The 72,089-nt window shown below is 39.1% G+C and overlaps 1 protein-coding gene across 1 annotated transcript; it reads right to left on the bottom strand.

Annotated features, from left to right (window-relative positions):
- Positions 1 to 13,770: 13,770 nt before the first annotated feature.
- PDCD6IP (programmed cell death 6 interacting protein) lies at positions 13,771 to 69,459 on the bottom strand. The gene is made up of 18 exons (XM_029242117.1): positions 69,108 to 69,459; positions 58,055 to 58,109; positions 56,508 to 56,577; positions 49,880 to 50,007; positions 47,549 to 47,702; positions 46,268 to 46,368; positions 43,890 to 44,006; positions 37,344 to 37,566; positions 35,666 to 35,789; positions 33,465 to 33,642; positions 28,976 to 29,087; positions 27,695 to 27,864; positions 22,736 to 22,984; positions 22,250 to 22,384; positions 20,969 to 21,063; positions 17,058 to 17,181; positions 15,739 to 15,932; positions 13,771 to 14,839 (listed from the first exon to the last, which is right to left on the bottom strand). The coding sequence occupies exons 1-18, from the start codon at positions 69,314 to 69,316 to the stop codon at positions 14,665 to 14,667; spliced, it is 2,613 nt and encodes an 870-aa protein (XP_029097950.1). The 5' UTR covers positions 69,317 to 69,459; the 3' UTR covers positions 13,771 to 14,664.
- Between the last annotated feature and the right edge of the window lie 2,630 nt (positions 69,460 to 72,089).

Below are 72,089 nucleotides of genomic sequence, written 5' to 3'. Positions count from 1 at the left end.
CAGGATGACTCTCTGAAAAAGAAGAGAGTTTTTCTTGTTGTCTCTTCTGCCGTTGTTGAGGGGAAGTTGAAATATAACAAAATGGCCTCTTTTTTTTTTTTCAACAAAAATTAATTCTGCAGCCACGGGAAGGGTTGTAAACCAGATGCCTCCTCTCAATAGTTTAAGAAACATGGGATCTGGAGGATCACCTCAGTTTTGTCACCCGTAAAGCTGGGTTCTTTTATCTGACCCCAACATCAAAGGGATGTTATAAGAAACATTGGTACAATAGCTTTTTTTTTTTTTTTTTTTTTTTTTTGCGTTACACAGGCCTCTCACTGTTGTGGCTTCTCCCGTTGCGGAGCACAGCTCCGGACGCGCAGGCTCAGCGGCCATGGCTCACGGGCCCAGCCGCTCCGCGACATGTGGGATCCTCCCGGACCAGGGCACGAACCCGTGTCCCCTGCATCGGCAGGCGGACTCTCAACCACTGCGCCACCAGGGAAGCCCTGGTACAATATCTTTAAAGTGCTTGTGATTTCTCAGAGAAAAAAAAAATTGAATATGAGGTGAGACTGTAAAATAAAGCGTAGGCCTGTCCAAAAGCAAATGAAACAAGTTCTTAGACTACATGCCACACTGGCCTTGCTGCTCAGAATGCCAGCCTGGCCACGACTGACCACAGCTGGGGAAACACCTGGGCTCCTGGGGAGCACTGCCCAGCGTCCCACAGAGCTCTGCACCTGAAATGCACTGGAATCGGAGACAAACCTGATTCCTGAACATGGGTCTGCTTTGTAGTCACAGCATGGTGGGCCTCCAGGGAGTCAGAGGGGAGGGTCCGTCCTCCTACCTCACCACTGAGTCCTCCTGGTGCCTGAGCACCACTGCTGCTGACTCATTGCTTCACCGTCAACACCAGCTAGTCATCATCATTCCCCACCTAGACTACCAGCAAAGACGCACCATCACTCCACCCACACCCCTCATCACCCACCATCACCTCCCCACCCCCACCAGCACATGCTGGTTTGCAAACTAACCCTACACACGGAGGGCAGAGAAGGATCAAGTTTAGAGGCAGCCACTCCAGATGAGGAGGCAGCAGGTGTGACAAGCCAGGGAACTTGCACACGAGGCTGGTCTTGGGCACCACACAAGGGGATCTCCCGCCCGCCTGCCAGAATTTTACAAGTTTATACAGAGGCCTTAACTGGGTTCAGTCACATATACTGTCCAGATGGTTCCAACACCTTATTCTCTCAAGGCTGTGTCCTTGAAACCGGCTCCACTGGGGGATGGCGAGTGGAAGGTACATTCCAAGGACAGGGGACGGGGTGCAGCTCTCATGTCAACCTCAGAGGAAACAGGGTCCAGGGACCTGAGACCACTGGTCCAGACTGTCTAGTAGATTCACACAAACCTTTACATTTGTCATCAGACAACATTTAACAAGTTGCCTAGGGCAATAATAATAATAGCTCATAATTTTGAGAGCTTACTATGTGTCAGAGACCATTCTAAGAGCTTTTCATGCATTAGCTCATAATAACTTCAGGCAGAAAGCGCCATTACTGCGCCTATTTTGGATCTGGGGAAGCACAGAGGCGAAGTCATTTGCTTCAAGTCCTGCAACTAATAAAGTGTCAGACCCCCAGCCCCAGAGCCCATGACTTTGCCCACTTTGTCACACTGTCATCTCACAAAATAAATCTAGGGCACGTTAGTGAAGAGCATTTGTTAAGTTCACCGGGTTATTGGGGTACCCATGCCAGAAAGCCAAGCAGAAGTTGCAGCCGCTCACACTCTGGGCTACTGGTATTTGCATGCCCCAAGTACACCACACGCTCAAGGACAAAGCTACGATCCTCGGTGGTAACAGCCAAGCATGGCGCTAACCGTGTACACACTTGGTTTTCTTTATTCTCACAATAATCTCGTGAGGTAGGTGATACTGATCCCACTTTATACAAGAAGAAACTGAGGCGCAGATCAACAACTTGCCTGATGGGCATGCAATAGACACACCTGAAAAGATCCTGTTCAGAGCGGTCACCTGGACCCAACCTGTGCTGAGTTCTATAAGGAGCTAGAAGCCACAGCCCTTGGGTCCGGTCTGTGCTATGGCCTCAACACCCAGGATGGAGCCTGAAAGGTCAGCTCCTGTAGATGAAGGCATGCATGCTTGCAGGAAGGAATGAATGATTGAATGAAACAGTGTTGCTCATAATTAAAATAAGAGCCAAATATACCTGGAGAAAACCATAGTTAGAAAAGACACACGCACCCCCAATGTTCATTGCAGCACTATTTACAATAGCCAGGACATGGAATCAACCTAAATGTCCATCAACAGATGAATGGATAAAGAAGATGTGGTACATATACACAATGGAATAAAAAAAGAATGAAATAATGCCACTTGCAGCAACATGGATGGACCTAGAGATTGTCATACTGAGTGAAGTAAGCCAGACAGAGAAGGACGAATATCTTATGATATCGCTTATACGTGGAATCTAAAAAAATGGTACAAATGAACTTATTTACAAAACAGAAATAGAGTTACAGATGTAGAAAGCAGTCATGATTACCGGGGGAGAAACAGAGGAGAGATAAATTGGGAGATCGGGATTGATATGTACACACTACTATTTATAAAATAGATAACCAATAAAGACCTACTGTATAGCACAAGGAACTCTACTCAATACTCTGTAACCTATATGGGGAAAAAAGTCTAAAAAAAGGGGCTATATGTATATGCATAACTGACTCACTTTGCTGTGCAGCAGAAAGTAACACAACACTGTAAATCAACTATACTACAATAAAAAATTTTTTTAAAAAGAAAAAGAAATGAAAAATTCGAGCTTATATTGAACCAAAAAGTACAGAGTACCCATATCCTAGAGATTATTTAATGTTGTGATATTAAATAAAGCTAGTATTTTATAATTTAAAAAATAAGATAACAGCCAACAATCCTTAAAGGTCAGAAGAGCAGGAAGTGTAACAAAGGTTAATTTTAGAGTCACTGCGGGAGGTTGGAACACAGAATCACCCCGCCCACCGAGTCATTTTCCTCCAGGTCGACCTACTTCTGGGCGAGTGAGGGTTTGCATAGCTGTTCCTCTGTCCCAGGCTGACTTGTAAAAGTGGCTGCTGCCCTTTTCAATTAGACACTCTCAGACCTCCATTCTGAGCCCTTAAATATATACAGTGACCTATGCGCTGATGTAGCCAAAGAAGGAGGAACATGTGAAATTGTTCCCATTAAAATCAGCCCTGGGGCAACCACCGCGTCGCCAAGTGGCAGGCCTGGCTGGGTCCTCGGTTTGTAGTATAGGATCGCGGTCTCTCTGCGCCTGTAAAGTTCCGGTTTTACAAAGTCCCTCTCTCCTACCGCATCTCCCACCTCTGCCCCTTCCCCTCCCACACACAAGTGCAGCCACTTCCAACAGCCGCTGACTTAATGAAAACCCTTCAGCTTTGTTTCTACCCTAACAGCGGATCTGTTCCTACCAGAATAACAAACCAAGTATGCTCTCTGCTTCACAAGTTTGGTTGTTTTTTGTTTGTTTGTTTTTCTTTGGGCGGGGGGGAGACAGCAAATGAGCTGTGGGCACTAAACTAGTTCTCATCTGGTGCCTGGGAGACTCACTTTTTCGCATCACGTCTTCCTGGACTCACAATAAAGGATGCTTCAGCTCTTGGCAGGGTATCAGCTTCAGAGCCTTATCACAGGACCCCAATTACATTGTTAACAGTAAAGAAGAAAGCTTGAACCAATTTTAGAACAAGAGTTAAGAGGAATAAAGATCCCCGCCGTGATCTTTTAAAGCATTAGTTGGGAAATAGTTCCCTCCTGTGGTGTAAGTGGAAATTGCCGCTCTTACCCATTGGAAAGCTTTCCAATGTCTAGAGGTTAATAAATTTTGTGTGCTGCTATGAACCATATGGGCAGTCAGGTAAAGCCTATGGACCTCTTCCCAAATGCATAAAGTAAAATACATAAAATTACAAAGGAAAGCAATTATATTTAGATTTATTTATCCAATTATTAAACAAGTGGGGTCTATACTAATATATGTGCTTTTTGACAGTAAATAACAAGACTTAGTGGCAGGTCTATTTACCATAAATGCAAAGTAGTGATAAGTATAAATGACGTCAGTGGCAACTTTAACGTGATATACAAATAGCTAGGATTTCGAGACGGGACAAAATCACAGGTTCTAGTAATACCACAAAGGTCAATATTTGACCTTTTGTCACCATTTATAATTGAAGGAATTCTGTATTTCAGTTAGAGCGTAGTAAACACAAAGCCTCAGTTTTTTCCCATTCTAGTAGAGGAAGAGACCTCCTGAATTCCATCCCCTTGGGGACCCCTTTGGGGTTGGTGGAGCCCAGCTAGTCTCTCCACCTTAATCTATTCATGGAGCAGTTTCCGCACCTGAGGCAAGGAGGTTACCAATTTTGTAGTATTTCAGGGGGAAAATGCTATTGTTACCTCCAGGGTGTGACAACTGGGGAATCTGAATGCAATGGCCATTCCAACACTTCATGTAACTGAAACAACACTGCTCTGAAAACCAGGACACCAGTTTCTCTTCCATCCTGGCTAAACTGGCAGAAATGGAAGCAAATTTCAGCAAGATAAAATACATATAAGCCTAAAGTCAGAGAAGGGCCAACAATCTCACCAAATTCTCCCCAAGTTATGGGGAGTTTGCAGGTGCTGAGAACAATTATAACAGCCAGCAGCTCTGAGCACCTACCCGGGTCGGTCCTTCGGGCGCTGCTCCTTTGCTGCTGCACCATCAGGGAGATGGAGGCTAAAGGCCAGAATCACAAAGGATCCAGACCAGGTCAGGCTGCTTCTAACAACCAGCCTTTAGCCTTCGCACAGCACTGCTGGTGGTTTGTAAATTTGGGACTTTCAGGGGTGAAATCTGAAACTAGCCCCGAACTCAAGGGCAGGGGAAGAGCAAACAAAGTGGCAGCCAGTCCAGATCTTAGGCGGTGTGTTAACAAGCGCAAGAGCTTACCTGCGAGGTCGGTCTTGGGTGCCGCAGGGTGAGTGGGTCTGCACACCCACCCACCAGAATTTTACACGCTTATGTAGAGGCATACTGGGTTCGATCATGTATACCATCTAGAGGGTCTCAACACCGCGTACCCTCTCAAGGCTGCATCCTTGAAACCCTCTCCACTGTGGGCACCACAGATGGCGCGTGCATTTCAAGGACTGGAGGGGGTGGGGAACCTCCTGTTGCCTGGCTCAACTGCAGGTCCCGGTCTCTAGATGACCTCCCCCAAAAGCTGCCTCAGTGGGAGGGACCCTGACCCCAGGAGACCCCAGTGATACCCACAACTTGGAATGAGAAGTTGAAGGGGAAGTGTGTCCTCTGGGAAAGGCAGCACGTGAGCAGAACCCGGCGTTCAGCGGAGGGCCTCCCAGCCGTGGAGAATGACACAACAACATGGGCAACCAAGGACCCCTTGGCTGGAGTGTCCCGCCCACTTTCCACAAGCCTCTCGTCCACCAAGCAATTCCACAGCCCGTCCAAATGTGCCCCTTATCCCTGCTGGACTCCCCAGACCTCACCTGCCTGCACCCCTCTCCTGCCCAAACCTTCTTGGGGCCTCTTGCCAACGGAGCTCTCTCACTGCTGCCCTTTCTCACCCCTGGACTCCTCACACATTGCCTTTGTCTAAACACTGCCCAACCAGCCCACCACCGCCTGCCCGCTACACACACACACACACACACACACACACACACACACACACACACACGGTGAGGGGGCTCTCCCTTGGCCGTCTAGACACGGTGGGAAGGGATGGAGATGAGATGGCAGAGTCGCAGGACTTGAGCTCATCTCCTCTCACGAAAACCCCAAAATCACAACTAACTGCTGAACAACCATCAACCAAAAAAGACTGGGAACCTACCAAAAAAAGATATCCTACCTCCAAAGACAAAGAAGAAGCCACAACCAGACGGCAGGAGGAGCACAGTTGCAATATAATCAAATCCCACAAACTGGAAAATAATTCTGTTGCAGAGGTTCTCCCACAGGAGTGGGAATTCTGAGCCCCACGTCTGGCTTCCCAGCCTGGGCGTCCGGCAGCGGGAGAAGGAGCCCCAGGAGCATTTGGCTTTGAAGGCCAGCGGGGCTTGAGTGCAGGAGCTGCACAGGACTGGGGGAAACAGAGACGCCACGCTTCCTTTTTTTTTTTTTTTTTTTTGGCCATGCCGCACAGCTTGCGGGATCTTAGTTCCCTGACCAGGGATCGAGCCCGTGCCCCCTGCAGTGCAAGCGTGGAGTCTTAATCACTGGACCGCCAAGGAATTCCCGTTAAACTGCACTCTTGGAGGGCATACACAAGGTGTCATGTGCACTGGGATCCAGGGCAAAGCAGCGACTCCAAAGGACCCTGGGCCAGACCTACCTGCAGGTCTTGGAGGGTCTCTTGGGGAGGCGGGGGTGGCTGCGGCTCACTGTGAGGACAAAGACACTAGTGGCAGAAGCCCCAGAGAATATTCCTCCACGTGAGCTCTCCTGGAGGCTGCCATTTTCTCACCAAGATCTGGCTCCACCCAACAGCCTGGGATGCCTCAGGCCGAACAACCAACAGGGCAGGAACAGAGCCCCACCCATCAGCAGACAGGCTGCCTAAAGTCTTTCTGACCCCAAGGCCACCTCTAAACAAACACACCCTTTGACACAGCCCTGCCCACCAGAGGGACAAGACCCAGCTCCCCACAAGAGTAGACAGGCACTGGCTGCTCCCACAAGGAAGCCTGCATAAGCCCCTGGACCAACCCCACCCACCATGGGGCAGACACCAGAAGCCAGAGGAGCTGTGATCCTGCAGCCTGCGGGACCAAGACCACGAACACAGAAAGTTAGAAAAACACCACAGAGAAATATGTTCCAGACGAAGGAACAAGATAAAACCCCAGAAGAACAACTAAGTTAAGGGGCGATAAGCAATCTACCTGATAAAGAATTCGGAGTAATGATAGTAAAAGCGAGCCAAGGTCTCGGATAAGCATGGCGGGAAGTAACAGCAGTGGTGCCCCACCGCCCACGCTCTGCATGCACCCCCTGGATTCCTGATCCACCCCAAGTCCTCCTCAGCCAGCTCACCAGCTGCAAGCTCCATGGCTGAAACCTCGTGAAATGCCCCAGGCCTCCCCACAGGCACACAGTTGCCTCCTTAGGACACCCTTTCTGAAGCAGGGTGTCCCTTACCTGTCTCACCCCGCTGTCTGTCCTAAGCAGGTATCTCCCCAGAGTGCCCAGGCTGAGGATTGCCCTCACACGTGGGATGCAGGCTCCACACCCATTTCCTGAGAGTCTGAGACATATCCCCATGTGTTGGCCTCAGTGGCAGGGCCTGGATCTCCCCACCCTCTAGTACCAGCCTTTATGGCATCAGTGGTTGGAGAAGGTGTGAGGGTCGGTCAGATAGAGCTTGGGATGGGAGGTGCCACTCAGGTCTGTCAACACCTGTTCTGAGTGTCCAGGCCTTGCCTGTGAAGTCCAGAGCTCTGGGGAAGAAGGCCCTTCTGACCTCCTCTCTGACCAGTGGGTGCAGACACGTTCCAGCAGACTGCTGTGTGCTCATAAGGGGTGCAGCCCCTGAGAGCCTGCTGGGGAGTCCGCATCACCCACTGAGCCTCCTTTGCTCCGAGAGCCCCGGAGGCCCAGGACGTCACCCCTGGGATTTCACTCAACTCTACAGTTTCTCAGCTACCAACCTGCTGCATCTCAGGAATGAGCCCCAAAGACAGGCAGACTCTTCTTCTGGGACCAAGTTGGAGCTTCATCCCCCAGCACCCACAGCTTCTAGTGGGCTCATCTCTACCATAGCAAAACAGGCTTCCCCACAACTGGGGCAACCCCTTGGCCTGGGCCTTACATGGCATGACCAGGCTGGGGCCATTTTAGGATTCAGGCGGCTCCCTCTGAGGTAGAGGGCACTTTCAGCTGGGAATGAGAAACATGAATCTCCTCAGCACTGTCTAATGAGTGATTTACCTTCTCTCCATCCTGCCAACCCCCATATCTGACCAGCAGGTGAAAGCATTCAGATCACTCTTAAACATCAGCAGAGGCTTCCAGGGGCCCTGTTATTTCTGCTCACCAGTTCTCCAGTGGGGTCTCAGCCAGTTCAACCAATCGAATGCAGTGCTATTGTTGGAGCACGGCATGGCATGCATGGCATGAACATTCTTTGCCCTCCCAGAGATGGCCTGAATGCAATAGGCAGCTTGCTATGAATTGAAGCTGATCAGCCCAGGTACATAAGAAATATCTATTTATTGATTGATTCAATTCTGACTCTGAAGCCCATCCCACAGGGTGATGAGAAATTCAGTCTCAGTCATTACTGGCTTCCCACACAAATACCCAATGTGGTGCCAAGTCCTGGGTCACCATTCCATGCTGCCCAGACTCATGGTCCCTTCATTACGGAAGCTCCACCTCATTTGGAGTGTGATACCCACTGGGCCTGCAGTGATCCCTCTAAAAAAGCTAACCCCTCTGAGGTGTTGCTGCTTCCTTTAACTCCTGGCCCCAGAGACTCCACCCTGCAAACAACCCCTGGAATAGGAACATGCAAGGGGTTTAGCTACCTGGTTGGCATTGAAAGGAGGGAGAAGGAAATGGAGAACTCCCACAAATTCACACTTAAACCTATCATTGTTCCCAGTTCAATTTCACTCTTCCTTGGAATATTAATTCCTTGAGGGCACAGTTGTATTCGCAGCACCTAGAATAATCAATAATCTCTCAATATACAATTTTGAATTATTGGGGAGAAAAAAATGAATAGGTGAATGGAGAGATGGATGTGAGGAATGAGAGCAAATGCCCTACTATAAAACAAATACTCCAAGAGACAGGATAAACTTTAGAAAGCCTTTAACTTTTCATCTCAGTGAGATCCCAGCTCCATCACTCAGCTCCTCTGTGCCTTCCTTCCTCCTGTCCTGCAAAATGGGATGAAGTCACTGGCCATCTCACTAGTGACTGCTCAGCTAAAATAAGTTAATGGAATTTAAATGCTTAGAAGAGGACCTGGAATGTGGCAGGCACTCAGTAGATGTCAGCTACTTTTAGCAGTAACAACAGCACGCAAGAGGAAGCTATGTTTGTCATTGTAGATGTTCAGATCAGAGATGGCCGCTGAAAAGATCCCCAGCTCAGCCACTCGGCAGCCATGTGACCATGGACAAGTTGATCAACTTCTCTCCAACAAGTTGACTCCTCTGTGTAGCGTATGAACAAACATATCAATTTCATAGGGCTCTTCTGCAACAAATGAATTATTATTTGAAGACTCAGTACAGTCCTTAGAACCAGTAAGTACACAGTTGATGTTGAGCAAGTTATTATATGAAATAAGAGTAGGCAACCATGCTATCAGTGGAACACAGCCAGCAGTGGACTAGAGAGAGAAAGGTGAGATCAGTACACAGGGCATCAGAATGTAAAGATGAGATGTGAAGTCATTAGGGGCAAAACTCCCAAAACTGGAGACACAGACGAAGACAGAGAATCACAGGTTACTGGGAGCAGAAGCCATTGGAGGCAGAATCCTGGAGGAAAACACAAACCTGAGCACAAAACAGTTTTATTCATAATCGCCAAAAACTAGAAGCAACCAAGCCGACATTCCAAAAGTCATAAGAAAATAATACATTAACAATATAAGTGCAAACCCTGTTTACAAAAATATATATAAAAAAGACAAGATTTAGCTGAGGATGGGAGGGAAGAAAATAAGAGTATTAGTGTTCCAAATAACTAGAAAAAAAGAAAGCATAATCCAAGCAATGAAACACAGGAAAAGGAAATAGGACAAAAATATTCCAAACAGACAAAATGTCCAAAGATTATATGATTATAATTTTAACAAAGTTGCAAATTATTTTAAACTTTCCTATTAGATTACAAAACAAAAACAAAAAAAACGAAACAAAAAACACTAATGTATCCAGTTAGAAAAAACAGTGGAGATATTAATAATAATATATATTAAAAAGGATCACTTCATGTTCACAATAATTGGCTTGAATATGAATCACGTGGCTTCAAAATGTGTAGAGACTAGAAGAGTTACAAATACAGGAAAACTTTAAAAGAAACACAAAGGTTATAGACTTGAACATATCCACCTGTATCATTTGGTGTCACTAGTTGAAAAGGACGTAAGCAGCTTTTAAGCAAAAGGGAAGGTTATCAGGAGCCACAGAGCTAATACGAGCCAGGATCCCTTGCAGGTAGAGTACTAAGGCAAACAACTTGGATGTGCCCCAGTTGAATTAACTACAAAGGCAAGACCGGTCAGTGGATGGGGACCCTGGTTAGCAGGGGCCAGCGGCTCTCTGGTACACAGGTTCTAGGCAAGCTCCTGTCTGCTCACAGGCAGTGCCCAGGCCAACCCCACCCACCCTGTGGTCATAAACTGAAACAGCCCCAGCAGCAGACCTGCTCAAGTCACTGTCCTAGATTTAGGTTGCAGCTGAACTCCAGTTCATGGGAGGGTCCCTTAGTTCCCCGTGTTCTCCCACCCCACATGCCTAGGTTCCCAAGCCCCTCCGTGAGAACTCTACTGTCCAACCCAGATGCCAGATAAGTGAAAACAAACAAAAAAGATTTAACTATACCCAATAGTTATGTATCTTAAATGTATATAATAGGGATTCAGACTATAGATTCATTCCTGGAGGTAGCTTGTTCAACTTCAACACACTTCAAAGACATACAAAGCCAACACATTCTCTGATAAATTGTGTATCCTGAGCTACATAGGAGAACAGCTGCATCTGACCTTAAAACATGGGAGAAGTAGGAAGAAAAGAATATAAATGTTTTAAAAGACGAACACATTTCACCATCCCCCTTTCCCTGGTCAATTGACTGTGGTAATCTCGCCAAACATTTCCAAAATTTAACCCAAAAATGACACCTGAAGAAGAAATTACTCATCTGAAAGATCTGGGTCAAATCGTAAGTGATGAAAATCATGGTCCATCCATAATCAATTATAGGGTTGACAGCTGTAAGAAAACATTTAAACAACACCGTCTTCTTGTCTCATGCAGTTAGTCAAAGTGGGTATTTTTTTATTTCCCAACCCACTGTTTGTCAAAGAAATTAGAGAAATATAAAAGCTGAAGCATAAACACTTTAAATAAGAATTCATACTACAAGGAAGTAAGAATCTTTCAACTTTTATTTCTAGGATACATTTCATCCAGAACCTTTTGTTTTCTTTACAATTTCCCCCTAAGAGAAATGAATACAATAAAAATATCATCCAACTACCAGCAATGTTTGTAAGCAGAAAAGAATCTAAAATCTCTGGTGTGATAATATAGGATTTCTTAAAAAATATAAACTTCATACCAGAAATAAAGCCTGAATATTCTCTTTTTCTCTAAAAATATAATTTTTCCTTCTTTGCTCTTCCATGTAAATCTTATAATCAACCATTTAGTTCTAAAGTCTATTTTTAAACTAGTAATTATAATGCTATAGCACTGTTTTTCTCCTACTTTGTATCCTGTTCTGTATTGTGAATCAACTAATAATTGTGGAAGTGTAAAAACAAAAAAAACAAAAATAGATGCTGCTAGGTTGTAGCAAGATTTTCCAAGATATCCTGATCATCCAAAAAAAAAAAAATTCCCCATCAGCAAACTGAAGTCTACTTAACAAATTGCATTTTGCCATGTTTATGAAATTAGAAAATGTGTAGAAAAAGCACTTTTGCAAACTGTAAAGCTCTAATGGAAAATATCTTTTTAATCTTTTTTGACTAGATAGGCTGCTGACTAGTACAGAAAACCAGGGACAGAGGCTCTGTGAAAACTTTTTTTTTTTTGGTAACTACTTAAATTTGGGGAGAGATTATAAATTGCAAAGAAGTTGGATGCACAGATCTCACAAAGATTGACTGGTTTGCAGTGACGTATGACTATTTTTCTTAAATGTAAATAAAGACCAAAAGGCACAAGAGTAGACCAATACTTTACACCAGACTGAGAAGTCAAGCCATCTGTCTCCAACTAGGAATAAGAAATAAGTTAGTTTTTTCCCCACTTCAGACCAGCTCCTTTATGCAGAGCTTCATTAGTTATAGTCCATTTTAAAATAGTATTCCAAAGCCTGACATAAATAAATAAAACAAATAGTGTCCTTTCTTTAGTTTAGGAAGATAATCAAAAAGCCTAATTATAAACATAGGTACAACATACCTGAACCAGAGTGATAACTCTCCTACCTCTAAATAAAAAGCATTATCCACAACAACTTTTTAGGGTATTTTGTGGAATACAGGAAGTTAAGCAAAGGATAAAAAAGTCTGGTAAGAAAAATAATCCCAGTGAGGGCTTGCTTCTTCTTTGCTAGAATGCAAAACGGACATAAGAGAAACTTCTTTCCATGAGCCACCTTAATGAAACTAGAGTCCTATGAAGACACACCCAGCAATGAAGGGCTGCAGAAATTTGGTCATCTGTACCTAAGACACTAGGTGACCAAAGGAAAGCATCCTCAATCATCTAAAAGATAAGTGAACCAACAAGAGGGAATAGGCCTGGGTTTGCTAACAGCTGAACGAGCTGGGTATGCTGAGGAGGCTGCCACGAGGGGCTGTGGAGCCTCCTTCCCTAAAGTTTCTGAACCACCTTCCTGAGCCCTCTGAGAGAACAGAGGAGGCCTAGTCTAGCACAGGGAATGGGCTAAATGGCCTTGTAACTTCTCTGGTGGCCCTCCGATGCACTTACTCTTTTCTTTAGTGCCTTCTTTCCCCAAGAGAATATTCAGGCCAATTTTGTTTTGTTTTGTTTTGTTTTTGCATTAGTGAGAATTATAAACTAGCAATTTGGAATACCCCTAATCTCACTGAGTATCTTCCGATAGAAATGATAACTTGAGTAATAATAAGAAGGAACTTAAGTGCCATTTACACAAGTCAAACAAGCCCATGTCATATTCTCATGATTCCACATTAATAGAACTTAGCTATGATATGTAAAAAACTATTTTTGCCAAGGTTTTAACTACTGAACTTTAAACCAATTTCAGTATTCCATGTAAAGGTCATTTATATTGAAGTAACATGCCTTCATGTTTTCTACATACAACAACAAAGATTTTTAAAGATATACATATATTTTAAACCAATTCACTCCCTTTACAATCACACCTTCAGTCCCACATTTAAAATATAAACCCAAACTGTCAAATGAAAACAACAGTGGACCAACTGATAGTATCATTTAAATGAAACAGTAATTCAAGAGAAGGTTAGCATTAAAACTTAGAAAATAAACAGATTCATTGGACATCTACTCATATGCCTGGTATGTTCTGAAATGAACCTCACACAGAACAGACCCCACTGGGATATGAGACAGCTCATTCCTTTCTCACTTTCTCATTCCATGAGGCATGTCTATGCACTCCACTAGGCAAGTCTCACTGAGGTTTATACAGTGATTAGTTTATCCTAACAGCGGAGACTAATATTAAATACACAGCCTATTCCAGAATTGGCATATGCTCCCAACAACTGTTTTGTGCACTCCCTGAATTATAAAATAGTCCAATCTTTTAGGAGCATAAAAATGAAAGGGCTTAGATCTATTCATATACATTGTGCATTAAATGTTAGTAGGTTAAGACAGTAAGGTGAAAAAAAGGAACGGAAGGGTACAGTAAATTTTCTTTAAACAATTCCATTACATTAGACAGCATTGTTAATGACATGTATTTATTTTAACCAGATTATGAAAAAAAGAAAAAAAATTATTACCAGAATTTGTATCAATTTCTTGGAGAAGCTAATAATAAAACATTAAATATACATATTTACTTGTATATTTATTTGAAGAATCTTTAGTAGCAATTGTGTTTCTTCCACATTATAGGATTTTTCAAAATAAATGTCAAAATTAATTTACTAACCAGCATATGAAGGACAAATTATGGTTATTATTCTTTTGGTTTTCCTATAAAATGTACTTGAACCTATTAACTTGCATTAATCATGCACTTAACTCATGATCTGTTTAACTTGTGTACACATAAAATGAGAGACTAATACCAGAAAGAAATTAGACAGGAATGAGAATCAATGACAAAACATAACAATGACAACTGTTCTTAAGGAATTTATTTTTAAATTATAAGATTTACAATGTTTTGATTATGCAAAATAGCATAATGAAAATTAAACCAAATCAATAAACCAAAAGAGAAAGATAACTTAGCTTTCTTGAGTATCAGTACTGAAACCATCATTGTAAGCCTCTGATGTTCCCATCATGTCTTATGTAGAACTAAGTATAATAATTTCAAACGTTTCACTTGTGGGTTTAATTTCTCATTTTCAACTTTTATGAACTGTAATGTAATTTATTTCAAATCCTATTAAACTTAGTCTTTATACTGCAACAGCAGCAAATGGCCCATGTGCAATCAAATGTGGAACTGGGGCACAGCTTCTAGCCGCAGACAGAAATTACACACTGCACTCAGTACATCGGAGTACGTTATATTAACCAGAGCGTAGGGTTTAGTACACTTATTGCAGGGTTGGTATTTCTTTCCCTCTGAGCTGAACCAGCTGAGCTTCTGAGCTGACACACTACTGCTGTGGATAGTAAGGCTGCTGTGGGGGCTGAGGGAAGGGGTATGAAGGCTGCTGGGGTCCTGGGTACGGAGCCTGTCCAGGGCTCTGGTGATACACTGGCGGATATGGCATATTATACTGGCCGTACGCGTAAGGATTATAGCCCATGGGCATGGGCATTTGGCAATACCTGATGGGAAGAAGAACACAAGAAAGCTGGATTGGTAAATCAAACACTAGAAAATGAAACATACAATAATTATTCTAAAATGAAGTTTTTTCAAGAAAGCCATTCAATGGCGAGAAAAAACAGCTGTTTCAAGGTACTTGCTAGAGAAAAGTGTTCTATCCTGTTATTAATTGAAATGCAAGAAAAAAGTGTTGAATGCTACCCAAAAAATAAGATTGTTGAAGGAAATAAGACTAAATATTCAACTAGGAACAAGGAATAAAAACGGAAGCCCTTAAATCTAATGTGGCAATCTAAGTACACTTCTGTTTCACAAGATTCAATGTTCACTGTAAGGCTCATAAATTTACTATTTACAAAGTTTTAACGTTTGGAAGATACAATGTACTTTACTAAGTTTGGAAGACATTTTAAAAGATAGTTAAATGTCTGGATTTTTAAGACTAAAAAAACTATCACAAAGGCAGCCGATCTTTCAGAAAACACATGCCATAATTAGATAGATTTCTATTTAAGAGTTGATCAGAATGCCAAGACATCAAAGTACAGGTATGTAAAGAAGGCCTTATCAACCTTGCTATGCTAAGCTCAGAAAAGGCACCTACCTGTTTGTCACCTAAATAAAGAAGACCAAGGAAACATTCTGAATTCCATACAGAAGAGATATATTTAATATAAACCCAGTATGTAAAAACTAAAATTAAATAAGCCTGGGAAATGGCTATTCAATGACTCAAAAAAAGTGACTATAACTTACTTTTATTTCTACGTGAGCTGACAATGTAGCTTACTCATTCATGACACCTCCATTCAGAGAAGGGGTGAGCTTGTTTTTAAAAGACTAACCAGAGCTAGAAACATTAGCCAATTCATTGGGATATACAAAGTTTCAGCCTTACCCGGGATACCCTGGATAGGTGGGGTATGGGGGTCCCTGGGCCTGCAGAGGGGGAGCTGAACCAGGAGTTTGTGATGGAGCTGGTGCAGTGGTCCCAGTGCTCGCTGGAGCTGGAGCTGGAGCAGTAGCCGGAGGAGTTCGATTTGCTGGAAGCACAGGAGGTGGAGGCCGGGCTGGGGGCTGGGGCTTAGTAGACTGTAAGAAAAAGTCAGCACTGACAAAATGTGTCAGGTTTCTGTCAAATTGCTATCAATCAAAATAAAAGGGCATATGAGAAACTCTAGAATCCAACCGAATATATTTCTAATTCCCATTCTTAAATGTGGGCTTATTACTCCAGAAATGTACTGTAGCTGAAAAGTAATTCTCCAATTTGTGGATACTCCATAGCCACTGCTCTTTCCCTGATGCCTAATATTTAATCATTTACTGTTCACTACTGCTCCCATCAATGGTTAGACATTTGAGGTGGGAGGAAGGAGCAGGTCAGGTACCGTTTATTCCTGTTATCTCTTCCTGGCCCCATGAATTTTCATATGAAAATTTTTAAACACCAGAAAACTTAAAAGAATAGTATTATAAACAATCACGTTTACCAATTAAATTAATTATTAACATTTGGCCATCTTTGCTTTATCTATATCCATATATTTATTTATCTATATATTTGCAGAACCATTTGAAAGTTAAGTTGCAAACTTCAGGACACCAGCCCGAAAGACTTCAGCATACAAGTCCTAATATTCTCCTACATAATCACAATACCATTTCACCTGAGAAAATTAATAATTATTTCCTAATATCATTGAGTATCCACTCCACATTCAAGTTTCCCTATTTATCATAAAATCTCTTCTAGGCGTTTTTATGAACCAAGATCCAGCTGAGGTTCATGTACTGCATTTGATTATTATGAATCGTTCCTCTCTTTTAATCTAGAATATGCCCCCTGTCTATTTTTTTCTATGACATTTGCTTTTAGAAAAGACCAAGCCAGGTGTCTCACAGAATGTTCCAGTTCTAGACTGTCCAACTGTTCCTAACAGCACAATTTAATTTCTTGTTTTATCACTGTATTTGCTATAAACTGAAAGTTGATTCTAAAGACTTCATTAGATTTAGTTAAACATTTTTAGGCAAGAATCCATGAGTGATGCTGTATTCTTTATACTGCAAAACATCAGAAAGTTGAGGTTGGTCACCTGATCAAAGTGGTGACCACCAGACCTCTACAATGTAAAGTCTGTGTTATCCTTTACAGCAAGCAAGCTGTCAAGAACACGTAAAACTTGCATTTCAACAATGTGGTTGCTTACTGACCGGCATGGTTCTCGGCGCTGGAGTTGGAGGCATTGGCGTGTGTCCCCCTGCAGGAGAGGACTGATACGCAGGTGTAGGAATTGAAGGAGCACTAGGTTCTCTGGCAATGCTTTGTTGCAAGTCCCTTATTAAAGACAGAAGTGTTAGAAATTAACACAATTTTGAAAACCAACACACACAAAATACCAGATCTTTTTCTTACTTTCTTTTCTTCACATATGAAACACAGAAAATATACTCAAAACAATGATGGTATTTTAAAATATACTACATTTCTGTTCTTGACTAGAACTAACTGAAATCTTCTTTCTTCCTACTACTGAATAAAATAAAGTTAGTTCTTATTCTGTTTCTGAAGACCAGGGAAAAAGGTAAACTTTTTCAGAGATCATAGTTAGAGCCAGACTAAGGAACATGTCAAACTGAGCAAGTGAGCCTAAGAAACTGCCCTCTCTCTAACAGGAGGTCGTCCCCTAGATGAGAAACTTGTAACATAATAATCTAATAATTATCAGAAAACTACAACTGTACATAGTTACCCAGCTAATATTTTAATCGCTGTATTGTATCAGTGTTTACAAAAACAACAACCTATTCGAAACCACTGAGCAAATTTCTTGATGAAAACTTTAAAACCATTGTGCAAATTTCTTGATGAAAGCTTTCTGAAAGATATTCGAAATGTGGCACTGAGATAGTTTATGTTAAAAGATACCTCATAATCTATTATTAAGGTAAATTCATTAAACACAGAGGTTGAAAGGACTATTAAAATACAGTATTAAAAATTTTGTTAATATTTTAAAGTCTCCTCTAACAGTAAATTGGAATCTCACTAAACAAAACCCTAAAGTAAAATACACTCTATGAAATACTTGGTATTGATCAACTTCTCACTGTGCTGATTCACAAGCACAGAGCAGTAAACATGACGTGTCCTGAAATGTCTGCAACAGGACCTACTGTCTTGATGTAACAATTAACAGCAACTCCGAGTCCCCCAGACCACACTTTCACTGTCAAAAACAATCCCAGTTGTAAGATAAATTAGACACTCCACATAGAAAGAAAACTTACACACATTCATCAAGAAATCAAAACTACTTCATAATGTTTGTAAATTTGTAATAAATGCTTACAATATAAACTAAGTTTTTAGTCAATATTAAAATTTGAAAAAGGTCAAACTTTGAAACATCTAATATATATGTGTGTATATATATAACTCACATATAATAAATATAACAATTATATTTAATATTTTAAATATTTTACTTATTTATTATAAAATTATCTTTACAACTATTTAATTAGATTTTGAGTATATTTAATCATAAACACAGTATCTAGCCTGTATGATTATAATATATTATAAAGCACATAAGACATAATATTTTTTCCTTTGATAGACTCCAGAGATGGTTGCAGTAAATAACACATTTATAGGACAAATGAGAATTTCCTAGCCACTTACTAATTATATAAATCAAAGCTATTAAATCACAGAGCCATTTCTGTTTGTTTCACAAACTGGGCTTCTCTGCAAGATTCAGTCTGAACAAAGGGTTCTATGGCTAAAAAAAAAAAAAGGCCAGGGGTACAGATAAAATGTCAAAAATAAAGTTAGACTAGTTGGTGGTACTATAAAAAATATGAAATCCCTATAATTATTTAGATTAATATAATTTTCTGAAAAGGTAATATATTCACTTGATTCAAAAACTAAAAAGTGACAGGCCACTCGCTATCTACAAATTCTCATTCCACCATTCACTACCACAAACAGACAGCCACTATTTTTTATTTCTTATGAACCTGACCAGAGCTTCCTTATCAGAAATAAACCAATTCAAATGTGTTGTTTTTTTTTTTTGGTACGCAGGCCTCTCACTGTTGAGCGGCCATGGCTCATGGGCCCAGCCGCTCCGCGGCATGTGGGATCTTCCCAGACTGGGGCACGAACCCGCATCCCCTGCATCGGCAGGCGGACTCTCAACCACTGCGCCACCAGGGAAGCCCTGTATTTTTATCTTCTCCGTTTTTACATAAGAAGCATACTTTCCACTGTCTGTAACCTTATTTTTTTTTACCATTAATTATTTATCTCAGAGATTTTTCTACATGGGTAAATAGAAAACATTCTTTTTTTTTTTTTTTAAATAGCTGCATAGTATTTCACTGCACAGATGTAGCTTTATTTCACCAGCCCAACCAGGGATCGAACTCGTGACCCCTGCAGTGGAGGCGCGGAGTCTTAACCACTGGACCACCAGGGAAATCCCCGAAAAATGTTATTTCAGAGTAATTTTAATTCATATTTATTTTATATTGAGCAAGGGTAAGTATTTTTTCATATGCTTAAGAACCACTCATATTTCATCTGCAGAATTTCTGTTCACATCCTTTCCCAATTTTTCTACTGAGTTTTTTCCTCCTCATTAGTATCTAGGAGTTCTTTATAAATTACGTATATTTGCCTTTTGCCCATGAATAAGTTTCAAATATTTTTCCCCAGTTTATTACATTTTGACTCTTCTTATCATGTTATGATGAACTTTTTTTTTTTTATGGCTTCTGGGTTTGAAGGCAGAATTACAAAGACCCTTCCTATTTCAGCTTTACTAAGAAATTCTCTCATATTCTCTCTTCATTTCATTTTATACATTTCAATTATGATCCTTTCAGAACTTATTCTGAGGTAAAAATAACTTTTGTTTTCTAAATGGCTAAGCACATGTTTCTAAATTCTTCTTACTGATTTAGGATTTTTTCTTTCATTAAATTCACATATGTATTTGAATCTACTCCTATCTTCTATTCTGTCTGGTCTAATCACGTGCCAGTATCACTGTGTTTTAGAGACACTATTACATATTTTAGTGTCTGGCAAATTAGTTTCCCCTTACTGTTATTATTATTCAGTTTTCCTAGCTAATCTTGTTTAATTGTTTTTCTACTTGAGCTTTAGGATCAACTTGTCTAGTTTTACATGAAAATCTGTTGATTCCTTTTTTAATCAAAGTTATGTTGAGGGACTTCCCTGGTGGTCCAGTGGTAAAGAATCCGCCTTCCAATGCAGGGGACGCGGGTTTGATCCCTGGTCAGGGAACTAACATCCCACATGCCACGGGGCAACTAAGCCCACGCGCCACAACTACTGAGCTTGCGTGCCTCAACAAGAGAGCCTGCATGCCACAAACTACAGAGCCCATGTGCCACAACGACAGAGCCCACGTGTCCTGGAGCCCCCACACCACAACTACAGAGCCCATGTGCCCTAGAGCCCACGCACCACAACTAGAGAGAAGCCCAAGTACTGCAACAAAGAGACCACGTGCTGCAATGAAAGATCCCGCATGCCGCAACTAAGACCTGATGCAGCCAAAACAGTTAAAAAGAAAATAAATAAATAAATATTTTAAAAAATTATGTTGAGGGCTTCCCTGGTGGTGCAGTGGTTGAGAGTCCGCCTGCCGATGCAGGGGACACGGGTTTGATCCCTGGTCCGGGAAGATCCCATATGCCATGGAGCAACTAAGCCCGTGTACCACAACTACTGAGCCTGCGCTCTAGAGCCTGCAAGACACAACTACTGAGTCCACATGCCACAACTACTTAAGCCCGCATGCCAAGAACCCACGCTCCACAAGAGAAGCCACCGCTCGCCACAACTAGAAAAAGCCCGCGTGCGGCAACAAAGACCCAACACAGCCAAGAATAAAAAATAAATAAATTTATAAAAAAGCAAATAAACAAACAAACACCATGGAGGAAACGAAAGAAACTGCCAACTCACACTGCCAACTCACCACAAAAGTCTCCACATATGATTTTTTTAAAAGAGGTAGCAAGAATATTTTTTTAAAGAAAAATACTTCAGAAGTACAATTTAATACACAAAATAAACTTACTTTAAGAGTTCATCCCTCTCTGTCTTCCGTGCAAACACTATATCACTGCATTTGTTCTGGAACCTGATGAGTATTTCAGTCAGCTCATTGTAAAACTACAAGTAAAGAACAAACACAAGTGATACACCAGAACAATTTTTAATCTAAGAGGAACACAATCTAAAGCTCCTTTGTCAATAACAGTTAAAGCTAAAGAGCTAAAATCCTATGCATGAGAGACAGTCATACCACTTAAGTCCAGTAACTTAATATTAAATATGACCTAAGATTCCCTAAGAAAATAAAAATAATAAAATCATCGTTAGAAAGCACTGCCACCAAAAATTAAGTAGCAACAAGTTAAAAGTTTCATGATCGTGAACAAGTTCCCAATTCCTAGAGAAAAGTCAACTTCTTAATAAACACTCTAAACCTATTTAAGTGGAAGTATTAGATCTGCACATTCACTTCAGAAATGCAGGCATCATTTCAGAAACCCTCAGAAGAATTTCCAAAGGCACTCTGGTGAGTTTTCTCAGCTTATCTATTTCAACAAAGCATTTTAAAGCAAATTAAAATGGCATTTTACTATCCTCTCTCTTTGGAAGGCTTTGGCAGTATTTCTATGCTCTCTTCAGAGGGTTTTACATTATATCTACCGTATTTACATCAAGATAACTTTATTAAGTGATCATTATGGAGTTAAAGTACCAAAAGGAATTATGTATTTGAAAAACTTAAAAATCACTTGTTCCCTCAAAAGTAATTGGTAAAAACAAATATAAGCATTTCCCTAAAATATCTAAAGGAAAGGCAAGAAAATACTTAAACATATTTAGTAAGCACTCTGAGTCATAAGCAGATCACAAATCTATCATAATCCGCACCACCAGCACAGAATACAAAAGCCATACACACCCCCTTCCCCACCACGTATCAGCTTTGACTACTACTCCTCTCCCCTCATAATTCACTCAGATTGGCCAACTTTCTACCCCCCAACAAAGTGTCACTGACCTTTTGACCTCTCTGTGCTAATTCCTGCTACCTGAAATGAATGCCTACACATCCTCTTTCTGCCTGGTGAAATATAAAATTCATTCTGCAAAGTTCCCATGAAATACTCCCACCTTCATTAAGCTTTCTCCCATTTATACCAAAGCTCTCAGGAGCCAAAGTCATTAAAGCTAAGAAATTCAAGACAGAATGATTTGGTCCAACTGGAAATACCAATTAACTTCCCAAACTATATCCTCACATCCACACTGGTTAGTTAGCTCTTGTTTCTTTTGTGCTTCATACCTTTGTGCCCTCCTTCAAATTAGCTACAAGTTCAACAAAGTTGTCATACGCAGTGGCTAAATTCTTCAAAACTTCTTCTCTTAAATTAGCTTCATTGTTAGACTGTTTCATTTTTGAAAATTCCTGGTGTGAGACCTTGTTAAAAGAAAGATTTATGCAGTTACACTTATTATCAAGTTTCTATAGCTCATAACATTTGTACTGATACTTTCCCAACTACGAAAATCATATATGATTTCCTGCAGTTATTACTAGATATTTACCTAATATATTCCTTTTGGAGTAACACAGTACTTTACAGCTTTCCTTAAGTAAAAAATACCACAAATTCAGTGGGCATGAAAATATAACCAATAACGTTTACAGATTTCTATTAATATGTAACATTTGCAAAAAACACAATCCTAATTGGATACAGATTTAGTCCAGGTTTATCCTTCCTGTAATTTTTTTAATAAAAATCTTACTAAAGTATATAAACTTTACCTGAATATTTTTAAGAAGTCCTTCTTGTTTCTTTAGAGATTCTTGGACTTTAGTTGTAAGACCCCCATAGATTCGATCCAGTTCAGTAACAGAAATAGCTTCTTCATTTATCACACCATCTTGAGCCAGAGCAGTCAAAAATTTGCTCGTCATGTCAAAATTCACTGATTTCAGGTCATTCTCCAGCCCCTCTCTTTCCTTCTTTACTTCATCAAGATTTGTCAGTAAGGATTTTAAGACATTTACAACCTAAACAATTTAAGAAACTTAGTTTAACCGCCCAAAAAACAGAAGCCAATTTCAAGAAAGGAATTATATATAAAGGTTCACCAGGGTCAGGGAGAGACGATCTCTCAGAGAGTCAAGTATAAATTGTACATCAGGTTTATTTAGATACAGACATTGCTGTACCTTTAGTGGATTCAGATTGCAATAGCAGCAGCAATAATGATAACAGATCTACTGAACATCTATTATGTGCGAGGCACTGTCCTAAACACTTTACAAATATAATTTAATGTATTCCTTAAAACACCCTATAGGGTATATATTTATTACCTCTATTCCACAGACGGAGAAATTGCATCCCAGAAAAATTAAGTTAACATGCCTAAGGTTGCACAGCTACTAAAAGGAGCAGAGGTGAAATCTGAGACCTAAGCCTGCCTAACTCCAAACCAATCTCTTAACCTCGCTACACTACACTGCATCCTTGTCACGAGGTAGAGGAAAGTATATATATATTTTTTTTTAAATATTTATTTAATTTAATTAATTTATTTATTTTTTGGCTGCGTTGGGTCTTAGTTGCAGCATGTGGGATCTTCACTGCAGCACACAGGATTCTCTCTAGTTGTGGCGTGTGGGTTTTCTCTCTCTAGTTGTGGCAGGTGGGCTCCAGAGTGAGTGGGCTCTGTAGTTTGCAGCACACGGGCGCTCTAGTTGAATCGCGCAGGCTTAGTTGCCCCGCAGCATGCGGGGTCTTAGTTCCCTGACCAGGGATTGAACCCATGTCCTCTGCATTGGAAGGCGGATTCTTTACCACTGGACTACTAGGGAAGTCCCCAGAAGGTATGTTTTTGTCAAGTAAAGAGATACCCTATTTTGCCGACCTAGCGAGACTGAGAGAGAGAGGGACATGGAGACAGAAACAGAGATACGGATATACACGGAGAGAGCACTCGAGAGAGACAGACAGACAGAAAGCTATAAGCTGTATGTTTCTTTTATATCCTGGGAGAGAAAGAGCGGGCGGGTTCTGTATCTCTCTTCGCATCATGAGTTCTGCCTCTTACTCGGTCCAGGCAGTCTCTAACACCCACATGATTCACAAACACCCCGTTGTAGTAACAGTGTTAGAGTGTTCAAGCGCCCTCTAAGGCCACACATGAGCTGCCCCCTTTCACTCACATCTCTTCACACTTCTGCTAGGACCAGAAGGGAGAACAGCAACCCCAAGCCCTCTATTCTGCTTGCCCCAGGGATGCTTATAGAAAGAAAGTGCGGAAAGACAAAGGAAGAAGGGGCCGTCCATGAACCCCACCTACACCTCTGTCTGTCTTCTTACCAGCAGCACTTCCAGCTCCAAAGGATCTGCTCACCTACTGCCTGTTTCTAAGAAGCTCTGTCCAGCTCTTCAGTCCATGGCCTTAGTTAGCTCCCTGACAAGAGGGTCCAGAGCGACCTTCCCATGTGAAAACCAAAGCCCTGAGGAAAAGTCTCAAGTTTCTTCTACATTTTGGCCTCTGTTACCACCGTATCTCCTAAGTGTCCTTCCTATCTTAAATTCACTCTCTTAACATGCAGAGCAGTGCAAAGAAATGGTCTTAGAGGCCCAAGAAGCATCAAACCACAGACACTCTTAAAAGGAAGGAAGAGGAGAAAGAATCATACCTGGATGGACATGGCAAAGTCTATTAAAGGGATCTAGTAGAATTTGATGTTAGACAAAGTGGAGCAAAGTCTTGCTTCCAAATGACTTCCAGGACATATTGTTAAATGAAAAAAGGTACAAAAGCGTTATGTATGGTATGTCGCATTTTGAGTGAGAAGGGAAATCAGTATATAAAAGCTATACACACACATAATATATGATATGTATCTGTATGCATATGTATTTTTCACAAAAATAAAAGCACTAAGCACAAACCAAAAACTAATGAATATTGTTACTTACATAGAGCAGATGGGAAGAAGGTAGAAAGAAAAGGGGTGAATTTCTCTGCATGAACCTTTTGAATCACGAACATTCTTTTACACATCCAAAACACAAAATTAAATCAAATCGTGAATACAGAAACAAATGAAACTAGTTGTCTAGGAAAGTGAAATATGATGACATAGAAAAAAATACTTCAACTCTGACTACACTCCCTTAGTGAATATAATGGGCTTAGTTACTGTGTAACCAAGGGCAGTTTACCTGGAAAACTCAATTTTCTCATCTGCAAAACAAGAATAATAATAGTACCTATATGTCAGGACTGTTGTAAAGACTGAAACAATCCATATAAAGTGCTCAATGTAATTTCTAACATAGGCTAAGTGTTCAGTCAGTAGTAGCCATTATTATTAACTGTTAGTTAGGTTTCATGGTTTAACTCTATACTTCATGTGCATTGTGGACTAAAGAGGCTTAGGCATCTGAGCACTCAGACAAGAACAGAGTAACAACAAGGAACAGACCAAGAATTAAGTATCCCTTATTTTGCTGAATTATAACTATTTCTGTAACTCTGTGACACATTTTGTATTGGGGGTATGTAACAGCATATAAATTTGAAAAGGCTGCAACAGTTTTATCTGTTGGCATATTTAAACTGATAACGGAAACTCAACCATGACTATGACCCTATGTGAAGGTTGTTTGGCTATTAGGAGAGTAAGAAAGGTCATTTTCCTCTATATATAAGTTATGTCTAACAAAAGTTAGAAAATGTTTAAGTAGCCAAGTGAAATAAAGCTGGGGGAGAAATAGGAATATGCAGAATTGGTCTTAAAAAATAGTCTAGTAAACAAAGCTGAAAGTCAGGAACACTATTATCTTGAAATAGATGACTGTCTCTTACAGTATAAAAACGAAGATCCTCTAAGTACCTAAAACCAGATGCCCAAACAGAACAAAGACAAATAACTAGTTAGTTGGCCTGTTCATAATGAAAGAAAAAAACAGCCCTATCTGTTATGCTTGGACCTCTTAATAAAACATGTACTTTGTATCACTTTAATAATCAGCAATTCAAATGCTTTGAGTTTTTCTCATAAAAACTCTGGCTAATGTGTCACCAACTACGATGACAACTATCTGAAATAGCTTTAATAAACACACGATGTTTGCCTTTTCTGATAAAGGCACATGATGAATGAATATTTAGAACACTGAAAATTGTTGATTACCTCTATGCAGAAAATCTAGTTTCAGTAAAATAACTTCATATTGACTATAAAAGTTTTCTTCCCCTATGTAATACCACTGTGAATTAACAAAGCAGCTATTACTGAATAAAATAACATATCAGTACATGCTCATTCTGATTTTGCTTAGCAAGAACCATTTTTGCTTTTCTATAGAAAGCAGGAGAATAAAAGGACAAAAGCCCTATAAGTTCTGAGTCACGCATGTGACACTAAAAAGAAAAAACGAGGATACTAAACAGATGTTTTTTTCTAAAATAAAAAGGGGCCAGAAAGTGTTGCTGTTCTATGGGTCTGCAGGCTCTGTTCTTCACAAGTTAATCTTCTAACCACCTTCCTTTTCTCCCCCACGTCCTCAAAGCATCTAACTGACAGTCACTGTTCCCTCAGGCACCCCTGCCTTGAGACGCAGGCTCTGTGCCCATCCACCAGCGCCGTCTTCTCTTCACTTCGGGGGCTGCTTCCACAGAACCTCAGAAACCGCTCTGGACACACCCACTCACTCAATCTTCTCGGATCCTACACATGTCCACTTTCCTGCCTGTCTACTGTTCTCATAAAGTGCCAATTTCTTAAGCCTCCTAAGCTTAAGGAGCTCCAAATGCTGAAACATAACTACTTCGTCACCTAAATTCTCACCGTATAGTTGCGACACTTTTCAATTTCTACCCTGTATTACAGTAATCCTTGTATACGTCTCATCTTCCACACTGGATCGTGAACTGAAGGTAAAGGCTGGTTACCATGTGCATGTAGCATAGTGCCTTACACAGTAGCTATCCATTAAGTCTTGGCTGAGTAAATACATGAAATGTTTCTGTGCAAAGACAAATAAGGAATGACAGTGATAACTTCTGAGAACTACTATTCCAGGAAATTCACCTTTTTCAAGAAGTTTTCAGCGCTATCTCATGCCCTTTGGCTTATTTTCCTGTGTGCTTCGGGTCTCGTCTTCTCCTACACAACTTCACAGTGTTCAGCCCGCACTCCCCTTTTGGGACTTAGCGAATCACACGCCCCACTACTGATTTTCTCCTTCCTGTCACCAGTAGAAATGTCATGATGACGTTATCCATTTATTAGATTAACAAGCACACCTTGACAACTTTCCCTTCAGAGGTACTCCCAGTGGAATATGGTGGAAGGTGGTATAGAATGATGTAAGAAACGAAGAATCTGTGGTCAGAAGAGTATCTGGCCAATCCAGTCCTTCCACTACAAGGAAGTTCCTATACTTCCAAGCCTCTCCCTTTTATAAAATTTGGATTAAACCTGTGAACATATGAGGTACCTAGAATACAGTACCCAGTTCATAGGAGGCATTCAATAAATGGAAATTATTACTACAGGACAGTAGTATTATTAATATAATTACTTTTTACACGGTGTATATATCATGCTACTCTAAAAACAACCACCTCAATGTACATCAGCATTTTTAAAAAGATGCCAGTAAGAAAAAAAATTGGTAATTCATTGTATATAATGACTTGAACATAGTTTTCATAAGCAGATGATCACCCACATCAAAATGCATGTCCTCACCTCGCTGCCCTGCATGGTCTTCGCTGGGTTAGCAGACGGGATGGCAGCATTCAGCTCCAGCTCCGGCTTACACAGAAGTGCAATGGTGTCCCGGTGAGCCTGGTAACGCTCTTTCACCTGTCCATCTGCTTGCACAGCTTTATCCAAAACAGTTCTGAAGTTGCTTCCCTCTGTGGAGGGAAAAAAAAAAAAAAAATGTTACCAGAGCACAGTACTGATTTTAACAGTAATGTATATGAGCTGGTTGTACTTTTAATTCTGTTCTCCAACTTTACTTGTTTCCCCCTTCGATAAGTCCCAATTCACTAGATAACAGAAACTGAACTCCTATTAGTCTTTGCATTTTCGGTTTTGGAAAAATGACAAAATCAATTATAAAGCAAAAGCACAGTTATATCTTAAAATACATTTGCGGTTACTGTCCACCAAATAAAAGCCAATCGACATTAGTCTAATTTTTTCCTACAGCTTGTGAATATAGAAAGATAACATTTACTCCAAAAATTGTTACAACTTATTTCAAAAGTATTCCTCTCTCAAAGGATCACTTCTTAAATCTGACTTAAAAGAAAGGCGGATATATTTTTAGAAAAATCTCAATAGTATTAATTACTTTTACAGAGAAATAAAACAAGTCTAGACATCATTTATCTTAACAAGCACAAAATCTTAATATTCAAAGTCTTAAAAATAACAATTTGGGGCTTCCCTGGTGGCGCAGTGGTTGAGAGTCCGCCTGCCGATGCAGGGGACATGGGTTTGTGCCCCAGTCTGGGAGGATCCCACATGCCGCGGAGCGGCTGGGCCCGTGAGCCATGGCCGCTGAGCCTGCGCGTCTGGAGCCTGTGCTCTGCAGCAGGAGAGGCCACAACGGTGAGAGGCCCACGTACCACAAAAAAAAAAATAATAACAATTTGGTTTCAGGTTAACTGTTAAAACTCATCTTTTACTACCCACTACTAAGTGAAATGAAATTACAAAACCATATATATAATATAATCTCATTTATGTTTTTAAAATATGCATAGAGCTTGGAATAGGAAATGAGTATTACAGGATCATTTTAATTTTTACTTTCTTAAGAATTCGAACTTCTCATAATGAACGTCGATTACCTTTGTTATTTTCTGTCTTACACGGAACTGAAGAAAAACACCTGGATTTTCATAATAGCAGTTTCAATAAAAACACGTTTACATCAGAGCCTATTTCAATCAAGCAAAAAACGCAGATCCAAACTGAGAACTTACTCAAGTCAAAGTCATTTATGCACATTCTCACCTGCTCTTAAGGGCTTATAGAGTTCATTGGATGGCGTCCTTTGCCAGCGTTCCTTGAATTTTGCTCTTAAATCATTGTCAGTTGTTTCTTCTTCATCCAACAGTCTTAACGACTTTTAAAAGAAGGTAAAGCAACAATGAAATATTTCTGGTGTAAAAAATTTAAAACAGTTTTTAAATGATCATACTCAATACAGGTGAGAATTAGTGACCTCCTACAGTACTGGTTAGAATATAAATTAGTACAATAATTTCTGTTGCAGAAACCCAAGTTATATTTAACAAAAAATCTTGTAAAAACTTAAGACTAGGTTAGCCATTACCTTACTCAGTAAAATTAAGAAGACTAAGAGATTATGCACATCCATGTACCAAGACTACTTTGAACAAAGATGTTTTTAAGATTAAAACAAATAGAAAGCCTTTAGACCACTGAAGCCATAAACAAAACAGAGAAAACTGATTAATTCATGAAAATAAAAGATTTAGACTTCACTCCCAATACAACAAACTGAAAATTAACATATAAAAAATGCCTTTCTAATGCATAGCTGAGAGCACAGGATAGTAGAGAGCCTGAAACACAAGTGCTAATCCACCAATGGACACAAGTGCTAGAGTCACTGGTATCTGCTAATTCCTGATAGCTTAGAGCAGAGGTCTGCAAACTTTTGTGTCAAACATTAGGGTAAATATTTTAGGCTCTACGGACTATAGTTTCTGTCAAATATTCTTCTCCTTTTTTTTTTTTTACAATTCTCTAGAAGTGGTAAAAATCATCCTTAACTAGTGAACCATATAAAAACAGGCCACAAGGTAGAACTGGCCTACTGTCCATAGTTCACCTCCTACACATTCTCTAATGGCTTAGAGTGTGAATTTAACAGAACATGAATAGGAGACAAGAAACACAGGTGGAGTTAATAAGAGGAGGAGGTTAGATCAAGGGCACGATCTTCCCTCAAACTGGGTCACTTCCAAATGGGTGACTCTCGGTGGACAAATTTTTAAAAAGGAAAACTGCCCAAGAGAAGGGAACTTAGAACTGAAAATCATAAAACCTGTGTGACACAAAGTCCTAAGATGAATTTCAGAGTAAAAGATTAACCACAAAGAAAAAAAAAAGAAAAAACCCTCCAAATTAACAGTCTTAAAATACAGGAACACACCAAAACAAAACAAAAACAAAACAAAAAACACTGAAATAAGAGGAACAAACCACAATTAGCAAAAAATCAGCAAAAATAACAAATCATGAAACCAAACCACAAAGACCACAGATACTAAGATGATAAAATAAAGAAAATAAAATAAATATATTTACTACGTTTAGAATAAGAGATAAAAGTATGACAGGAGAAAGAGAATGAGAAGAATTGAAAAAGAACCAAATAAAATTTCTGGAAATGAAAAAAATAAAATGAAAAAGTTAGGAAGTTAATGGATAGTTAAAAACTGCTGAGATATAACTGAAGAGAACCAGTGAACTGTAAGACTGACGAGAAGAAATCACACAAGATGAAGCACAGAGCAACAGAAAATACAAGTGGTTAAAAGACCTGGAAAATAAAGGGAGAAGATTCAACATCAGAGATCCAGAAAGAGATAATAATGAGAATAGGGAAAAAGCAATATTGAAAGAAGTGAAAACTAAGAACTTTCTGGGATGGATGAAAGACACAACTCCTCAAATTCACTGGATCCAACAGAATATCAAGCAATTTAAATGAAAATAAACCCACACCCAGACACATCATAATGAACTTTAAAGAAGAAAAATAAGTGTACAACTTCCTTGCTGTTAAAAAGAAAAGAAAAAAGAAAGAAATGGAGGAAACTCAATAAAACCAGGAAAACGTAAGGGTGAGGAGGGACAAAAAAAGAAGGAAATCAAAAGAGTGAGACAAGTAGGAAATACAAAATATAGAAGAACATGATTCCAAATATATGAATAATCACAGCTAATATATACGGATTTAACCCTCTACAAACATAGATGAAGATTGTCAAACTAAAAGAAAAGGAAAAACCTTACTATGCACCATTTACAAAAGACACAACCATAAGGACACACAAGTTGAAAGTCAAAGACACAACAAGAAAACTACAGACCAATATCCTTTATGAATATAAATGCAAAATGCTCAACAAAATACTACCAAACCAAATCCAGCAGCACATTAAAAGGATTCTAGGGCTTCCCTGGTGGCTCAGTGGTTGGGAGTCTGCCTGCCGATGCGGGGGATGCGGGTTCGTGCCCCGGTCAGGGAGGATCCCACGTGCCGCGGAGCGGCTGGGCCCGTGAGCCATGGCCGCTGGGCCTGTGTGTCCGGAGCCTGTGCTCCACAGTGGGAGAAGCCACAGCGGTGAGAGACCCATGTACCGCAAAAAAACAAACAAACAAACAAAAATGATTCTACACCATGACAAAGTGGGATATACTAGGAATACAAGGGTGGTTCACATCTAAGAATCAATTAATGTAATACTCTGTATTAGTAAAATGAAGGGGAAAAAACCCATATAATCATTGAGATACAGAAAAAATATTTGACAAAATCCAACACCCTTTTATGAAAAAAACACTCCAAAGGCATGATTCCGTTTATCTGAAATGTCCAGAATAAATAAATCTATAGAAACCGAGATTAGATTTGTGGTTGCCAAGAGCAAGGGGAAAGGGACAATGAGGAGTGACTCAACTCCATGAGGAGTTAATGGGTACAGGGTTTCTTTTGGGGGTGATGAAAATGTTCTGAAATCAGACTGTGTTGGTGCTCACACAATACTGTGAATGTACTAAAAGTCTAAAGAGGTTAAAATGGTGAACTTTTATGTTATGTGAATTTTATCTCAAAAAAAAAAAGACACATGTAGTTGTGAGATTAATATAGGTGATTTATTAAAAGAACCAATCAGGCATCTTGGAAATGAAAAATATGGGGGAAAAAACAATAAGGCACAGCTAAACAGCCAATTAATAAGCTGGATGGCTAGCCTGAGACAACCTCCCAGAAAGAACAAGAGCGCAAAGAGAAAACGTAATAGAAACTTTAAGAGGTGTGGGACTTCCCTGGTGGCCCAGTGGTTAACTCTCCATGCTCCCAATGCAGGGGGCCTGGGTTCGATCCCTGGTCAGGGAACTAGATCCTGCATGTCGCAATGAAGATCTCGCAGGTGGCAACAAAGATCCCGAGTGCCGCAGCTAAGACCCAGTGCAGTCAAATTAATTATTTTTTTTTTAAAAAAGAGAGAGAGATGTGAAGAACTGACCCAGAAGCACCACAATCAATCTAAGAGGAATTCATTAGGAGAATGGAGGAAAAAAGAGTAACTGAAGAAACAGAATCCATGAATCTAAGATGGAAAAGGCCCAACAGCTTCCAAGCAAGATAAATTTATCATTTAAAAAATAAATTAGTGGACACTTTAAATTTTCTCAAAATCAAGACTAAAATTAAATTTGCAACCACAGAGATAAACACTCAAAAACAGTATCAGCTTCACAACTAACAACTTACTTAAAATGAGACTCTCCAAGTACAACTGACAGAATAACAGTGACTCTGACTCATAAGGCTGTTAGGAACATCAAATAAAATAAATAAAAATACCTCATATTAAGATAGGCAGACAACAGACATATCATATACACTAATAAAGCCAGTTTTTCCTTAATTATGAGATGAGCTTTTTTTCACATTAATATTTGTTTTATTTTAGTTAATCCTTTAAATAACCCTGGAAGGTATATATTCTTATCCCCAAGGTTCACACTGTCATCTCTGCCCCCAAAGTACTGGGATATGATGTAAATACAACATCCTCTGATAGTTAACTGAAAGATCAAAATATGAATTAAAGCATTGAGAACAGAAGTCACCTAAAAAAGATGTGACTCCTAAACTGACAAAAGCCAAAATAACCAGCCTGAATATATTTATAGCTAAAGAAACAAATGTATCAATTAGGGGAAAGAGGTGAAAGCACAGTAAAAGGAGAATAACATTGGCAAAGAGTTGTCTTTGGCCAAAAAACTTGAGTGTTCCATTCTTATTGATAAAATCTCCTTTCTACTAAAAGATAGGTATAGTCGGCTTATAAAACATTTGATAGCCTAACTTCCTTAGTCTGATTCGTTGTTCACCAGAGACCTAATCTTTCATAGGAAAAAAAAATCATTAATTATGAAAAGCTTGAACAGTTTGTGTGACAGTAATTTCTCACAGTATACTAGTTTTACACAATGGTCGTACGAGTTTCAGTAATGTGCATTTATATACCCTTAAGACACACATGACCCCATTTTCACTCAATCAGAATTCCTCTTGAGGCTGAAGAGCAGACTCTGTCTGGGCCACAGCAAAGTCACCTAAATGATGAGTGCTACCTTGTGAAACCCAATAGGAAGAAGCCTTGAGTCCTAATCCTTGCTGGACACCATGGGGCTGAAAAGTTTTTACTTGAAAAGCAAATCTCTTAAAACATACCTCATCTAGGATTTCTCTATTTCTTTGTAGAAGTTCAGGTAGCTCTTTGATCAACTGATCAACAGTCTGGATGCCTCCCTGTTCAATCACAGATGTGGACTTAGTCAGTATAGACTGAGGTACAGTATCTCCAGATATATCTTCAATTGCTGCTGGAAGATTAAGTGAAGCTAACACCCTGAAAAAATGAGATAGTATGTCATCTAGAGGTCTAATCCTCCTTTAAAACACTGATGTCCTGTATCCAAATCAATAGCAGCAGAGTTAGCACTCCAAAAAAGTGGGTAAGCCCTGTCAATGGAAACATAAAGCAAAAATAGAGGAAAAAACAGAAAATCAGTGATTGATAAAATTAAAACAAAATCATTAAAGAGTTAAGTTAGGTTCACAGTTCAGAACTGAAAGCTAAAAGGTAAGAAATATGCATTAAAATATACTAGATACCTTTGGCTCACAGGTAAATTTAACTTCTTTCAGTCTAAGTAATTAAAAGTCAAAAATTCTATTTTGAAAATGCAATCTTTTATCACACTCCTGATTATTATACTGTCAGTGACAAAACAGAAGTAATATACAAAATGGTTATAATTTCATATCATCTAAGCAAAATTTCAAGAGTACATAGTTGGTCTATGTATTAACACAGCATCTTCATCTGTTCTGTTTTGTGGCACAATAACTATTATTCTATTATTTCATTTACAAAATGGAGGGGATGTTGGAGTAAACTTATGTTGCTTTCTCACTGGAAAAGGTAAAATGAGGTCAAAACCTATGCATTCATCAAAATTAAAAACATGAAAAAGCAAACAAGACTAGGAAAAAATTCTCAGTAACATTTCTGATAAAGGACTTGCCTCTAAAATATGTAAAGAACTCTTTAAAAATTATTAAGAAGAAAAACTCAGTTTCTAAAAATGAGCAAAAAGATTTCAACAGACACTTCACAAAGATATATGAATGGCTAATAAGCACATGAAGAGTTGCTCAACATCGTCAGTCATCAGGGGAATGAAAATTAAACCACTATGAGATACTGCTACACAAACACTAAAATGGCTAAAATTAAAGAGATTGACAATCCTAAGTTCTGATGAGGATGCAGAGCAAGTGCATTTCTCACACAGTGCAGGAACAATGACTTTGGAAAACCATCTGGACATTTCATGTGAAGTTAAACATACACTAACCGTACAACTCAGCAATTCTAATCCTAGGTTACTTACGCAAGAGAAATAAAACATGTCCACACAAAGATCTGTACATCAATGTTCATAACAACTGAAACGTCCATTAAAAGGTGAAAGAATTAACAAACTATTTAACCATAAAAAGGAATACTGCTCAGTAATAAAAAGAATCAAACTGATGCATAAAACATAGATTATGCTAAGTGAAAGAAGCCCAACACATTTTTAATATATACTGTTACATGCTGTGCATACTGCAAGTATTGCATATTATACATACCGTAGCAATACTATACACTGTATATAATGTACTATCAATATATATCATATATAATGTACTATTTACTGTATATACTATATACTGTCATGTACATATTGCACATGCTATAATGATTACATTTATATTAAATTGTATAAAAGGTAAAACTAACCTATGGTGACAGGGAGCAGATCAGAAGTGGCTAGAGGGTAGAGGAGGAGGAATTGAATGGAAAGGCATGAGGGAATTTTTTAGGGTGATGGATATGTTCTCTATCTTGATCATGATGGCGGTAGTTACATGGGTATACATATTTATCAAAAAGAATTGAACTATACACTTATAATGGGTGTTTTTTATTGTGTGAAAATTATACTTAATATATTTTTAAAACAACGTATTATTTTCTTAGCTTCAATCCACCAAAAACAAAAACTGTTTCAGAATACTGAACGTACATGTATCTTAACCTTGAAAGTTCAGTTCTACTTCACATTTCCCTCGAATAAATATCCCCTAAAATACAAATTAGTGGTCAAATATTTTCACTTTGTTTCAGTAATTAAATTTCTTCCAACTATATTTGCCAGGGTTCAGTAAATATAGTGTCCCCAAGAAATGTGTGTGTATTTGTTATTTCAAATATCCTTGACATTCAGCTCTGAGCTCAGAAAACTACAACGTTCATAAATAATCAATCAGGAAACATCAGAACTTTAGAGATAAATTTATGAAAGTTAAGCTCTACTCACCCATTTGCCAAAGTGGTGGCTTCTCTCATTTGAGCAATTGATCTGTTAACTAAATCAGCTTTCCTCTGACCACAGGCAGCCAAAGACTGCTGCACTGACACAGGAACCATCTTCTCAAACAGATCTAAGATTAGGAATTAAAATTTCAAGAAAATTTTAAGACAAAAACTCAAAACTGTAAAGTGACTACTCATATTTCCTTTCCAATATTCACATTAAAAGTCTACAGATATTTAAAGAACAAAACTAAATCATTATTGAAAATACGATGAAGAGAATTTTTAGATCACCATATTCGTGGACAATGATAACGAAAGCTTTTTCTTTGAACTTAATTTTCTTAGCTTTTAAAGATGTGTTAGTCATTAAGTTTAAAGGGTCTTTGGTGAAGATCTACACAGGAGAAAACAATGCTTATTTGTTGATGAAACTGACTGAGTGGGCCACAGTGCTATGGTGTCCAGCTCTACCACTTCCTGGTTCTGTAACCTTGGGTAAATGACTTAACCACTCTGCATCAGTATCCTTATCAGTCAAATGGGGATAATAATAGTACCTGTCTCATGGAGTTGTTCTGAGAAATAAATGAGCTAATATTTGTAAAGTGCTGAAAAGAGTTTCTGGTACATGGTAGACACTTTGTGTTTGTTAAATAGAAATAAGTACAGTTATCCCCCTTGGTATCTGGGGGGATTGGTTCCAGGACCTCTAGCAGATACCAAATCCGTGGATGCCCAAGTCCCTTATAAAAAATGGCACAGGGGCTTCCCTGGTGGTACAGTGGTTGAGAGTCCGCCTGCCGATGCAGGGGACACGGGTTCGTGCCCCGGTCCGGGAGGATCCCACATGCCGCAGAGCAGCTGGGCCCGTGAGCCATGGCCGCTGAGCCTGCGCATCCGGAGCCTGTGCTCCGCAACGGGAGAGGCCACAAGAGTGAGAGGCCCGCGTAACACACACACACACACACACACAAAAAAAAAGGCACAGTATTTGCATATAACCTACACATATCTTCCCAAATACTTTAAATCATTTCTAGCTTACTTATGATATTTAATACAATGTAAATGCTATGTAAATAGTTGCCAGAGGATGGCAAATTCAAGTTTTGCTTTTTGGAACTTTCTGGAAATGTTGTATGTGAATATTTTTCAATCAGCAGTTGCTTGCATTCATGGCTGTGGAACTACAGATACAGATGGCCAACTGTAAAATAACCACCCAATAACTTAGAATATTATCCTTGGCATCTCAGCTAGAGGCTACCATAATATTGCATACACCTACAATATTCAAGGATATTATAACATTTGATACAACCATGACTCCAGAAGTTTATATGTTTAAAGTCATATTTATGTATGTTTATTTTTATTAGCAGAATCTTAAATAACAAATGTTAACATAAAGACAAATGCTCACTGAGGTCGTTATCATTACTCAGACACAGTTTCAAGTTTTCTGACTCTGTTGTATATATACTTCATGCTTTACTACCATTTACTTTCCATCTTAAAATTTCACTGTAAGTTTTATTCTCATATTCACTTTGAACAACATGAAAGCAAATTATATTCAAAGCACACAATCGCCAATTACGTGATTTTAGCTACAAAAAGTAGATTAAACTGCAGAAAAAATAAATAAGATTAAAGTGCCTCTGAACAGTTTGACTTACCAGTGAATTTCTGGCTGATGGGTACACTGACTGGCGTAGATTTCACAAGTGTGGCTTTGCCAATAGGGTCTAGATCTTTAAGGTCTGGAACTCGATCATGATAAATGAAGTCATTATCCTTCTTTGCTGCAGTAAGGGCACGGCTGATTTTGTCAGAAAATTCCTTCACATTGACATATTCATCATAGCGAGATGCCACTGTTTTAATCAATTCTGCCGCATGCTAGTTAAAATGTAAAAAGAAAAAGAGAGAATATTTTCTTTCTTTTTTTCAACCAGGTATCCAAGCACTGTTTTCTTAAAAAAATCTTTGAGGATTGGCATTACTAGAAATGTGGTTAACAGAACAGCCTAGAAATTCTCCCATCACAAAATACCAAAATATCAAAAATGAAGAATAATAACAGAGCAGATATCCCTTTAAAGACATGAATGAATTACCAAGAAAATAAAAGAAATCAAAACTATAAACTGACATTGAGGAAAGCTGGCTCTGGCTGTTGGGTATTTCTGTACCCAAAGGACAAGCTATTAAAATGCATTAAAAGCCCTCAGGGAGACTTAAGACACGGGTCTTGAAACTACATAAGACAGAAAACTAAGAAACATCCCTTTCACGCTCCACATGAAGGCAGTAACCTCAAAGGGCTATACCCGTGATGAAAAGGGTGAGTCAGAAAAAAATTATGCAACATAGGAAATCAACAAGGAAGCATGCTGTGTCAGCACCAATAGGAATTTTTTCTTTAAAGGCTGCCCTTGTGATACATAAGATGAACACATGCCTCACATAAAGTTAGGGTTCAAATTACTCAGGTGGTATTAGGTATAGTAACACCAGATAAAATAGACAATAAAGTCAAAAGCATTATTAGGGATAAATTCAATATAAAACACTTTCCAGTTTGCCAGAAAGATATAAAACCTCTTAAATATTGTATTTAAAAGCCTTTATCGGGCTTCCCTGGTGGCGCAGTGGTTGAGAGTCCACCTGCCGACGCAGGGGACACGGGTTCGTGCCCCGGTCCGGGAGGATCCCGCATGCCGTGGAGCGGCTGGGCCCGTGAGCCATGGCCGCTGAGCCTGTGCGTCCGGAGCCTGTGCTCCGCAATGGGAGAGGCCACAACAGTGAGAGGCCCGCATACCGCAAAAAAAAAAAAAAAAATGCAAGCCTTTATATAAACAATTATAATGAAAAATTGATAAATCTACCCAGCATTAGAGTGGAAGATTTTAACATTCCTGTCTCAGAAATAAATGGAGTAAACAAAAAATGTGTAAGATTATAGAAGATCTGAACAACACAATTAATGAGTTTGATTTACCAGACATGGAGAACCCTGGGCTCCACAGTTAGAGAATACATAATATTCTCAGGTATATAAAGACCATCTATATAAAGCGACCACATGAAGAGATAAAGCAGTCTAAAACACCAAAATTACAAGAATGGTTTAATATTAAAAAAGCTACTTATGTAATTCTCCAAATAATAAATTTAAGTTTAAAAAATCAAATTAACTCCAAAGATGCTGAAAAATCATTTGATAAAATATTCACTCTTGACAATTTTTTAAATTTTAGTAAAATAAAAATAGATATCCAGTTCCTTAACATGTTAAAATCTTAACCTCCAAAGTTAATCTCACGCTTAGCAGAAAAATAAAAGAAACATTCCTAGAGTCAAAATAAAACAAAGATCACCAGTATTGTCATGAACATAGAACACAGAACATGTCAAAATAACCAGACAAAAGGATAAAATTAGAGGTATAAAATTTAGAAAAGAAAAGGAACAATTATTATTTACCCTCTTTTGCTGCTATATATTTGTATACCAGCAAAAGCTAAGAGAATTAACTATTCTAAATAAGAGATAGCTTAGATTCAAAATCAACAGAGCGAATACAGATAACCACCACTTTGATAAGATAATTAAAGAAAAAATCCATTGTTACTAGCAACAGGAAGACAAAATATCCAGGAATAAATTTTAAAATATATGTACAAGATTAACATGAAATAGAAACAAGGATAACCAAAACAAGGAAAACAAAAGCTATACCTTTAGTGTAAACCAAGAGATGGGAAAATACACATATTTAAATCACTTTTTAAAGTGATCTGTACATCAAATTTGATTTGTAAATGTGGTCAAACGCTCCCCCAAATTGAAAAATTATTAGGAGCATAAGAAATGCTGAATACAGCAGGAGAAACAGGGGAAGGCTAAGGGCCCCACCCTGAGGGGAAAGTGCTTAATTAAGCAAATCTAAAAACAATGAAACGCAACGAGGTGACAGCTGCCAGCTCAAAAATAAAGGTAAAGCCAAATGGCCTGCCTGGAGCCACCCAGGGGTCACAGGAAAAATGGAATACTGAGGAGCCTGGTCCCAAGGAGCTGCTGAGCACAGAGGCAGATAATTACAAGGGCAGGGATGCTGGGGGAAGCAGAACAGAGGACTGAAAGTGGGGAGAAGGAGGAAAGGGGATGAGCACTCAGAAAATGTCAACAAAATACAAACTCTGAAAATAGATGCATCACCTGGAAAAGCAAAGGCTGTGAGGAACTCATACAGGCACAGAAGTGGAATCCTTCCTACACCAGGCTTTGAGAAGCAGAGAGGAGGAGAGGAGGAAGGGCCCTACACAAGGAGGCTGGGAAAGATGCCCTGCAGTTCCCCCACCCAGGAACCTCTTGCTATTCCCCGACTAAAATCAAGCTCATTCAAACACAAGTGACTGAAAAGGCATCCCATCTGCCTCAACACTAAGAAACCATAAGGAAAAGGATGAAAAAGAGCAGTTTAACTTTCCAACAGATAATGAAAATTCACTGAAGAAACGCTGCCACAGGGAGTTCCCTGGCAGTCCAGTGGTTAGGACTCGCACGTTCACTGCTGTGGCCTCGGGTTCAATCCCTGGTCGGGAAACTAAAATCCCACAAGCCTCGCAGCACAGCCAAAAAAAAAAAAAGAAAGAAAGAAAGAAATATTGCCACAAAGCAAAGAACACAGCATACTAAAAAAACTAAAATAAGCTAAAAACTTAAGGATGCAATCACAGTACCAAAGACACACAAAATATGAACAGAGGACCAGATGGCCCAGATAACAGTGGGTGATAGATAGCAAGAAAATGTGAAACGGGACCTGCAGAACTCAGGAAAGGAAGTGAAGAAAAATACGAAAATAGTTTAAGGAAGACTGTAATATTTATGCAAGGAACATGAAAGAGATAACAGACATCACAGAAATCAGTGTAAGAAACATACAAAACAAGAAAAAGTGAGGACAATTTAACATGGCAGTTGGGGAGCAGAGGCCATTACAAATTAAAAATTTATGAGACATATCAACCAAATGCAACATGAAGACCATGTATGAATCCTCAATTTGAACAAACCAACTGTAAAAACACATTTTAGAAAAAATCAGCGAAAGCTAAACTATGTTTGGATACTATTAGATTACTAGAATTAATTATTAATTCGTATTAATTGTGCTAGATCGGATGACATTGTGGTTTTAATTTTTTTAAGACTTACATATACTGAAGTAACTTAAGGATGAAATGATACATAAGACAGCTGAAAATACTCCAAAAAAATAAGAGGGGAAGGGGAAACATGAAACGCAAAGCAAAATATTGATAATCACTGAAGCTGGGTAATGGATATTTGATGATTCTTACTTTTATATATATATATTTTTGAAATTTTCCATAGTAAATACTTAAATAAAATTCATACAGAAGCATAAACAATCTCCTTAGTATCTACAAGCTACTATCATAACAGAGAAAAAAACAATACTTTCACAAAATCAGTTTTATCCTCTCATTACGTCCCTCATTAATGAATTAAACAAATTCATTTATTGTATGTATGTACGTATTCATTCTATCTGAGTCACATTTTTTTATCTATATAGAGTCATCCCTCAGTATCTGCGGGGGATTGGTTCCAGGACCTGCCACAGACACCAAAATCCAAATTCTCAAGTCCCACAATTGGCCCTCCGTACCCACAGACTCTGCATCTGCAGATTAAACATAGCACACGACCAGCATTTGGTTGAATCCATAAATTCAGAACGTGAAGATACGGAGAGCCAAATATTTATTCACTGAAATAAACCTGCATATAAGTGGACTTGGACACGTCAAGCCTGTGTTGTTCAAGGGTCAACTGTATTTTTATGTCTTTTTGAAAATCATACCTTGGCAACTTTAGAGACTCCACCAGGATGATCAAGTGGACCCACCTTCTGGAGCCAAATGAACTGCACTGTCCAATAAGCGCACTTCATGAGCTGTGTAAGTCCAGGTTCAACTTTTCTTGGCCCCAGAAGTGAATCACAAGCAACAATTTTCCCTTTTTTACCTACTGTTGTGATATTCCTGACTCTTGTGATTTTGTTTTTATATCTGGTTTGCTCGTGACTAATAAGCTTTTCCCCATTATTGTTAACAATGATTGCAAAGCTGACTGAATGGTGCAACCATCAGGTACATGGGGCAGGAGAGACTATGGAGAATATGACTTGCTGGTCAACTTTTTCGTCTGTTTTGTTCTGTTTGCCTATTTCTGAGCTCAAATCAAGTAGAAAAATATCTCATACTTCATGGAAAGAGGGAACAGCCCTTGGAGATATGAATCAGTAAGTATTTGTGTTCTATATGTTAACTTCTGACCTATGACTAAAGGTGTAAAACTGAAGTCATAAACTCTTGTGTGTCTATAACTGAAAAAAGTCTTCATCTCTTGTTATGTGAGTTTGAAAGTTTCCTTTTTCCAGAGGGGTTTTAAAAATTAGATTAAAATTTCAAAAGAGCCTCTTATATAACTGGTTTATAGAGAATAAAGGCTTATTTGAATATAATAGTCCCAGAATTCCCCCAAAATAAAAAAGCTAAACTTCTGTAAAACAAACAGCAGTGCTCATCACCCAGTCATTATCCACTGCAGTGGCTGACCAACACTGCTCCCTGAGAGAGGAATTCAGGATGAAAAACAAGATGAGGCACTCTATGCTTTCGAAAAACAGGCCCCTTAGACAGTTAGATGCGTATCTCAGGAAGAATTTTAATGAACCCAGATTCCCACATCTTCCCATACATAGAAAAACACTAAAATCATTAACTTGAGATATCTATTCTTTGTGACTAACAGTAATGTTACTGAGACATAAGCCTGACCGATTGTACATATTCCTTAGCCAAAATCATATATAAGCTGGTTTCTCCCATACCTCTTCAGAGTGGTTTCCCAGAGCTACTGAGAGGCTGTCTCCCAGGCCACAGTCCTCAGTAAAGTCCCTGAATAAAACTTAAACTCCAACTCTTATGTTGTGCGTTCTTCTTTCAGTCAAAACTCCTAGTACTCCTAATACTTTAAATATGCTACCCTGAAAAAAATCTCTCCCCCAGAAACCCCTTTCTCAGAAGCATTTTCATATAATGCTTTCATATGATGCTAAGTTATTACAATCAAAGTGAATCCCTGGAAAAATAAAGTATGTTTGATAATCTGAGTGTGTCCGTCTCTGATTTTGTCAGTGTGGAGGTGTGGAGCATAATACAAGCATACATTTTATTTTTTATAAAACTTGGTTTTTTTTTCTCATGAAAAGACTAATTAAACTGAACTTCCTAAATAAGACTTGCATGTATCTTCTAATACCAGTCCATATTTAAATTTCCTTAACAGTCCTCTTCCTACCCTCTGCTTACCAACCCTCAAAATACAAACAACTCATGTAAACAGCCCTTGCCCCTGCTGCAAAGTTGCCCCAGATGTCACATCAAGTTTCTCACACACCCAGTGCTGATACAACAGCATAGAAGATACTCTGCTGATTACCAAATCTATTTATGTATCTATTACCACTGTCCTTTTCAAGCTGTGGAATTGTAATGACCCAATTTAGACCAAGGCTAGGCCACAAGTTAAGTACTCCACATCCTTTCTGGAGCATATAATTAATTTAGAATATTTTATATTACAATGAACATGGATAAATAAAAGAAAACTGAATGCAAATTTTGCATGAAATTTTTAGATAAAATATGAGACTTCAAAAAGCACACAGTAGGTATAGCCTAGAAAATAAAAACAATCACCTGACTCTGTTGACAGGGGAAATGAGTGGGAAAGGTTTTTACGAGCAAACTTGGGAATCTCACTAAAAAAAAAGAGAAATCCGGGCTTCCCTGGTGGCGCAGTGGTTGGGAATCTGCCTGCCAATGCAGGGGACATGGGTTCGAGCCCTGGTCTGGGAAGATCCCGCATGCCACGGAGCAACTAAGCCCGTGAGCCACAACTACTAAGCCTGCGCGTCTGGAGCCTGTGCTCCGCAACTGGAGAGGCTGCAACAGTGAGAGGCCCGCGCACCATGATGAAGAGTGGCCCCCGCTCGCTGCAACTGGAGAAAGCCCTCGCACAGAAACGAAGACCCAACACGGCCCAAAATAAATAAATAAATTTATTTAAAAAACAACAAAAAAGAGAAATCCAAGTTACTTAAATATTTCTGAAGAACTCACCTGTAACCTTGCAATCTCTTCTCCAAATTTCTTCTGCTGTTTTGCCAGGATAGACTGGTGGTACTCAGCATAGGCCTGCATGATACAGTGCTTTGCAGCCAAGACAGGGAACACCTCCTGGAAATAAAAATACTGACCAGGGGAGAGTCCAACCACACAAACCACCACAGACAACATGGGATGCAGGAAGAAAAAGGAAAAGGAGACAGAAATTAGAATCACCCCATTAATGGTTTAGAGATAGGTTAGTCAGGTGTAAACAGAGAAGACCACATGATTTTGCATGGACTGGATTCAATGAATTCAGTTTTTTTCTTCCAATTAGAATTAAGGTTTGGGTTCTTTTCTTTTTTAACTGTTAAATGAAGCCAATTAAGCTTTTACAATTCACTTTAATTGAGCCATGAAGTCAACATTTTGTTTACAAAGAAGAAAGGAAAGCATGCATTAGAAAGAGAAGTAGAATGGACATTCACAGAGGAATACCAAGCACAGGGCTTTAGAAGCTTTCTTGTGAGCCCTTACCCAGCCCTTAAGAGTTAACTAAACCACCATTACTCACATATACTAATGAAATTGCTCTATAGCTGACTGTTTCAACATGTTTAAAAGATAAAAGACAGTAAAGTAAGTTCCCTCTTAAATTCATGTCCTAAGAGACTTTTTTAATAAAGATGATTTTTAGTCATATAAAAATTACTCAGTATCACATACTCAAAAACATATAGCAAACAAATGCACTAAGCTAATGACTAATATGATAAAGTGCTATTTTGCCCTAATTTGTTTTGAAAAAAATTCCAGTCAAAATTAATTTTAGAAGATCCAAAAACAAACAAAAAAGCAGTAGAGGATCTTCTAAAATGTCAAATCCTAGCCTATAACCTCATTGTTTTTAGGAAGTACATGCCATATAATATCCAAGAAATATACTAGACAATCACTGTCTAGACAAAAAAATAAGAGAATCAAAAACTGAATTACTACCTTGTGAGCTTTCCTGTCTCCCAGTGAATAATTTCCTAGCTTCCTGGGTCACTACTTGCAGATATTCCAGTTTTATAACTAGAATATGAAAATATCTTATGAGATTTATTAGTAAAAAGGCAAAAAATAAAAGACATCTAAATCTCAAACTGTACTCATGCCAGTTCTCAAGGTAAGTCTGGAGCAACTTGGTACTTAAACAGGAGATTTTCAAGGAATACCAGGATTGGTGCAGAGGTAGTTTCCAAGTCTTTGTAGGTGACATTCTTCTCTCCGGGACAGGACTGAACTAATGGCCCAACAGGATGTAACGGTACACTGTGCAGCTGATCATGAGGTCTTCCAGATGAAAAAAAGGTGAGAGGAGATCCCAAGTCTCTTTTTAAGAGCAATACTATTACTACCCAAGAGTCCTGGGCAAATTTCTACTGATCTCTTGGTGAATTTTAAATCTCCAGGAATCTTCAAATCCCCTAGTGCTCATATTCTGACTAATGTGTTGATGTACTTACATGCTTTTTTATTTCACCACAAAATTGTCTGCAATTTCATAATTTATAAAGATTCCTGAATGACTTATAAATCAATAAATTTCCCTACAAAAGAGCATGTAACAAATATCATTTGCTATCATACAGACAAAACTAATTCCTTGAACATTTCTGAAAGAAAGCAGTTGAATCATACTACATTTCAGTCTGTAAGTTTCCGTTTTTAAGCATTCTGAATTTACTTCTTAGTCTAACCATCTGCTTTGTCATTTACAAATGATCATCACTGACTAGTCTCTTCAAATGCCACTTCAGAAAGGTTTATATTAAAACAATTAATACTTCCTGTGATACATGGTTTTAGATGGTTGTTTTCCTTAGCTGTCCAATAGCAGCCCAATTTTCTAGCCCTGTTGGCAAAATTTAATTCTAATCAAAGTACTGGATGAATTTGTTAAGTTTCCTTTTCCTTTTGTCTTTATGTCTGTTTTTGCGCTTTAAGATTCATCTCTAAGAAAACAGGACAATAATTAAAAGGGTGAATAATCAACATGCTCAAGTACTCATGCTGTACCAAATAACCAATGATTCAAAACTACACAATGCCCTGATGTGATAAAATTACTGGAGACAGGTGTTCAAAATTTTCCAGCAAGAGTTTTAGCTCGGAAAAACAAGTTTAGTAAAGAGTGGAAGCAAAGGCATCCCCTAAATATGAAAGAGAATTTGTCATGCATCTTAAATAAAAAAACTGTTTCTACAAATATACTCTACAAATGCCTCTCCTTAAATTTCAAATTTCTTTAAAAAACATAATTTTTAATTTGCTTTTTATACACAAAAATGTCCAAATATTTCCACATGCAAAACAACCAAGTATTTACAAAAACAATAACTGACCTTGGGGAGAGTATCTTTGTACTGACACTGTTTAAAAGCATCACCAAAATAATCTGCAGCCTGATTAGCCAATTTAGCTATGATAGCATCTTTCATTTTATCTGGAATAAAATATTAAATTGACCATTATAATGAAAATAAATATAAAATAATCTGATATATCATAATAACTCAGTATAGACATTGAGATCACAAGTTTGTACATTTGTCTTAAAAAATTCCTATTGATGAAATCAATTCTTCTGCATACAACTTAATTATTCCACAGGCAGATCCAAAGAGTCAGAATATATCAGCAGTTGCTAGAAGCTGGGGGAAAAGGGGAATGGAGAGTGACTGACAGTGGGTATGGGGTTTCTTTTGGGGGTAATGATAACGTTCTAAAATAAGATAGTGGTGATTATTGCAAAACTCTGAATACAATGAAAACTAATGAACTGTATACTTTAAAAGGGTAAATTTTATTGTTTATGAATTGTACCTCAATATAAGCTGTTATTTTAAAAGAAAAACTTTTCCAGTTCATTTAGCTTCCACCTGATGGACTGCTCCCTTATTTTCAATTTCTCTGTACTTACATATTCATTCAGTCTTATACTAATCTCTCATACTAATTCACAAGCCTTACAAGAATTGCTCTTATTCCCTCATTCACAGGGCCAGGGACTCTGCCTGGATGGCTCCTTCTTATCAGTTAAGTCTGGTTTAAACAAAACCTCCTCAAAGAAACTCTTCTTGAATGATGAATCTAAAATAGCATGACTCCCCCTACATACTTACCCAACTGCCAGACCACTAGTCATTATCACATCTTATTTTCTTCACAGCAATTATCTCTCTTTAAAATTACCTTGGCTACTTAATTTCTTGTTTATCACCTCCCCCACAATAAACTGTTAAGCTTCCAGGAAACAGAAATCTTGTTTGTCTGCTAACTCTATCTAAAGCCTATCACAGGGATTGGCACACAGTTGTACCCAATACTTATTTGCTGAATTAACGAATTTTTGACACACTACAAACCTATATAAATACTATTCCAGATTTCAGTGTTTTAATACAGTAACTATATATTTCATAAAAGACTTCAAACACAGCCTACATTCTTAAATGTGCATTTGTACCACCTTAAGGTCAGAAAAGGAAAGCTGAAAATTTTCAATAATCCGTGGGTCAAATTCAAAGAGGAAAGCTCTGTGTTGAACATATTACAATCACCTTATTTTAAAAGCCTGTCACTTCTTTTCACATGCAACAAAATATAGGACAAACTGGAATTACCTCTTGTGGCTTTTAAAAAAAATACTTCTTGGGCCTGTGCCAGCATGATAAGACTGAGAGTCCCAACGGTATCTGGAGATATGTCCACAGTAGGCTCTCTATTCAAGGCAGATAAAACCGTCTCTTTAATATGCAAAAAGGCACCACTAGCAAACTAGAGGAAAGAAGAGAATTTCTTTTAAATCTGTAAGAATTCAGCAAGACAATTTTCTACTGTTACACACAAAACCACTTACATCTGACCTACAGACAATAAGGACAGTTTTCTAAAACACTATAGAATAACAAGAGATTTAACGTACATTAAAGTCAAGTGCAGTAACAAACAAAGTAAACTGATGGGAAAAACTGATTAAACTTTTTAGAAATACTCCCTCAAAACTAACATGAGAACAAAGGCAGGGATAAAACATTATTAAAATGTTTTTAGTCCTGAAATGCTCTTGCTTTGGTCCCAAATTCATCTCTCAAATAATTAAACATGCCATACTTAGGGGAAACCTTAAATAGTACTGATACCTAGTCCTCTGGGAAACAGCATGACTATCCATTGCTACGGATTTTTTATTTGGCTTTCAGGGCTCCCTACTGACATGTTCCCCATCAGATTTTTCTTCTCAATTATATTTCGCTGAGGTTAACACTAAGATAACTTCGCTTTTATGAAATAAATAACCCTGGGAAAAAGAAAGGTGGCAGTCTGGGATTAAAAAGTGCTGGGGGGCACTTCCGTGGTAGTGCAGTGGATAAGACTCTGCACTCCCAATGCAGGGGGGGCCTGGGTTCGATCCCTAGTCAGGGAACTAGATCCCACATGCATACCATAACTAAGAGTTCGCATGCCACAACTAAGGAGCCCATGTGCCGCAACTAAGGAGCCCTGGAGCCTCAACTAAGGAGCTGGTTACTCAAGGTTAACTGTACTGAAGTAAACATCAATGATTACTGCAGTCATGAAGTATCATAAAACTAGAATGTCTCCAAGGAGTGATAGCTGACTTGCTTAGTAAACTCACAGAATCACAGACTAGAACTGCAAGGGATCCAGTCTCTCATTCACAAATATGGACTGGAGACCTACAGAGTTTAAAGCACTTAGCCAAGGGCACAGAGCTTCTTGGTAGCAAACAGCCCAGACAGGATCTCTTTCCATCACACTAGGGGACCCTGCTGTGAATCACAGAGGTGACTCACAGAATGGAACATATCCTCAGTAATTCAGAATGCCCTCTAAGATTTCACATGCCAACTAATGGAGTTACAATGAATGGAAAATTAAATAAAATTTTACTTCACTTTCACATTTTAAAATATTTGCCATTTATAGCCTCACAAAGGAAAGGTATATGCACCATGCTTGTCATCTGCGCCCATCTAAAATTGGGAGCATGTTGTGTGCTTAAAGTACATTTTCCTCTCACTTTCTTAGAACAGCATTCTTCACCTCTCTTCTAAACTTAAACAATGGGAAAGATCAAACTCCACCTCTGAGACAAGCAAATTCCAGAGCCATGAGGGACAGTGTAAGAAGCATTTGGAATTCCATAAAATTTGGAATCAGAACACCTGAAACCCCAATCTACCACTTTATTAACACTTCTGCCCTTTAGTCTCCTTGTCTGTAAAATGAAAACGGCATTATATAACATGCATCAAAAAGTTTATGTGAACATCAACATACTCTGTAAATTATAAAGGAACATAAAACATAAAAACATAATTACAGATATCACTTAACAATAATCACTTACTGTTTTTTAAATTGAAACAAAAAAGAAAAGCTGAGTAAATAACATACTGCCGCCAAATAATATGCCATATTAGTCAATGACTGTATCTAAAATCTAAATTTAGCTAATTTAAGAACATTACACATCTGACCACATTTAACTATGACCTCTCCACAAGCTCAGAGTTAAAATTTTCTGGCCAAAAGGTCTTAATTTTTGTGACATTGGTAACAATTTTTAGTGTGTCTAAGAAAAATTATGTAAAAATAACGTACAAATATTTTAAATGAGGTCATTTATTTAAAAGGGATTTGCCAAGGATTTCACCTCAAAACATTTAATCATTTGTTCTCCCAACATCTACTGAGCCTTTATTATGTGCCAGGCACTGTGCTAGGTGCTGGGTATACAATGGTGAGGAAAAACAGAGCTGGGTCCACAAGTAAGTAGTTTATCTAAGGGCTTCAAAAATATGTATCAATTCATTAAAAAGTACATTATTTTTCAAGAAAGCATCTGTGTGTAAAGAAACATTTATAAACCTAAACGCAAATTATTTTCAATTTAATCCAACTTAGTGCTGATGTTCTGTTCTGCGTACCTGATAATGCTTAGCAGCGATTTTCAATCCTTCATCATTATCCAGGTTCTGTTCCGCTGCAATCTGGCTAGCTAAGGCTGCACAATTGAACAACACACAGCTCTTTTCATATCCTAGGCTTGCAAGAGCTGTAAAAAAATTGAGAAGGAAAAATTTATCAGATTATTTTTGTTCTAAAGAAAACGAATGTTTCAAAGAGAAATACTATGACCTCTATCCCACTGGCTCGCACAAAAACAAGTTTCCAGACCTGTTTTCTGACCCATAATACCACTCCCATATTCCTAGCTGCCCTGCCAGGCATCTATTTCCACAACAATATTCTCATCACCTAAAACTCAAGGATCAATAAATTAATCTTTCCTTCCCTTTACATCCACACTGCTATTAGTCAGATTCAAAATGAAAAGTCATTCAAGTCATTTCAAATTCAATTAGAATAAATTCTTTCCATTCTTCCATCACCTCTCTCAAAGTGATATCTTCTCATGACATTCAAACCAGTTCCTCACTACTACAAACCTATGCCAATGCAAGTACCTCCTAGAGTAAAGGAGACATGGAAGGCCAGCTAATACATCTCTCAGAGGTAGAGAAGATTATATGGTTAAAATACAATTCTAACCAAGAATCTACACACCTCACATCCACTGGGATAGCTACTATCAAACAAAATGGAAAATAACAGTTGTCGGTAGGCATGTGGAGAAATTAGAACCACTGTGTACTGTTTGGTGGGGATGTAAAATGTTGCAGCCATGTAGAAAGCAGTATGGAGGTCCCTCAAAAAATTAGAAATAAAATTACTAGATAATCCATCAATTCCACTTCTGGGCATAAACCCAAAAGAACTGAAAGCAGGGTCTCAGTCTCAGAGATATTTGTACACCCATGTTTGTAACAGAATTATTCATGATAGCCAAAAGGTGGAAGTAACTCAAGTGTCCACTGATTCATGAACAGAAACAAAATGCGGTGTGCACTTATAATGGAATATTAGCCTTAAAAAGGAAGGAAATCGGGTCTCATGCTACAACATGGATGAACCTTGAGGACATTATACTAAGTGAAGCAAGCTAGTCACAAAAAGACAAACACTCTATGATCCCACCCATACGAGGTGTCTAAAGTAGGCAAACTCACAGAAACAGAAAGTAGAATAGTGGTTACCAAGTACTGGGGAAAGGGTGAAAACGGAAGTTGTTGTTTAAAGGGTACAGAGTTTCAGATTTGCAAGATCAAAAAGTTCTGGAGATCTGTTTCACAACAATGTGAATATACTTAACACCTCTGAACTGTACGCTTAATATTGGTTAAGACAGGGAATTCTCTGGTGGTCCAGTGATTAGGACTCGACGCTTTCACTGCTGGGGCTCAGGTTCGATCCCTGGTTGGGGAACTAAGATCCCGCAAGCCAAGTGGTGCGGCCAAAAAAAAAATAAAGAATTTTTAATAATTGGTAAAGATAGTAAATTTTATGTTACGGGTTTTCTTTAACCACAAAAAAATTTTTTAAAAAGAACAAATTAAATCATAGTGACATTCAAAAGGCTTACATAATGTGCCAGGTATTGAACACCAAGCAAAATAATCAGAAGGCTTCTTACAAAAAATACTGAACAAACCATCTAGGAAAATCAGAACAACACTACAGCTGTGTGTCTGTGCCACACAATAGTGCCATAAAGTAAAACCCTCCTTGTTATGTAGCATTTTAGTAGTCTCCCTTGTAATTACGGTCAGCTTTTAGCTTGCCTCCAACCTAATTCTAGCCTCCTCACCATAAAGTAAAGCAGACATACACACCAGCTACTCTAACCTACTTTCTTAAATAAATGTATTAAAAATCTAGAATAACCAGGATATGAGTAGAATATGCAGCAAAATAAAGATCAAGGTGAACTAAAAATCTAAGCCCAGAGTAAACAATTCCAATAACAGAAAACATTTCAAAGATCCACATTAACATCCTTAAAGAGATTCAAAGATGGTACATCCAGGGCTTCCCTGGTGGCGCTGTGGTTGAGAGTCCGCCTGCCGATGCAGGGGACACGGGTTCGTGCCCCGGTCCGGGAAGATCCCACGTGCCGCGGAGCGGCTGGGCCCGTGAGCCATGGCCGCTGAGCCTGCGCGTCTGGAGCCTGTGCTCCGCAACGGGAGAGGCCACAACAGCGAGAGGCTCGCGTACCGCAAAAAAAAAAAAAAAAAAAAAAAAGATGGTACATCCATAAACAAGTACATGATGTTATTAAAAAAAGAACAATCCATGAATAAGAAAAAGCCCCTGGAAATTAAAAACTTGATTGCTAAAAGTTTTTCAAAAGAAAGGTTAGAAAATATCTAGGCAGCCCATAAAGAGAAAACAAAATGAAATGTGTAAAAGTTGTGAGTGAGTAGCTCAGAACAACTAATATCAGTTAATACAGCATTCTGAAAAGAGAGTAAAAAATGAAGAAATTATCGAAGAAATGTATGAAAATTTCCCAGGGCTGAAGGGAGATAATGAGTCTTCAAACTGAAAGGACCAACAATAAAATGCCATACCCCAAATGAAAGCCAATTAGATCTTTTGAGATTTCTAACCATGAAGTATAAAGAGAAAATTGTAAAAATCTTCCCAAGAAAAAAGGATCAGGTCACCTACAAAAGAATACTCAGCAGACTTTTCATCAGTAACACTGGATAGTAAAAGGCAAGGGAACAATGCCTTCAGGTTCTGAAGAAACATGATTCTAATTAATTCAACATATATTAAAGCCAGTATGGCTAAAAAAAGGGGGAACAAGGGACTAATGGGAAGCAATGATGTCAGGGAGGTAAGAGAGCCAACTCTGCTGTAAAGCTTTAGCTTTTACTCTGAGTGAGGCAAGAAGTCAACAGAGTTTTGAACAGAGACACATTCAGCCTGCCTGGTGGACAACAGACTGTGGGGAAGCAGCACTGGTGGAGGCCAGAGATTAGGACAGGTAGCTGCTGCAATAGGTGCAAGGGGTGATGGTGGCTCTGACCACAACAGCACGAGCAGAGGTGCTGAGAAGTGACTGGATTTTTAATACCTTTCAAAAGAAAATCTGATAGGATTTGCTGATGAATTCACTGAATGTGGGGAATGAAGTGAAACAATGTCAAGAGTGCCTCCAAGGTTTCTGACCTAAGCAGAATTTCAAACCAAATTCATGTGAGGGCAAAATACAGACATTTTGACAAAGAAGAGATTCAGAAATGTGACCTTTTCTGAGAAAGTTACTTAAGAGTATATTCCAGCAAAAGAGAAAGACACAGTAGCCAGAAAACAATGGCTCTAAACTAAGGGATAATAGTTATACAGCAGATTTAGATAGCAAACAGTCCAGATTCAAGCAAGAAAACAGTCGAGGCCAAAGGGAACAGAAGAGTCACTCAGGAAAAGGTGAGTCCAGAGAGATAAATAATAAGACCAAGAGTTTGCAAAGTCTTGAGAATATGATAAAAGCACAGAATGTGTGTGGTGGTGGAGCAATTAAAACTTCTAAAAACACACACACACGCACGCAGAGCCATACAAGAAAGTCACAGTCTAAATATGAAGCAACTCATCCAGTATATATGACAGTCAGTGAACTTAAAGAAGAATGAAATATATTCCAAGCAACAGATAAAAGTAAACTTTTTATATATAAGATATATATGCCAGCCTATTATATTTCCTATGAACATTATCATCCCAGACTGTTGTCTTTCATTTTGTTTTGACAATTTCTCACGCATAAGAGATTTTGTGAAAACTTTTTCCTGTAATTAAATCTTTTTTCCTTTATGATTTCTTCTATCACATCTGAAGTTAAATCAGGGTTTCTTTAAAATAAATGTTCAACTCTCCTTTCTTCAAAGAGCTCTTTTTTGTTAATATTGAACTTCATTCTTGTTTTTTTACCTGAGCTTTTCAAAATGACAAAAGCTTGATTATAAATAAAAATAATTGTTCTAAAATTCAAACAATTGTTTAAACACACACACACACACACAGAAGAAAAAGAAAATAAATTAAAAATCACTCAATATCCTCCCAGAGTTACCCACTAATTTTTGGTGAATATCTTGACAAATAAGTACATACATGCTCACATACCCAATTTTTCACAAGTAGTACACTATACCGTATTCAGGGTGCCTGGAATGCACAACTCCAGGAAGCAGCAATCACCCTGGTTTCTATATAAAAGGTGTTCCAAAGAGACCAGCTCTGGGGCCCCGAGTTACATCAGTTCAAGGCAACAGCTCTCACCTGTAACAGGTCTTTTATTGGATATTCAATGGACACAGATGTATATGTCAACAAATATATATTTGCATTATCATTCTTAATATTCTAAATTATACAATATTCTAATGAATGGGCAGCCTGTGCTTTATTTAACCAAAACATTAGTGATGGACATTTAATTCCCAATATTTGCTACTAGAAATGCCTTGATGATCTACCTCCAGCTTTACTTATGCTCTCAATTTTTTGTGTGTCCCAATTCCTCTAGGACCTCAGTTCATCAACTTAACCTATCTCACTTAAATGTCTCCTGGTTCTCCTGCTACCTGCTCCTTATTCTCAGCCAAACAACTTGCTTGTCACAACAGCACTAGAAGTCCTTTTCTTGACTTTGCCTCCCTCTCAGCATAACGCTCCCTTTGTCCCCAACTCTTTACTGTATATTTTCTGAACTGAGCAACCCACACATGCTGCTTGCACTTCATTTCCAGTCCACCCCTTGACGTGACGCAATCTGACTTCAGCATGCCCCTAGTGACACTTCTTTCTCTGCCAAATCCAGTGAATTCTACAACCTTCTATTTCTTGACCTCGGCCACAATGACTCTGTCAATGACATTTCGACATCAGAGTCACCTGAAGGTATTTTCAAAGGTATCAATTCCAGTGGCCCACCCTGAAATGTCCTCCTATCACATCTGGCATTCTGTATCTTTGTCTGTAAAGATATAATCTGTATTTCTAACATTCTCCCCAGATAACTGTAATATGCAGCCAGATTTGGGAACCACTGGACACAATCTCTGAAACTCTTCCAGCATTCAATCCCATTGTCTCTATTTTACCCTGGTTCCTCTGAGATTTGAAAGTCTTTTCTCAACCTCATTCCCAGGAACCTCTTCTTCTCATTCCCCTGAACGTTGTATTCCCTAGCTTGGCTTTCATATTTTTCCCAATCTACAATCTACCAGAGGAGATAAATTTATTATCATTTAATGAAAATTGTTCCCAAATCTACATCTCGACCTCTTTTGAGCTTTAAATATATTATTTCTAAATGCCAAAGAGAAACTTCTACCCAGATATAACACAGAAAAGTCAAACTCAACCTGTCTATTGAAAGGAATAATTAGCCACAGGTCAAACCAAGTTACAAACCTTAGAGTCAAACATCAACTCCTACTCTTTCTTCTGACAGCCAGCCAGCAGATCCATCAGTTTCATCTCTGAACCCTCTCTCAAACCCATCCCTTCCTTGACCCACATACACTACACCTAGTCAAATCTCTTCATCTCTCACCAGTCTAACTGGTCTATTTCTCTCTAGTCTCTGGACTTAGGCTTTCTGGAGTTATATCTGGCTTCATTAAATCTTTGCCATATGATCTTGGAAAGTCACTTAATCTTTCTAAACCAGTTTATGCAACTGGTGATAACAGTGCCTTTCTTCATTGGGCTGAGAAGGAATTTACTAAGATAATATGTGTAAAGCCCCTTCCACAGTGCCCGGGTGGAATAAGCTATAAACATATAAGAGGAAAGAGCACAAATTCACAGTACACTTGCAGCTCTTCACAATCTACTCTCCAATATCTTCACCCTCCATAATCCCCAATTCACCTAAGGTTTCAAGCCTTAACAATAATTATATCAATATGTATTACATACAGTAACACACTATATGACACTGTTATATAATATTATATAGTATATATTCTATGATGCATACACATTATATATATGTATTTCATATGTAATATAATACTCATATTATTGATTGTAGCTAATAGTTATTGAGCCTTGTTCTAAGGACTTTACACATATTCACTCATTTTATCCACAGAAGAACCCAATGAAATAAACAGTACTTCACAGTACTATTCCCCACTTCACAGAGGAGAAAGTTAACACACAGAAAGGTTAACATGATGAGCTGGTAGATCAAAAAGCCTTGTGACTTTCAGTTATAATATTCTACCTGTAATGTTATTTTCTACCTGGAAAAACCAAATTCATCCTTCAAGGCCTCACTCAAACATCACTTGCATTCAAACAGGCAGAATTAACCACTTCCTCATCTATGCTCCCGGAAGTTTGTTCACAGACTAATATACTCTCTACAATATTTTAGAATGATAGCTACCTTCCCAACCTGACTGAGTACAACTATCTTATTCATTTTTAAAACTATGACAGTGCCTGGCAAGGTGTAGGCTCTCTACAAATATTCGGAAATTTCATTAAAAGTTGAAGTTAGAAAGAAAATAAAACATAAAAATTTTTATTATTTACAAAGAGTCATAAGGAGAGCAATTTTAGAAACCTACAACAATACGAAGTATTTAGAACAAATTTCCTATCATTTTTTATTTAAAAATTACATACCCAATTTTACAGATCCTCCAAAAAGTGAACCTTTATCAAAAGCATCCTTCCAGGTAAATGTCAAGCAGATCTTGATAAAAAGAGGAAAAAAAGAAAAGAAATTCATGTTACCTTCCTGAATCTCATTAAATATTAAGTCTCTTTCAAAGAAAAATCCACAGTGAAGAAAAGGACAAAAGCTTCAACCCATCTAAAATACTATATTCTCTAACCAATTCCTTTTCCTTTTTGTGGACCATAAAATTTTCTTTTTTGAAAGTAAGATACTGGCACTAGGATATTTCAAATGGTCATTCTGCCTCAGTAACTGAATACATATTGTCTTCTTCAGAAAACACAATCTTACTCATCTTTACAAACACACAATGGCTTGAACAGAACAGATACTTAATAAACGATCATCAAATAAGCCAAGAGAAGTAAAGGCAACGAAGTAAGCTCTACAGGTTTCCCAGAGGATAAAATTTAAAACTATTCCATGATGACAAAAGTAGGAGAATGATTACCTTTCCAGGATAAAATGAGACAATATTTTATTTCTTGATCTGGGTGGTGGTTATACATATATATTCACTTTCTGAAGATTCAAGCTATATACATGATACTGTTCACTTTTATGTATGTATACGAATAAAAGTTTACTTAATTAAAAACTGCATCTCACTCTACTCTAAAATATTCCACACATGAAGGTTAAAAAGAACTTGGCCTCTTTTAAATTATGTATTGCAATCCAATACAAAATTTTTCAATTCTAGATTAGAGAAATTTTCAATACACACAAAACTAGAGAGAATAACACAAGGAACTCCCATACACCCATCAGCAGTTTTAGCCTTTTGCCCTTCTTGGTTCATCTACCCTTACTTCCTGACCCCAACCCCACTACACACATACTTTTTCTCCTGGAATATTTTAAAGCAAATCTTACCGTATTATTTGACTTGTAAAAACTTTAGTACAAGAACGTTTAAAGTATTTTGTATAAACTATTTTAAAATTTAGAAATGCCACACAAATTAAAAACTTTTAACAAGTCTCCCAAATAAAACTGTAATAAATCATCAGCATTTTCAATATCTAGCCTTTAAGAGAAAGTAAGATTGACATTCTTATAGTGCAACATCTAATCATAGTATCTGCAAATTCATATGCAAATATAACTTGTGCAAATAATTTTTAAAGCACATAAAATGAGACTAGTACTTCCTGAATCATACAGTTTTCTTTATTCTGTAAAAACCAAAGGAAAGGGCACCACAGATTATATTAGTCAAAAGATCCTATTGATTAAAAACTGCAAGAAAAAAAATGCAGTCCAATGCACTAAATGAGCCCAGAAGTGACTGAGGAATGGCATGAATAGAATTTCCAAGCGACTCTTTACAATGGGCTTAAAAGTTTCTAATTTGTATTTTTAAAGTCTCATAAAAACCTAGGGATAGTGAAGAGGCACCATTTATTTTAATAAAATACCATGGGTAGGAGGAAATGAGTTATTTACCATTATCATATAAGTTTAAAACAAATTAAAATTAATGACTTACCTGGTTTTCAGAAAATGGGAATTTGGGTTCAATGGAACAGATCTGATCATAGTATCTAAAAAACAGAGCAAATTTGTTTATTTTTCTTTTTGTTTCCCTTGACTGAGGAGACATATTCAAAAAAATATTACGAAGACTCATGTCAAACAGCGTACTATGTTTTCTTGTAGAAGTTTTATGGTTTCAAGCTTTACATTTAAAACTCTTTAATCCATTTTGAATTTATTTTTGTGCATGGTGTGAGAAAGTAGTCCTGTTTTCCCAACACCATTTATTGAAGAGGCTGTCTTTTCCTTACTGCATAGGAGATTAAGAGGTATAAATGTCCTGTTGCAAAATAAATGAGTTACGAATATGGAATGCACAATATGGGGAATATGGTCAATAATTATGTAATATCTTTGTACGGTGACAGATGGCATCTAGACTTGTGGTGATTATTTTGAAATGAGCTAGCCAGGGGGTTGGGGGGGGTGTCCAAGGCCAAGCTTTCTAACTGGCCTGTAATCTTTCTTCCTTCCCTTATCACCTCCCTGCTCCTCCACCCCCATCACCATGGCTCTTTGCAATTGTTATTTCTGAGGCCAAGTTTTCCAGAGGGGTGGGAGCAACATGTCAGAGATCAAGTTTGGGGCTGCCATGGCCACAAGTTTGGTTACACAGAGGAAGAACTGAGCAATTAGGTAAATACAATGAAGATAATGGGAGTCAGGCTTCTAACTACCAGAGAAAGGAGTTACAAACATGGGAAGGTGGACAGCTAGAAGAAATGCTGGCTTTGGATTGGAACGGGAGGTAACAGTGTGAACTCATTTTTTAATACAATGTAATACAGATACAAAAGAGGTATAAATGTGTGTGTATATGTATTTCCTAAGTGTATATGCTGAGAGGTCCTAGAAGCAATAATACCTAAGTAGCAATAAGCACACCTAGAGGCCAGATAAATAGTACTATGCATTAAACAGAGCCAGCCAGTCCTTAGAGAAATTGCTGGCTCCATGGCTGCAACTGAGAAAATTCAAGCGGCAAGCCTAAAACATCTAGCTATGCTAGGAAGTTAAGGACTCAAAAAATGATGAGGATATGTCAGAAGAACACAGGAACTAGCTTTAAGCAGCTCCTACTAGCCAAGTCCAGAATAATTCAAATAAATAACAAATCATATCCCACTAAGGAAAATAAGAACACCGTTCTAAAGTAAACAAAACAAACAGGTGAATAGGGAAAGCTCTACCCTACTGTACAATGCCAACTAATAAATCTAGAAGAAACAATGAAGTGAGAAATGTCACCATTTGGCATCTTTCATAATATAATATCTGATTCAGGTAAAATCATTAATGGAAGCTAAAACACAAAAGTTTGATGGAAACAGGATATTACAAAGCTGCAAAGTACCTCCCCACAAAATACTAATTAGTATAACTTATTAATTGTAAGGCCAAAAAATCTGGCAGACAGCATCTTAACAAAGTGATAAAAGTTAAACATTATCAGCAATGGGACAAATCAACCTCGTGTTTTTCCTAATATGCACTAAAAAGAACACAGCATCACTTGGGTGGTACTAGAGCCCCCAAATGCGTAAAACACAAGAAAATATGAGGCAAGCCCTTATTGAGGGACATTCTACAAAGTAAGCAGCCAGTACTCTTCAAAAATGCCAACATGGTGAACGACAAGGAAAAACTGAGGAACTATTCCAGATTGAAGGAGACTAAAAAGGCAATTAAATGCAATGCCAAGATGTGGGATTAGATCCTGGACCTGTAAACAACATTATTGGGAAAATCAGCAAAATCTGAATGAGTTTTGTAGATTAAATGGTAATATTCAATCAATGTTAATTTCCTGATTTTGAAAGCTGTACTTTGGTTATGTAGGAGAGTATTCTTGCATTCCCATTATACTTATAATTACATCCAAAACTTTTGACATCATTCAACTCTCCAGCCTCAACTCAGAATATTCACTACACATTCTAGGCACTAAAATTCTATGCTCTCTCCTGGCTCAGGGCTTTCACCCATTTTTTTCCCCCATACCTGGAAATTTTCCCATCACAATTTCCCATTTTTCTTGTCCTCATTCATATTCACTCATTCAACAAACATATACTACAAGTTTACTATGCACAAAACACAGTTCTAGGACATAGGAATTCAGCAGAACATAAGCATTTAAAAATTTGCACCCTTGTAAAGCTTACTTTTTGAGTGGGAGACAAAACAAGATAAAGTAAAAATGTAGTAAAGTAGATAGTGCTAAGTGTAGTGGCACTTAAAGAAGTGAGAGAAATAAGGTATGTGTATGGGGTGAGGTGAGAAGGCTGTAGTTTTTTCAGATAACATGGTCATTTGACTACATAAAAGTAAAAAATAAAAAATTCTGAAACATCCTGGGGGCTTCCCTGGTGGTGCAGTGGTTAAGAATCCACCTGCCAATGCAGGGGACACGGGTTCAAGCCCTGGTCCGGAAAGATCCCACATGCCGCAGAGCAACTAAGCCCATGTGCCACAACTACTGAGCCTGCACTCTAGAGCCCACGAGCCACAACTACTGAGCCCATGTGCCACAACTACTGAGCACATGTGCCACAACTACTGAAGCCCGTGCGCCTAGAGCCCGCGCTCCACAACAAGACAAGCCACCACAATGAGAAGCCCACTCAATGCAACAAAGAGTAGCCCCCGCTTGCCACAACTGGAGAAAGCCCATGCGCAGCAACAAAGACCCAAGGCAGCCAGAAGTAAATAAATAAAATAAATAAAAATTTTTTTAACAATCATGAATAATAGAGAGGGCATGAAGGAAGTGATGGGATGTGAGGGAAAAGCATTACCAGTCAAGGGAAGAGCAAGTGCCAAAAAGCTGAGACCAGAGTATGCCTGAAAAGATCTCTGCCATGATTAGGAGGCATATGGCCAGAGTGAGCACTGGAGAAAATAGTGGGAGATTAAATCAAGGAAGTAATGATGCCTTGAGTGCAACTTGACTTTTGGCTTCTACTATAGAGTAAGAGGTGGAACCATCCAGAGGGTTTGGACAAGAGTAACACGAGCTAATCCATTTTCAGAGTCACCCTGGTTGCTATGTAGAAAACTGACTTGCAGGTGTGCCAGGGCATAAGTACAGACAAGTCAGAAAGCTACTGCAGTAATCCAGTAAACAGATGATCCACGGTGGTGGCAGAAATGATAGAGGCACTCAATCTCACTCCTTTTCTAAATTAGTTCCCCTCTCCATTTATAATCTTAGGCCCCTGAATTTTTCCTTCACAGAACTTACCACAGTTGGTAATATATTTATTTGCGGGACTTTGTTTAATGTCTTTTCTCTCAAAGGACTGTAACAGAAACTGGGTCTATTTGCTCAGTTTCATTGCTAGCTCCAAACAAATGAATCAGTAAAATGCAAAGTTTTTAAAAGGCAACTTTTTTTAATCTCTGAAAAGTAAAACCTGATATTCTCTGTTTTGGTAATAAACAGGAGCTACCAAAGAACGTGTCCATAAGGAGAGACTAGCAAGTACCAAGACCCTGAGGCAACAATGTGCAAGGAGGCCGACAGGGCTATAGGGCGGGGACTGGCACACTTTTTCTGAAAAGGGCTATTCTAGGCTTTGCCAAAAAAGAGGCAAAATCAAGGATAAAATGTAGGTACTTGTTATAACAAGAAAGAAAACTCCTGCCCTGCCCTGGGCGCTTTTTACCTGGGTTGGGCCATCTCAGATGGTGGGTACACTAAGTACACAGCTATCTAATTGCCATTAGCTGGAGACTTCTCTGAGGGAAGAGGATCCAGTCTGGTGTTAAGAAGCCCAGGGGAGGGAGGTGAGTAGTGGCGAATACAGTCTGTTTCACTCTCTGCCCCAGTGACACTCAAATATCAGCACGCCCTTCTCTCCTGCCAGAGAGTCCAGCCATCTCAAACTTGGGCAGCTGGTACAGCTGGCAGGAGAGAGGGCAATTTGCTGAGTCACCAAGTTCCGGTGTGAGATTACACCATTCACTGCCAAGCCACTGCCAAGCAGAAAACCCAACGTGTAGGGCACCTGAGCAAGCCCTGGGCAGCAGTGAGGCACGGCTACTGGCCAGAGAAGCAAACACTTGGAATAAAGGGGAGGATGGGGCAGAGGGGAGCACCCCAGCTAGCTCTCCAAGGCTCACAACGCTAGAGTGGCGCCCTGGACCATACAAAAACAGGCAGCTGGGCAGGCCTCTGCTCTACAGACAGCAAGGAAGGAAGTAGGAGGAGATGAAGCTACTTGCTCTGCAAGTGAATCAGGAAAAAAAAGAAAGGCTAAAGAGAATGTACTAAAATTTTATACCTACCCTATTTACTCCAAAGCTTTTGGGGTCAACTCTGAAAACTTATGTGGGGTAACAGCGCATGTATATCCTACATTTAAATGACTAGGAAGATACGCGATGGAATCTTCAAAGTAAAATAGCTGTCTTAAGACAGGTTATATAATATGAAATATAAGTATGAAAAAATGAAATATAAGTACTGTACAACACTCACTGGAAATCAATAATATCTGACTTCATAATATGGAGTAAACTCCAACAAAGAGACCAACTAATGCTTTTCAAAAGAAAATAGCCATTGCTAACTGCAGGTACCACAGGGAAAATGCTGTTCCTACAGTACGAAGTACAGTAAGCTATCCTTTCAATATAATTCCACTACATACGACCCCTCATAGTTCAGCCTAATTCTCAGCTATCAAAGCTCTCTAGAGACGGAACAAGAGAATCTACCACACCCCTCTCTTTATCATTTAAATATGCTTTACTCAATCAGCAGATTCTATCCCAGGGTATACCTCTAACAAATTAGACCTAGGCTGCAAGTTTTCCACAAGTGGGGAGAGAGAAAGCCAGTATGCTACACCACAGTACTGGTGTAGCAAAAAAAAAAAAAAAAAAAAAAAAAGAATCTGTACCGTTAAAGATTTTATTTTAAAAATAAGTAAAAATTAACTATAAAATCCTAAACATAAAAAGGTAAGTCACACAACCCTGAGTTTGAATCCCAACTCCACCAACTCTTAGCTGTGTGACTGCATGCAAGTTACTCCTCAACCTCTCTAAACCCTTCCTAAAGTGAGGGCAAAACCTTATTTAATTTAAGCATGAGGGACAAATGATACAATATATACTCAAAGCTTAAAATATTGCCTGGACACACTGCACATGTTGGAAAAACGGTAGCTACAGATTCTTATTTTACAACTATTCATAAGTGTTTTTTACATGTTCTCCAGTATTTCATAAAACTCAATCACTTTAGAGCACATATCTAAGAACTCAACGTTTAAAATCTCATGGGGAAATAAAAAGGAAACGAATATATTTCTTTTAATATACCAGTGATAGGTACAAGACAAATTCCCATTAGAAATTCTAGTTCTAAAGTTTTTTTTAAGGGGAAGGTGTGAAGACCGAGAACAACCAATCTACGTTAGGCAAAGTGATACTGCAATGCAAATTCACATAACCCATCCAGCTCCAGCCAGTACTGAGGGCTGGGCAACTCCCAGCCCACCAACCAGAGACAGAAACAAGAGAGCTGGGCCAGATATTGATCAGAGTTAACAGATGCCTCCTGAACCTTATTTTCACACTTCTTTCTTTGCCCAATTTACCTCATGAAGAATCACTAATGAAGCACTACTGCAGCAGAGTATGGCAGAAAGTAAATAGGGAGTCAAGAAGTCAAGATCTTAGTCTAACTCTACCACAAAGCTAGCTGCGTGGCTTAAACCTCCTGTGTGCAGAAGATTCTGAGAGAAGATTCTCTCTAGGGTTACAAAGAGTGAAGAAAATCCTGACAAGCTATTTTATTTATTAAATATTAGAAAAGTCAGAACACAGAAAAGCAGAGATTTAAAATTTTCCTTTAAATTTTCAAGTTTATTCATTTATGCACAATAAAATTACTGAGCCAATTTAAGGTCTGGCTACTACAGATATTCCTTGAGACCAAGGGTCAGGTATTATATATCTTTATATTCCCCACACTGTTTTATTAACAAATTGTAGCAACGTCATTAGGACTAATATTATCTCAATATCTTAAGCAACAATCAGAATGTAAGCAACAGCTTGAGAAGTAAAATGGAACAGCAATATTTTCTTTCCTGATCTGTAAAACACTAATGCTGGGATAAAATTTCAGAAATTATGAAACTAATTCCATCACCTTTATTTTACAAATGAAAAAGATACTACCATAATGCAGCAAACTAAGTATTAACCCACAAAAAAGTGACACACAAATCTATTTAGAAATTTTACAAAATCTATATAAAGGACTCTTGAGTTAAAGAAAACTAAAATTACAAACTATTAAAAAATGTCAACAAGAATACTATATACCGGGGACTTCCCTGGTGGCACAGTGGTTAAGAATACACCTGCCAATGCAGGGTACCACAGGTTCGAGCCCTGCTCTGGGAAGATACCACATGCCACGAAGCAACTAAGTCCTTGCACCACAACTACTGAGCCTATGATCTAGAGCCCACAAGCCACAACTACTGAAGCCTGCATGCCACAACTACTGGGCCCGTGTGCCTAGAGCCTGTGCTCTGCAACAAGAGAAGCCACCGCAATGAGAAGCCCACGCACTGCAACGAAGAGTAGCCCTGCTTGCCTCAACTAGAGAGAGCCCGGGGACAGCAACAAAGGCCCAATGCAGCAAAAAATAAAATAACTAAACTTATTTAAAAAAAAAAAAAAAAGACACATGCACCCCAATGTTCATTGCAGGACTATTTACAACAGCCAGGACATGGAAGCAACCTAAATATCCATCAACAGAAGAATGGATAAAGAAGATGTGGTAACATATATATATATATATATATATATATATATATATATATACACATACACACACACAATGGAATACTACTCAGCCATAAAAAGGAACGAAACTGGGTCATTTGTAGAGACGTGGGTGGACCTAGAGATAGTCATACAGAGTGAAGTAAGTCGGAAAGAGAAAAACAAATATTGTATATTAATGCATATATGTGCAATCTAAAAAAATGGTATAGATGATCTTATTTGCAAAGCAGAAATAGAGACACAGACATAGAGAACAAACATATGGATACAGGGAGGGGGATGAATTGGGAGATGGGTACTGACATATATACACTATTGATACTATGTATAAAATAGATAACTAATGAGAACCTACTGTATAGCACAGGGAACCCTACTCAATGCTCTGCGGTGACCTAAATGGGAAGGAAATCCAAAAAAGAGAGGATATATGTATACATATAGCTGATTCGCTTTGCTGTACAGTAGAAACTAACACAACACTGTAAAGTGACTATACTCTGATAAAATTTTTTTTAAAAATTCCTTTACCTATCCTACCCTTCTATTAGATGTGGACACACATAATGGCCAATAACATATGAGCAGGGTATTCCGGGGCAGTTTCCAGGAAACATCGTGGAGGCTGAGCCCTCTGCCTTCTTTCTCCCTCCCTCCATCCTCCTAAAACTTGGGTATGACTGCTATCTGGACCTTGAGAGCAAAGACTCTAGGTTTTACAGAGCAGCTCACTGGAGGAGCCAGAGCCTGAGCCTGATGAACTTCACAGAACCACTACACCATCCCTAGGCTACCAGAACTACCCATCCACCAACTTTTCACACAGAGTAAAATCATAATTTTTTTTCAATTTATTTTTTGGCTGCATTGGGTCTTCATTGCTGCACGCAGGCTTTCTCTAGTTGCAACGAGTGGGGGCTACTCTTCGTTGTGGTGCACGGGCTTCTCACTGCAGTGGCTTCTCTTGCTGCGGAGCACTGGGCTCTATGCATGCAGGTTTCAGTAGCTGCAGCACATGGGCTCAGTAATTGAGGCACATGGGCCCTAGAGCACACGGGCTTCACTAGTTGCAGCGTGCGGGCTCAGTAGTTGTGGTGCACGGGCTTAGTTGCTCCACAGCATGTGGGATCTTCCCAGACTGGGGATCAAACCCATGTCCCCTGCACTGGCAGGCAGATTCTTAACCACTGAGCCACGAGGGAAGTCCTAAAATCATAATTTAACTCACTGACAATTTGAGATCTACCACACGCAGATGACTTCACCCCTAACACAGCAACATAAATAATATAAAACTAAAACAGATAATATAAAAAACTGCATACATGACTGCTGAGATCCTCAACCTCCATTCCCCCTGACCAAATTTCAGAAAGCTGACAACCAGGCTTTTTCATGGAAGGAGACTGGAAGCTTTCTCTCTAAAGAAACTAATCACAACAAAAGACATGGAAGGTGGTATCTGGAGCTTCCCCCTCCCCCCCCAAAAAAACCCAGCAGGGTTCCCATCTGATCACCTAGTGTAAAATTCACTATTTACCAAGGCTCTCCTAATCAATTTGTAGTTAAAGTCACTTTACAAAGGATGACATTCACTCTTATAACTCATAAATGTGTATTTTAGGAAATTTTAATAGGTCATCTATAAGTTAGTAACAATAAAAAAGGCAAGTCACTGAACCTATATGTAGAGCTGTGTATCATTACCAAGCTAGCTTCTCTTCTTTAGGAATTAGATTAAGCCCTCTTTTTTTAAAATTTTATTTAAAAGTTCATTAAGTTTAAAATATGTAAATTAATGTTCAGTTTACACAATTATCCAAATATAATTATTAAAAGTAAGACAATCTGCTTGATTGGATGAACACCCCACAATTGTTTCATTTTTACAGCATGTATACCAAAGGTACTTTTGTACACACCTCCATTTAATAGACTGTACTAATATCTATTAGTTTACCCTAACTCTCCTAGAACAGCAAGAAGTGAAAAAAGCGTAGTTGTTGAACGAATGTGTTAATATGAGGATAATACAGACAACTAAAGAAACACAGTTTCAAAGAGACTATCTGCTCAACAGCCCTAGAACCTAGGAACAGTTCTCACATTTACACCTTGGAAAAGACTAAAGGAATGAACAAATGAACAAAGTTTTAAACTTCACAGAACCACTACTCACTATTCTCTCATCTTTTAGTCTCTGAAGACTACACACTCCTTAAGGGCTGAGACCAAACCTAATGTATTCATATGCACATTATACACAACCCATGCTTTTTTAATACTACTAATGAAAAATCGTCACTGAATGCCACTCATGTCTACATAAGAATTGTACTGGAGATTTTTTTTAAGTATGTTAATTCTAAAGAATGGCTAAGTATTCATAGGTTAATTTTTTTTTATATTTGTTTCTTTTTTAAATATTTTAAAATTTTATTTATTTTTGGCTGTGTTGGGTCTTTGTTGCTGCGCGCGGGCTTTCTCTAGTTGCGGCGAGCGGGGGCTACTCTTCGAGTGGGTGCTACTCTTTGCTGCGGTGCACGGGCTTCTTATTGCAGTGGTTTCTCTTGCTGCGGAGCATGGGCTCTAGGTGCATGGGCTTCAGTAGTTGTGGCACGCAGGCTCAGTAGTTGTGGCTCATGGGCTCTAGAGCACAGGCTCTGTAGTTGTGGCGCTTAGCTGCTCTGCGGCATGTGGGATCTTCCCGGACCAGGGCTTGAACCCGTGTCCCCTGCATTGGCAGGCGGATTCTTAACCACTGAACCACCAGGGAAGCCCTAGCTTTTAAAAAAGCTTCTAGTAAGTATCAAGTTAGTGATCTTTGCAACCCAACAGTCTTATCTTTAAAACTGACACCAAGGGGTCATCATCTCTCTAAGCAATCTATTCAGTAGCCTCCTTCTGGAGAACCAGCTCTTCCCCAGTCCATACTAATATTACTTTAATCCATGCTGCATGGAGAAATTAAACCAGCAGAGTGACTCAGACAAGGGCAATTAAATTAGGCCATTTCCCACCATCATACATGGGCACAAGCCAACCCAATCAGAGGCCTCCATGGACTTTCACCAGGGTGTAGGAGAAAAGCACTCTTACCTAAGATCCTGAGTGTTAAGACCACTGTAATTACAGGAGAGCCAAGATCCTGAGTGCTAAGACCACTGTAATTACAGGAGAGCCAGTGGCCATCTCTCCCAATAGAGAAACAAAGCTCTCCTAAGAGGTAATCATCATAGAGGCAGGATGATCTCCTGGAATACCTAAAGATAAGGAAGCAATATTCCTTGACTTTGCAGTTACTAAGCTAGTTTAACCTGAGCTGCTCCTACCTGCATCCTAATACAGCTGTGTTTTTCCTGTGAAACAAGGAGACTATGTTACACATAGGAAATGAGATCATTAACAAGATGGGTGAAATAAATTTTTTTAACTAAAGTGCTATAAAAATGTTCTGCCATCCTAACTAGAAAGAACTACAAAAGGAACTCTCCTTAAATACAGCCTGAACTCAATAAACATTTGCTAAGATAACAAATTTACTCCAATATCTGCATACCTGTTTGTGAACAAACTGATTAAAAGCAACCTATCTTGAACGTTAATGTCACTCAAGTTTAACTTCAAATAATGGCAGCTCCTAACCCATGGAATTCTCCATTTGTCGTTCGGTTACGATGAACCTAGGAAGATGGCTCATTCCGAAGTGGACAGGGTAGTACGTAATAAACATGGGTTCCAGTGTTCCAATTCTGCCACTTCCCTGAAGCAACTACGATTACGAAATCCAAACCTGGCCAAGAAAGTTTTGCAGTGATGCAAAAACTGGGGAAGAGAGGAGTCTCAGAGACCCCCTCCCCCCACCAAAAAGTGAAGAAAACCAGTTCTGGGTAAATGTGGCAAGAGAGATCAGTACGTGGCTGACCGTTCCTCCCAGGTGGCCGACGGCCCGAGCCTCGGTGGACCAAGGGCTAGGGCGGGCAGCTAGGGGAAGCGGGTCGGGTCCCCGGGGCCTTCGAGGCCGCTCCTGCTCAGCAGGAAGGAATGCAGACCACACCTACGCGCCCGGCCAGCAGGGGCAGGACGGCCGGCCCGGGCAGTGGGTTTGAAGGAGGGAGGCAGGAAGAGAGAAGGAAGCAAGGGGAGCAGCAGGCCGCCGACGGCCTCCCCCCGCCCGGCCCCAGGCCCACCTCAGCAGCGTCTCGAGCGCGCCCTCGTGCTTGTCCAGCGGGCGGCCGAGCGCGGCGCGGCGCAGCTTGCTGAGCTCTTCCGCCGCGCGGCAGTACTGGGCCTGCTCCTCCCCGCCGCTCGGGTACGTCTGCTGGATGAACTTCACCAGCGGCTTGGCCAGGTCCACCTCCGAGGTCTTCTTCAGCTGCACTGAGACGAACGTCGCCATGGCGAGCGCCTCGGCCGCCCTTCAGGCCAAAGACCGCGGGACGGCGACGAAGGCCGAGGCGCGCGGCGTACCGGACGGGCGGACTGACGGGCTGACAGAGCTCCGCTCGGCCTGCGCTTCGGGTCTGGCCACTTCCGGGAGCTATCGCGCAGGCGCAGTCGGCGCACCGCCTCCGGTCACGTGAGGGAGACCGGGCGCCGGCGCTGCTCACCTGGGCCCCCACTCTTCCTGCGCCCAGCCTTACGGCGCCGGCTTTCTCCACAGGCGGAATTTTCTCATTCCTCCGTACTTCCTCGGCAGGTGGGCAGAGTGCTTTCATGTAAAGATAATTCTTCCTCCGCTCTAACAATTTCCCGGGGAAGTGCTCCAGTTACCGCCACGTGCGCGAGTTTGCAGCCACCTGTCCAAGACCTGGCAGCCTCAGGGTTATTGTGACCTATGGTAATTCATTCAGCGGGCTGCTGTGTATGAATACTGTGTGCACAGTGAGCCGAGTAGGCAAGGTCCTGGCTGTTGTGCAGCTTAATGTCAGGTAAGGACACAGATATTAAGGTGGACCAAAAAAGTATCTTGGTACAAAAAGCAGGGTGCTTGGCATGTAAGGGTATGAGTGTCCCTCGAAAGAACCTAGTTTAAACAATAATAATTATTAAATAATAAGAGAAGTCTTTTCTGAGGAGGTGAACTTTAAAAGACCTGCAGTTTGAGAAGATGCTTGACATTAGGAGAAGGGAAGAGTGGCCGGGAGAGTAGTGGCTGGGGAGAGCCTCCCAGACCAAGGGGCAACGGCCCTAGGAGGCAAGCACTTCCCATGTTCAGGGAGTGGAAGCAAACAGTGTGGCAAAAACTTAATAAACAAGTAGAGAATGGGATGAAATAAAGTTGTAAGAGTAAACAGGCATCAAATCGTTCAGAACCTTGTAAGCCAAGTTAAAGAATTTGTATTGTAGAATAAATGGAAAGGAAGCTATAAATGCCATTTAAGAAACGGTGACATGATACAATTTATTGATACATTTTTGAAAGGCCACCCTGTGCATCAGTCTGATGGGATGTCATATGAAGTATACAATATCGTCATCTATGATCTATTCCAGGCAAAAATGTTTAACTTGAATCTGTCAATTCTTTGCATCTAACACACAATTTATAAAGAAGTACAGGGGATAGAAGAGCAAACTAAATGATACCATGAAAAGTAACCAAACAAATCCAGAAGGTGGAACATTAGGCAGAATAACTGATCCCATCTCTTTAAAAAATTATAGTTATAAAAAAGCCACTGCTCTGTAAAAGAAATTTGAGGGACATAGAATCTGGATTGAATCCTGATTTGAACAGACCAGCTATGAAATGCGTTTTCAGGACAATTGAAGAAATTTGAACATAGATGGACTGAATATGAGATGAAAATGTATTGCCATGGAAAGGTGGAGATCATTAACTGAAAAGAGCAAGTCACAAAACAGTATGTATGCTACAATATCTCATTTTGATTATAAAATGCACATATGTGTATTTATGTACTATGAAAAAAGATCTAGAAGGATTATACCCTAAGGAATTAGCAGTTGTAATCTTTAGAAGTGGAAATGTCTTATTTTCTTTATTTGTTGTCTATCTTTTTTGTGTAATTTTTTACAGAATATATACTACTTTTGTTACAAAAGTTTATTTGGCCACAGTTTTTTTTAATTTTTAAAAGTTTATTTTAGTTAAAATGTTCCAGGTTAAAATAAATAAAGTAGCCACTCTGGGTGCTATGTAGAGAATGTATTAGAGGAAGGCAAGGTAGAAGCATGGAGCCAAATCATGAAACCATTTCAGAAATCCAGGCAAGGGATCATGAAAGCTAGCATTAGCAGTAGTAAGCCAGACTCCCAGATTTGGGGCCTGAACATCTGAGCTGTCAGTGGAATCATTTACTGACATATTTAAAAAATATAAAATAAAAAAAACTGATGGATAATCCACTGATGGGCTCAGAGGATGGGAAGTGTTTATACCAAGCATTCAAGTGGAGTCATTAAATTGACAATTGGGTATATGAGATTAGAGCTCCAAGAAGAGATCTTGTTTGGGAATCAACAGTCGGCACACAAATTAATTTTAAGCCTCTGGGCCTAGAAAGGAACACAAAGAAATAGAAATAGATCAGAAGCTGTCAGGAAATAGAATATCAGATTATGTGTTTTTTTAAGACAGAAGATAGTATTTTGTAGGTTGGCTGACAGGACTGATCCACTGGGGAAAGAATGAAGATTCAGAAGAGCCGAGGATAACCAAAGGAGCCAAGTGCATGAAAAGAGGAGAGGAAAGGGTAACCAGAGTAGGGAGGGTACAAGAGAAGGGATTAACTGTCAGAAAGATGAGGGATGTGTCATTTGTTGAGGCAGATGGAGGGAAAAAGGAAATGAATATAGATGTGTTTAAGTGTGGCATTGATCGAGGAAAGATTAAGGTGATCTTATCTGATAAAACATGATCTGTCTCTGCATGTCTCTCAAACTTTATGTTTTGCCACTTGTTCCTCATGTATTACTGCCCAGTCATGTTGGTCTTACTTCAGTTTCTCAAACTCTCACTAAGATCTTTCTTTCCTCATATGACCTGAAATAATTTACCCCTTTCTTCATATCTTGGAAGAAATGTCTCCTCCCCATAACACCGTCTAAAGTAGATTCCCCCCTTGTTAATGTCTAACTCAGCCATTGTTTATTTGCTTCATAACACTTATCCTAACTAGCAGGTTTTTTGTTACCTGATTAATTTT

The sequence above is a fragment of the Monodon monoceros genome, unplaced genomic scaffold (genome assembly GCF_005190385.1).
Source record: "Monodon monoceros isolate NGI ecotype Baffin Bay Population unplaced genomic scaffold, NGI_Narwhal_1 Super_Scaffold_3, whole genome shotgun sequence".
NCBI lineage: Eukaryota > Metazoa > Chordata > Mammalia > Artiodactyla > Monodontidae > Monodon > Monodon monoceros.
The sequence above is the reverse complement of the archived record's forward strand: the minus strand, read 5'-3'. Positions and strand labels throughout refer to the sequence as shown.

Coding starts and splice junctions, on each gene's coding strand:
- PDCD6IP (XM_029242117.1), bottom strand. CDS start 69,316: ATGGCGACGTTCGTCTCAGTGCAGCTGAAGAAGACCTCGGAGGTGGAC. Junction 22,385..22,735: donor GACTTCTTAAAAATATTCAG/GTAAAGTTTATA, acceptor TCTTTTAACAAG/GTCTCACACCAGGAATTTTC. Junction 21,064..22,249: donor ATTTGAAGGAGGGCACAAAG/GTATGAAGCACA, acceptor CTTTACTTGTAG/TTTTACAATGAGCTGACTGA.